General features: G+C 34.0%; 1 protein-coding gene, 1 long non-coding RNA gene and 1 pseudogene across 2 annotated transcripts; all 3 read left to right on the top strand.

Moving 5' to 3' along the window:
- Window positions 1-1,442: 1,442 nt before the first annotated feature.
- LOC132315402 (small nucleolar RNA R71) lies at window positions 1,443-1,541 on the top strand (annotated as a pseudogene).
- Window positions 1,542-47,650: 46,109 nt separating this feature from the next.
- LOC132311659 (uncharacterized) lies at window positions 47,651-55,345 on the top strand. Its single transcript, XR_009483076.1, has 3 exons — window positions 47,651-47,844; window positions 52,783-52,903; window positions 55,114-55,345. It is a non-coding gene; the product is annotated as an uncharacterized LOC132311659 (long non-coding RNA).
- Window positions 55,346-66,673: 11,328 nt separating this feature from the next.
- LOC132311658 (probably inactive leucine-rich repeat receptor-like protein kinase At5g48380) lies at window positions 66,674-69,572 on the top strand. Its single transcript, XM_059809681.1, has 2 exons — window positions 66,674-68,234; window positions 68,350-69,572. Exons 1-2 carry the CDS (start codon window positions 67,350-67,352, stop codon window positions 69,397-69,399), a joined length of 1,935 nt encoding a protein of 644 aa, XP_059665664.1. The 5' UTR covers window positions 66,674-67,349; the 3' UTR covers window positions 69,400-69,572.
- Window positions 69,573-72,089: the final 2,517 nt, after the last annotated feature.

The following is a 72,089-nucleotide window of genomic DNA, read 5'->3' as shown; positions in this document are numbered from 1 at the left end:
TGTTGCAAAATTGAGCTTACTTGCTCGGTCAAAACCACTTTTCTTGGTACTTGGCTCTTTTTTTTCCGCTTTTGGGTTCACAAGTCTTTCAAGAATTTGGCATAAGCCAGAATTTGCTTGATTGCATCCAATAGTGGAAGATTAACTTTCACGTGCCTAAACATTTCCATGATTTCATTGGTTTTTGCCTTTTGCTTGTCTTTTGAAATGGATCATTTTAAGGTATCCGGAAATGGAACCTTTGGTTCAAATACTTTTTCAAAATTTTCTTTTGAACTCTCTTCAACATAAGAAGTTTTCAAATCATTTTTCAACAAAACATTTTCAACATCATTTTTCAAAACTTCTTTTTCAAACACATCTTTCAAGACTTTCTCATTTACAAAGTCATGTATATGCAATGAAGGAGGAATGGGATGTAAAACGGGACGGGTGACAACTTGAGGTTGCACCGGTTCACTCTCTTTATTGGACATTCCAACTTGATTATCCACAATCCTACCACTCTGTAAGGTAGTCACTGCATTAACATGTTCGATGGTGTGGCCTTCCGATAAGGAATGGGTTTCCACAACACATTGTTGCTTAGGTGGGGTAGTTATAGGCATCTTTCCCTTCTCTCTTGCATTGAGAGTGCTTGCTATTTGCCCTACTTGGGTTTCTAGCTTCGCAATAGATTGAGAATGAGAATGAAGCAATTGAGTGTTAGCCTCTAAAGTACCCAAAGCATTCAAAACTTTCTCTTCAAAGGCGGGACTTCTAGTATTACCTTGGGAATAAGATTGGTTGGGAAAATGAGAATTAGCAAATTGATTCCCTTGTGATTGATAGGGTCTATAACCTTAGGATCCTTGGTTTTGAAGTGGAGGTGGAATGTACTTCCCTTAAAAACCACCTTGGGAAGGGTTTGAGCCCTCTTCTTGGTTTTTCCAAGAAAATTCGGATGATTCCTCCAACTTGGATTATAATGAGTACCATAAAGATTGTTCCCTTGGTTCACAAAAGTTACATTGACTTGTTCATTAGGTTCACTTTGCACTTGTCCGTGAGGACAATGAGAAGTAGAATGAAGAACACTAGAACAAGTCATACACGTTTCATTTGATGCACGATGAGAATGGTTAGGGAAAGAAGATACTTGGTTCGCCAAGTTTTGATTAATCAAAAATTGATCAAACCTTTGAGATAAAGACTTTATTTCGGCGTCTATTTCATTTGAATGGTCAACTTGATGTAAGCCAACACTCTTCCTACCTTGTGAGTTTCTACCATTCTTAGATGATAGTGTTCTATGCAAAGAATTTTCACTCATTCTCTCATAGAGACGCCACACGTCATCCTCATGCCTATTAATGTATGAGCCACCCATGGAAGCATCAACTATACCCTTATAGTTATCCGATAAGCTCTTAAAGAAATATTGAACTAATTGCCATTTGGGCATGTCATGATGTGGACACTTCCTAAGCAATTCATTGAAGCGTTCACATGTCTCATGAAACGTTTCTCCATCCCCATGTGAAAATTCTTAAATTGAGGTTCTCATGGCATTGGTCTTAGAAACCGGATAGTACTTCTTCAAGAACTCTTATTGCATTTCTGCCCAAGAAGTGATTGAAAAAGGCCTAAGATTGTTAAACCAATACTTTGCCTTATCTTTTAAGGTGAATGGAAAAAGTTTGAGTCTTAAAACCTCTTCTGGCATGTCTGTATATTTTACAGTGGAATATACTTCAAGAAACTCATCCAAATGCTTGTAAGGTTCTTCACTTGGAAGTCCATGATAGTTAGGAAGCATTTGAATGGTTTGTTGCTTAATTTCATAATGATGTGCTCTAAATGGAGGCAATTGAATGTAGGTGCATTATACTCATTAGGCACATAATAGTCTCTTAAAGCAAGAGGTGGATTAGCTACTTGAGGTGCAACATGAATACCTTGGTTTTGAATTCCTTGATTGTTGATGGGAGGTTGTGGAGCATACATTGGCCTTGGCATTCCATATGAAACTTGGCCTTGTTGTTGTGGTGGTTGGTGAATGAATGGCTTAGGCATGCCTAATGGTACTTGTATGTAATCATTGTGCACATTGGGATAAAAGATTCCTTGTTGGTCTATGTGACTAGGGTCCTCAACATGATTATCATTATGGTCATCCATTGAAAGATTGGCTCTATTTAAACTTCTTCTTCCCCTAGGATTTCTAACGATAGATTCAAGACGTAAATCAAGAGGGACAAGAGTTGGTCTTAATGAACGACGTCCATGCATGCACAATGCAAAACACAAAGAAACACAAAGAATGACAAACACTATGCCTTCACAACAATACAATTAGACTTTTTCCACAAACACTTAATTCATACTCATATGCTTTAACAACAATGATGCAAGACAATTAAAAATAAGCCTCCACACGGGCCGACGATTTAACTAAGGGATTGAGTAAAGAAAGTCTCACAAAGGTCCTTTAGCACTTCAACTCCAAATTTAAAGCTTAGCTTAGCAAATTTTTAGAATTTTTTTTAGCTTTTTGCTTTCTTTGCTTGCTTGAATTGAATGCTCGATGGCTCATTCGCTTGCTTCCTCTACAACAATGCACCTAGTTAAGTAATCAACACAATAAGTAACCAACAATAAAAAAAATAAATAAATAAATAAAGTAAAGACACGATCAAAAGAGTACTAATCCTAATCAATTCCACAAATCCGACGTTACCAAATCTAATCAATCAATCCCTGGCAACGGCGCCAAAAACTTAGTGGTGGTGGTGGTCGGTCGTCTCTACACCACAAGCTTAAAGAGTGTGTGCATTATAAGGCGAGGGTCAAGAGTTTTACATTTATAGAAGCCATTACTACCTTTCACTAAAAATATAGCTAGGGCGAGTAGGGATCGTCCCAAGGGATTATAAGGATCTAGCAATGTCGTGGAATTGTTATTAGGGCTAGTAGGTCGAGTGATCAAATAATTGGTTGGTTGGTTGATTAAAAAGCAACTAAATTAAACTAAGTGATAGCAAAAAATGCAATTAAGAGTAAGTAAGAGAGAGAGATCTTGGGGTTTAGAGATCACCACCAAACAATGCATTTCTATATCATTGACAAGTGATTAATGAGGGCAAATGGTGTGTTGCAATATTGGTGTGTGTGTGTTTGGTTGATTCAACAAGCAAGAATGACTAGTTAAACATATATTGTCTAAACATCATGTGAAAGGCACAATATATCTAAACAATGAAGCATATATTGTCTAACCAACATGTGAAAGGCACAATAGATCAAAACAAGTCATTAATCCTTTCATTAAGCTCACAATCTAAATACAACACAAGGATAGAGACATATGCTACTTGCATTCAAAAGCTTGGATCATCAAACAACAAGCATAGATTGTCCTCCCATTTAACACTACACTACAACTACACTACATCTACACTACTAAGATGAAAATAAACTAGGGGAAAGGCACAATCCATCAAGAGATAAGTATGAACCATCAAGAAAATCACAAAAGCATTCCTTTAAGCACTATGTTTTGACAATCTCCAAATCTATAGCATCAATACACATAGACATGCATTAATAACACAAAATCTAGAGACAAGCACATGAACAACTATTCTAGCATACATAGACATATGGATAGAATGAAATGATCAATTGGAAGCATTAAATCACATAAATCATTGAATAAACAAGATCTATATATATCAAAGTGTCAAAACATCAATAACAACACTAATCCCTCAGTGATACACAAGATTAAAATATAGAAAGCATGCTTGGGGCTAACTCTAGCCCCAAGAGGATGTTTAGCCACTCATGGTGATGTTGCTCCAACCCTCAAGGGCTAATTCCATGGTTGAAATCTGCTTCTTATTGATGAAGAACTCCAATGGTGTCTCTAGCCTCCTCCTCCTCTAAGCTTGCTCTCCAAGAGATGATATGAAAATAATGTTGGCTCCCTCTCTAAAAAGCAATCCTTATCCTTATATAGGTAGGTCAAAATGACACCCAAAATGAGCTGGGGTCGTGCACACAATATTCCCTAATGATTGGATAAAGGACAACTTTCAATGAGATGGAATTTTAACTTTTTCGCACTGGAGGAAGTTCGATCGATCGAACCTTAGACTTGGATCGATCGAACTGGCTGAGATCTATCGAACTTAGGCTGGATCGATCCAACTGGTTGAGCTTTTTGGGAAAAGACAAATTTGAGATATTTTGGAGAGATATTTATAGGAAAAGGACAAAAGTGGTTAGTGGGTGGTATAGCTGTGGATAGGATCAATCATTTGAATAAGGACAAAAGTGTTCGATCGATCGAATGATGGTGTTGGATCGATTGAACTTTTGGGACTTTATGCTTTTGGGCCAAGGCTTGGATCTATCTTGAAGTGCTAAGATCGATCATTGTTCGATCGATCGAACCTTGAACCTTTGGCTTCATTTGCTTCCTTCTTTTTCCACTTTGCTCCTTTCTTTGTTTAATCCCAGAATTGCTTCAATTAAGCTCTTATTTGGCTGAGTTAGCTTATTTTCGGGATAAGTGCCTGAAAATGGAAATAATACGAAATCAATCTAAAACGATAAAGTAAGATAAATAAATGTACTAGAATGCCTAAGCTTAAGGGGTTTAAATACGCACTTTTCAGCGCTCATCACAGGTAAAAGTTAATATTCCTCTCCTAGATGCTATCAATAAAATCCCTGCCTATGCTAAATTTTTGAAAGACTTGTGCACTCAAAAGAGAAAATCAAAAAGCCAAGTCTCTAAGAAAATCTATCTCACTGAGCAAGTCAGTGCAATCATTTAGCATAACACTCTTCGTAAGTTCAAAGATCCTGGTGCTCCTACCGTATCTTGCATCATTGAAATTAATGTGATAGATAGAGCACTTTTTGATCTTAGAGCGAATGTTAATCTTCTTCCTTACTCGATGTATGAGCAATTAGGATTGGGAGAGCTTAAACCGATGTTAATGGTGTTGTAACTTGTTGATCGATCTTTGAAGCAACCACGTTGGTTAATTGAAGATGTTCTCATTAAAGTGGACAAGTTTTATTTCCCACTTGACTTTCTTGTCCTGGATACAGAACCTATTCACGATCCCAATAGATATATTCCTGTAATCCTTAGTCGTCCATTCTTAGCTACAGCAAATGCCAACATTAACTGTAAGACTAGGGCTATGGATATTTCTTTTGGGAACATAAAGGTCAAATTAAATATCTTCAATGCCACTCTATATTCTTCAGAGAAAAATAAGTGCTTCTTTCTTGATGTCATTAATGAGGATTCAGTCACCATCTTTCCAACAAAAGATCATCCTCCTTTGATTTCAAATATTTCTTTTCATTCTTATGAGTCTTCTCACAAACTTGAGCCTAAGCCACCATCGTATAAGCTTGAGTATTCTTTCTTGGGTCTTGATGGAACTACACTGGTTCCTCCTGTTTTGAATTTCATAATCACTCATAGGACTAGTTTTGGGATGAGGGAGGTAGTTGAATTGTTGGATACAGGCTAATGAATGGTGTACAATTGAGCTAGCGACATTAAACTTACTATGTTGTCAAGCTATCAACGCTAAACTTAGCATTTGTATGTTTGTACAATAGTTTATCTTTATTCTTTTTAGCTTTTCTAGGTTTTTAGTTTATTTTTGTATTTTTCTTTTCGGTTCGTTTAGGTTTGTTTTTATGAAAAAAAAAAAAAAAATGATTGACTTGTGCATAATGATATATATATGTTTTACTCCATATACTTGATACTCTGATGTGTGCTGTGGAGTGTGATTATTTTGTCGGGTGCAAAGGACTAAGTTTGGGGGTGAGGTGACGATTTCATTCTTCTGATCTATTAATTTTTTATCATTGCTGATTCTGCATATTTGGTAATATCTTTCTAACTCTATATCTGTTTTCACACATTGAGGACAATGTGCATCTTAAGTTTAGGGGTAAGGTAGTGCCTTTAAAAAAAATTTGTTGATAGAATATGCACAAAGGTATGCATTTCAATTGTTTTAAGCATGATTTTTAGTATGTTGATTGCTGTGATGTCCATATATAGTCTGATATTGGTTGAAGATGGCTTGTATGCCGAATTCATGCTAAATAGGGATTTTTGAAAAAAAATTATATCAGTTGGTGGCCTGTGGTCCACTTTGTCAGGATAGTTATAATTTGATGATTTTGATTACTAGAATACTTCACTTTGCACATGTTCACACTTACATGCATTCTGTGGGGTATAAACTTGAAATCTTTTCCTGATTTATGTTAAACTGAAATGAGCAGGTGAATTTGATGATTTTGAGAACCAAGGTATAAAAAAAAAAAAATGAAAGAAACAAAATGGTATGTAAACAATTAAAAAAAAAAAAATGATTGACTTGTGCATAATGATATATATCTATTTTACTCCATATACTTGATACTCTGATGTGTGCTGTGGAATGTGATTATTTTATCGGGTACAAAGGACTAAATTTGGGGGTGAGGTGACGATTTCATTCCTCTGATCTATCAATTTTTGATCCTTGCTGGTTCTGCATATTTGGTAATATCTTTCTAACTCTACATCTGTTTTCACACATTGAGGACAATGTGCATCTTAAGTTTAGGGGTAAGGCAGTGCCTTTAAAAAAAATTTATTGATAGAATATGCACAAGGGTATGCATTTCAATTGTTTTAAGCATGATTTTAAGTCTGTTGATTGTTGTGATGTCCATATATAGTCTGATATTGGTTGAAGATGGCTTGTATGCCGAATTCATGCTAAATAGGGATTTTTGAAAAAAAAGTTATATCAGTTGGTGGCCTATGGTCCACTTTGTCAGGATAGTTATAATTTGATGATTTTGATTCCTAGAATACTTCACTTTGCACATTTTCACACTTACATGCATTATGTGGGGTATAAACTTGAAATCTTTTCCTGATTTGTGTTAAACTGAAATGAGTAGGTGAATTTGATGATTTTGAGAACCAATGTATAAAAAAAAATGAAAGAGACAAAATGGTATGTATACAAAAAAAAATAATAATAATAAATAAATAAATAAATAAAAATGATTGACTTGTGCATAATGATATATATATGTTTTACTCCATATACTTGATACTCTGATGTGTGTTGTGGAGTGTGATTATTTTGTCGGGTACAAAGGACTAAGTTTGGGGGTGAGGTGACGATTTCATTCCTCTGATCTATCAATTTTTTATCCTTACTGGTTCTGCATATTTGCTAATATCTTTATAACTCTACATCTGTTTTCACATATTGAGGACAATGTGCATCTTAAGTTTGGTGGTAAGGCAGTGCCTTTAAAAAAATTTTGTTGATAGAATATGCACAAGGGTATACATTTCAATTGTTTTAAGCATGATTTTAAGTCTGTTGATTGTTGTGATGTCCATATATAGTCTGATATTGGTTGAAGATGGCTTGTATGCCGAATTTATGCTAAATAGGGATTTTTGAAAAAAAAATTATGTCAATCGGTGGCCTGTGGTCCACTTTATCAGGATAGTTATAATTTGATGATTTTGATTCCTAGAATACTTCACTTTGCACATGTTCACACTTACATGGATTTTGTGGGGTATAAACTTGAAATCTTTTCCTGATTTGTGTTAAACTGAAATGAGCAGGTGAATTTGATGATTTTCCAAGGTATAAAAAAAAAATGAAAGAAACAAAATGGTATGTATACAATTAAAAAAAAAATGATTGACTTGTACATAATGATATATATCTGTTTTACTCCATATACATGATACTCTGATGTGTGCTGTGGAGTATGATTATTTTGTCGGGTACAAAGGACTAAGTTTGGGGGTGAGGTGACGAATTCATTCTTCTGATCTATCAATTTTTTATTCTTGTTGGTTCTACATATTTGGTAATATCTTTCTAACTCTACATTTGTTTTCACACATTGAGGACAATGTGCATATTAAGTTTGGGGGTAAAGCAGTGCCTTTAAAAAAAATTTGTTGATAGAATATGCATTAGGGTATGCAGTTTAATTGTTTTAAGCATGATTTTAAGTCTGTTGATTGTTGTGATATCCATATATAGTCTCATATTGGTTGAAGATGGCTTGTATGCCGAATTCATGCTCAATAGAGATTTTTGAAAAAAATTTATATCAGTTGGTGGCCTGTGGTCCACTTTGTCAGGAAAGTTATAATTTGATGATTTTGATTCCTAGAATACTTCACTTTGCACATGTTCACACTTACATGCATTCTATGCGGTATAAACTTGAAATCCTTTCCTGATTTGTGTTAAACTAAAATGAGCAGGTGAATTTGAGGATTTTAAGAACTAAGGTATAAAAAAAAAAAAAAAAAAAAAATGAAAGAAACAAAATGGTATGTATACAATGAAAAAAAAAAAAAAAAAAAAAGTTTTTCACCAATGTCAAAGAAACAAATGAAAAGAGAGAAAAATGGTCAAGTGTGGGTCTGTACCTAGATTGCTTGAACAATTAAGTCATCAGGGGTGTTTCAACACCTAATGCCCTAAGACCATCTAGTTTGGGAGTCATTGACTAAAAGTTCGTTACATAAGAAGTTTAGGTTGTCTAGATTACTTGAGCAATTAGGTCCGTAGGGGTGTTTTAACATCTAATACCCTAAAGCCATTTGGTTTGGGAGTCATTGGCTGAAAACTCGTTACAAGAGTAATTTAGAAAGCTTAATAGACTTGAGCATTGTACAGTACCCTTTTGAAAAGAAAAAAAAAAAAAAAAAAGTTGGAAAACAAAATTGAGTGATGAATGAAACAAATGCATACCTGTAGAAAATTAGGAAAAATACCTTGGGGATCAGAATTTGAAAGGTTTACTTGTGAATTGAGGGATAACATGAGTTAGATATAAGTATGGATAGTAAGTCACATGTTTAAAATTGTAAGTTCACTATTAAAAATGATTTTGGGGATTAAGATTGTTAAACATGTGATAAGCGCCGAATACTGTATATTCAAGCGCCCTAAATTACATTAACAAAGTCCATTAATTGATTATTTTATGTAAATTATCTCCATTTGAATGTTTTTGTACATTTTCAGGTTAAATTGCAAAAAGGAAACAAAAATGATGCCTTGTGGAATTTTGAACAAAAAGGGTGCCAATTCTGAAATTCTGGCAGCAGTAGAACCTGACTTTTGTCGCCATTTTCAACCTAGCAAACTCAATAACTGGACTTCCATCATAACATGAAAGATTTAGATCTCTGAATCAGCTTTCCAAATATTCAAGCGGTTCATCATTCGGAGTTCGGAGCAGAGAGTTATGATCTTCTTACCAGAGGTGCGCAGAACTGCCTGGCAGCACTGAAGTGCTGCCTTTCTCCCCATTTTTGACCAACCAGACTTGAGAATTGGGTCTTCATCAAAACATGAAGTTTTTAAAGCTCTGAATCAGCTCTCTAAATCTTCAAACAGATCATCATTCGGACTTCGGAGCACAAAGTTATGGTCATTCTTCCACAGTGGGTCAGAGATGGGCAAGAGTTACATGTTGCTCATTACACTAATTTCGAGTGCTTGAGACCATCCTTCGAGTGCTCGAAATTCTGGCAGATTGCACTCGGAAATGGCTCAATTTCAGCCACTTGCACATTGGTTTCCTCAATGCCATCTTCCTTCTTTATGAAGTGGTTGGAGGTGTTCCTTGGAGGAGAGAGAGCCTTGACTTGAGCTTGAAAAGAGAGAGGGAGGACCACATAGATGTGATCCTTCATTTTCTTACAAGATTAGAGGAGAGAGAAGAGAGCAAGGAAGAGAGTGTTCTTGAGTGCTACAGTAGAGCTCGAAAATGAAGTTGTATTCTTCTTCTTCTTCTTCTTCCATTTTTGTATCAATGGAGAGCTAAACCTCCATCTAGGGAGGTGATGAAGCCTCCTCTTTTGATCATGTTCTAGATTAGGCTATACTTTTGGGGACTATAATGTATAATGTATGGTAGTTTCATAGTCTAAGAGCATATTCCTTCTTGTAATGAATTTTAATGTGTAAATGGTTGATGTAAGTTCATTGTTACATCTTTGATGATTCTTGGATCAATCTTATTGCTTTTATTTTCATAGTGACAATGAAAATATAGACTATGAATGTTTTTCAAGGCATGTTGATTTTGAAACTTGATATTCTATTGCTTAGGTACCTCCTTTGATGGTTTATACTTAATTCCTACCTTCATGTGCTTCACCATTTGATTGAAAGCTTGATGGTCTTTTGCTTGAGATAGTGTATTTGATTCTACACCTTAGTTTAAGTAGTTCAACTATGGTAGCTTTTGATGGATCATTTTTATTTTGATTAAGTGAACTTCTTGATGATTATTAAGCAACGGAGTTGCTTCATATTTCTTGACCATTGCATATATGCTATTTATCCCCAAATTTAGACCTAATCTAGCATGTACTTAGGGTGTAGTATGGATTCATCTCCCTAGTCTTTTCTACTTGTATCTCACTTCTTCAATTTCATTGCAATCTATTGTTTTATGCATTTTAATTTCTTAGTTTAGTGACAAACACACAAACCCTTTATAAACCCCTCATCACTCTAAAATGACTTTAGATACTTAGGTTGCCTTAAGACTAGCGCAGTCCCAGTGGTTCGACTTACCCGTCCAATAGCCCTATTTTACAATGATTCGTGCTATTGCGAAGAGGGTTGATTTATAATTGATTTCGACCGTCGATCAATATGTGATTAAACTGACATATGGGGACCATGGCTACTGATATGATATTGAGAGTTAGAGATTTTTCCTATTTAATATAGTTCCTTATACTTGTTGTAGGTGATTGATTGATGCATTACTGTTACATTATCATATGAAAATAGGTTCGAATGAGCTTACTGTGCAATTAAGGCACTGATTTAAGAAGTTTGTGGGTATCTTCACTGGAAACCCTCACGAGACTACAACTCGTCTACTAGGGGTAACCTAGGGATTTAAAGGCTTGTTGCATAAGCTAAATGTAACCGTGATTCCCATGAAAGCAGTTTTTTAGTTCTGTATTGCTAAGGGACTAGCAATATGTAAGTTTGTGGGTGTAATGAGCGCCAAATATTACATATTCGAGCCCTTAAATATACGTATGTTAAGACCTAAAGTGATACATTTATCCTGTTTTATACTGATTTCTGTGTATTTCATATTTTTAGGTACTTTCCCAAAGAAACGGTTAAAACCGAGTTTTTATGATGAAAAGATTGATAATGAAGTTTACTGCGTCGTTACCGGTCATCTGAAGCAAGCTGAGAATCAAAATAGTGAATTTTGGAAGAGTTTAAGTTCAGAAGCTCGAGCCTCAGTTCTATGGCTCGAGCACAAAACAAGAAATTCCTCAAAGGTAAGAAAACTCGACCTTTGAACTAAGAGCTCAAGCCTAACTTAAGGGTGCTCAGGCCTTTACCTAAAAGCTCAAGCATATGATACGTCGGAATGTGAAAAGTTGATCCAAGCTCCCAGGACCTCGTTCCAAGTCTCAAGGATCGACCACTAATACCTAGAGCTCGAGCTCACAGCCCTAGAGCTCGAGCCCAACACCTTAGGATCGAGCACCATGAAAAGAGGATCAAGCACCATCAATAAAAAGACGTTTCGGAACAATTTTGCTCCTTGAACTTGAGCCCGAGCTTCAAAGCTCGAGCCCAAATCAGAAAGCTCGATCATAACCATTCCAGGCTCGAGCATTGCTGAAAACTTTGAACCTAACTTTTGACTCAGAACTCCAACTTAAGTAAACGTAGTGGCTCTGGAAAGAAGACTCGAAGTTCGATATTTTTGTCTTTAATAGCTATCTCGAGATTCGCACTCTAAATGGGTCAAAATTGCATTACAAAGTCAGAACAAGTTGCTGGCAGGTGAAGCTCAAGCCTGGGACTCTAGAGCTCGAGCCTTAACATCCTGGAACTTAAAAATACAAGCGGAAATTATATATTTTGACCTTTCTTTATTTCCTTATGGGCCCAATTGTTACCAAAAGATATAAAACCAATTCAAAGGGGATTGGGACTTATTCTCCACTATAAAAAAAGAGGAGAAGGCCACAAAAATCATCTCTTTTCTAGTTATTAATATCTCTCTCATGACAGCTTTTAGGGTTTTGAAGAAGAAGATCCAAAAGGAATTTTGGCGGTCCATGGCGATAAAGACCACAACAACACAAATGATATATTGCATCATCATGAGTAGCTAATTCCTCTCTTAGGGCATTGATGTAGCCCGAATCTGAATATTATGGTTTGATTGTTCTATACTTTGGGAATTTAATATATTATGTATTTTGATTACATGATTTTGGGCAATTGCTTAATTCAATTGGTTTTTAATGATTACATAGTTTTTGAATGATTAATTCCTTGTCTTAGATTTAATTATTCTTAAATTATATTTAACCCATTCTTATGGACGGTATTTGGTGGAGGCCTATCGGACATAAGAATGGAGATCATGCAATGGTGCTCAAACATTTTTCATGAATGAATGTTTTTATAGTCTATGCCTAGTGAAGACGAGTTGATGAGCGCTGAAAAGTGCGCATTTAAACCCCTTAAGCTTGAGTGTTCTAGGACATTTATCTATCTTATTTTTTCGTTTTAGTACTTAATTGTGTTTTTGTCTATTTCAGGTCAATAATGTTAAAATGGGCTAAAAATGGTTTCTTAAGGCCTTTTTGGAGTCAAACTAAGTCTTAGTGATGATCCAGAGCAAAAGGAGGTTGATTTGGAGCAAAAGGAGGCTGATTTGGAGCAAAAAGAGGCTGACGCTGAAAATCTGCCAAGTTGGATCGATCCAACTTTCTGAGATCGATCGCAGAAAAAGTGAGATCGATCGAACTTTTCTGAGATCGATCTCTATCGAACTTTTGTTGGCAGCGAGCTGTCTTATTCCCGTGCGAGCCCAAAACTCCTACCTTCCATATAGTACGGGATTAGATATTTTTGGAGCTATATTCCTGACTTAGTGACTAAGAAAATGACCTTCTATATAAAGGGAAGTGACCCATTTTGTAAAGGAGCTTTTATCATTTTATTTTTTACATTATAATTTATATTTCTCTCTCTAGTAAAGTTAGAGATTATGGTTAAAAGAAAAAGGGGAAGTGGAGGCTCATCTCAAGAACCCATCTCTAGATCCACTCTCTCTCTCTCTAGAGCTTCAAAGAAGAAGAAGAAGAAGAGGAAGAAAAAGATGGAGACATGTTTGGAGCTTACCCTTAAGGGTTTCATGACCACATCTACCTCCTCCATGATTGGCTAGATCTACACTTAGGGCTTGAATGAGCCCTAAGTCTTGTGTAATCTAAACCCTTGTATTTCTATTTTTGAGGATTTATATATATTGTTGTGATTAGTGTTCTAGCCTTGTGAATTTAATGAATCTTGGTATATTTCTATGATTTCTATGGTTTAATTCTTCCTATTAATTCTCTAATTTATTTACATGTCTATGTGTGATTAAATTAGGAATTATTTCTTACATGATTCGTATGGATTAATTCTTTCTATTAATTCTCTATTTTAATTACATGTTGTCTTATGTGTGATTATTTGGGGAATTAATCTCTACGCTAGATTCTCTATGTTGGTTGCATGTCTATGTGTGATTAATTAAGGATTTAGTGATGGCTAAGCATGGGTTTTTATTAGATGGGTTTGTCAATTAATTTAATGGATTATTCTTATGCTTAATGGGTTGTTCTACAATTTAATTCGTACTTGTAGGTAGGTAGACAATCTTTGCTTGCTTTGATATTCTATGGCTTATTATTGCAAATTTCATGATTCTCTAGATTGATGTGTGCTATAATTGTGACTAGTTTGATGGGTCATGCTTAAAATTGATAGGTTGTGCTACACTTAGTTTAAGTAGACAATTCATTCTTTAATTTGATGGTCCATGCTTAATATTGCAATTGGTGGTCGCATTTTGTTCACAACAATGTATTCCCCATTAATGAAAAACAAGTGGTTAATTACATGAGTTTAGTGGTGATTTCAACACCCTAAGTCCTCTCTTCATAGCTCTTAAATCCCTATCTTTCACTAGTTTACTTTAATTGCATTTTAATTTCCTTGCATCTTAGTTTAATCAACCAATCTCTATATTTTGCAATCAATTGATACATTAGAGTTGAAGTTAAATTCCAACACGTATAATCCCATGGGACGATCCCTACTCACTCTTGCTACGTTAGTAGTAGTGGTGGTAGTGGTTTTTATAAATTTAAATTTGACATAAAAGGTTTTTCTTGAGCCACATATTCACTATATTATTTTGGCGTATAGGAACGGCCATCGTCAAATTTTGGAGCCGTTGCCGAGGATTAACTGTTTTGTTGGAATTAAACTAGACAATAGTGTTCATTTAATTGCTTCTATTTTTATTTTATTTTTTGTTGTATATTCTTTTCTCTTGTTCTCATTATTATTTGTTCAATTAGGTACTTGACTACAAAGAAGGCAAACTTTGGAACTTTAAGCAATCATTAGAGGTTAAAGCTAATATTAAAATTTGAAGTTACTTAAGGACCGTTGTGAGCAATTCTTGGAACTCTTGTATTTTTATTGTTTCACTTCTTTGAATGCTTGTGAAAGCCCTTGTTGAGACTCATTTTATTGCTTAATTTTTTGTCCAAGCATAGGCCCTTGTTGAGGCCATTATTTGTTGCATTTGGATTTTAATTGTGAATGGAGGAATTGTTTGATCCAAGTTTAGGGGAAAATTACTTCCCCTTACCTTAGGCCCCCCATCATATTTTAATCCTTATGAGATTGAGTCCAATGTTCAACATGCATCATCTTATTATGGACTTGATCATTCATTTAATCCTTCTTATGACTATTACCCTCCCCCACAATTTTATGAAGAACTAAATCCACCACCTTCTAGACACTCACCCGAATTTGAAGAAAAAGTGTTAGCTTTACTTGATGTGCATATTTTACACACTTTACTTATTAATTCTCATTCTCAAATGTTAGCCAAGCTTGAAGCTCAAGTTGAGCAAATTGCAATTACTCTTTCTCGTCAAGAGGAAGAGGAAGAGGCAAATGAAAAAATGGCACGAACTTCAATATATATAGATGAGGATGATAACAGTGAAGAGGATGAAACAAGTGAGTTAATGCCTAGCACCCTATCTTGTATAGAGGAGGAAGCGGCAAGTGAGTTAGTGGCTAATCCAATAGAGCATAACATGATTAATGAGGACTTTCCTTATTTTGATTATGATTTTATCTCGGATATTGCTACTTTAGAGAGTGAAGAGATGTTGACCACTCTTGAGGTAGGAGAGAAGGAGGAGGAACTCGCAGAAGAGGGCCTTCTTTCTATTATCTCCAATGACCCTTTTGAGGAATGCCTTTTTAAATGTATAAAAATTGTGGTTTTGACCTTGAAAGCTCCAAAAATGAAATAAACTCTTTAATGAACTCCTTAGCTAACATAGAAGGTAAGGAGATTGTTATTTTTGAGGAAGAGGAAAATGATGAAGAGAATATGTTTCTTGATATTCCAAATGAGTCTTTGAAAGACATTGACTTGCCAATTCACAAAGGGAATGATTCTTGAATACACTTCAATAGCACAAAAATGAGGCAAGGCCAACCATGATTGATTTTGTTTTCAAGACCGTGAATGAAAGGAACAATATCATCTCTTTCATTTCTTTTCTAATCATTCTTTCGGAGGATGATTTCATTTTTATAAGTGAGGCATTAAATGAGAAAATGGAAAAGATGGTCAATAAGGATGTTTCATATCCGGTTTTTGATTCTTCTGATTAGTGAGTTGACCCAACGTCTTGCTAGAGACGTTAAACACTAGTATTCATAGAGTTTCCCAACTCTATTCCTCCCCCATTTCTTTTTATTTTTCGTTTCTTGCGAAGTCTAGATACTTGTTTTTGGTTCATATGCATTGCTAGGAACTGTGATAAGGATTGCATGAGCTTTCATTTTGAAATTGATCATTTTGCATAAGTTCGATCGATCTCAAATGAGAATTCGATTGATTGAACTTCATTCCTGCAGCAAACCTGCATCCAAATCACTCTCTGTCTCATCGATCCAAGAAAATCTTCAGATCTCAATTCTCAGTTAGATCGATCAGAAGACCTTCGATCGATCCAAACATAAAGTTCGATCGATCCGTATTTTCAACACTTAGAAAATTTTGAGCCTCGATTGAAAACATTCCTAAATCGATCTAAAGTTCTTCGATCGATCCAACTTCATTATTGGATCGATCTTGAGTTCCAACACTTAGAAAAAATTTTGAACCCAAAAACCTACATATTTTTAGCTCTCTGTCAGATCGATTGAACATTTTTTCAGATCGATCTCACTTCTGGAATTCATTACTTTGACTTTGTTTTGACTTTTTAATTTTAAATTCCAAAAAGATTTTATTTTCTGTTATTTTCTTTTCAAAATCCAAAAGAAAATATTTTCTTTTATTTTATTTAATTTTTCAAAAAAAAAAAAAAAGTTTTAAAATTTGTTCAAAATACAAAAATATTTTTGTTTATTTTATTTTATTTTCGAAAACTCCAAAAAGTTTTTTATTTTATTTTATTTTCATTTTTACTTTCAAGATTTATTTTTATTTCAAACTTTTTTAAAAAAAATCCCAAAAATATTTTTTTTTCTTTTATTTTATTTTATTTCCTTTTCTTTTATTTTATTTAATTTTTCAAAAAAAAAAAAAAGTTTTAAAATTTGTTCAAAATACAAAAATATTTTTGTTTATTTTATTTTATTTTCGAAAACTCCAAAAAGTTTTTTATTTTATTTTATTTTCATTTTTACTTTCAAGATTTATTTTTATTTCAAACTTTTTTAAAAAAAATCCCAAAAATATTTTTTTTTCTTTTATTTTATTTTATTTCCTTTTATCTTATTTCAAAAAAAAATCCAAAAATATTTTGTTTAACTTTAATTTTTAATTTTTAATTTTTAATTTTGAAAAAAAAAATTTAAAAAAAAAAATTATTGTTCTTTGCATTCTTTATTTCCTTACATTTTTTTTCTTCTTGCATTGTTATTTACCTGCCTTTTTATTTTTGTTTGTGTACATATTTGTTTTGTCTTAAAAAAAAAAAAAAAAAAAAAAAAAACGGTTTTTCAAAGTAACATTCCGTCTTGTTACAGACGTTAAACTTAGCACCCACATCTTATTTATCTCTTGTTTCATACATGTTCATTTTCATTTTTATTTCTTTATTTTTTTTGCATTTTGTTTCATTGTACATACTTTTCAAAAAAAATAATAAGTAAATAAAAAATAAATTTTTGCATCCCTTATTTCCTTGCATTTTCATTTCTTGCATGTTTATTTGTTTTGTTTTTGTGTGTATGTACATACTTGTTATGTCATAAAAAAAAATAAAAAATAAAAATAAAAAAATGAAAAAAAAAAGTAAGAAAATTTTGAATATACTTACATTGTACATATTATTTTTCATTTATTGCATTGTACAAATTCTTCCATTGCATTTTACCTACTTTATTTTTCTTTTTATATTTTGTTTATGCATTTGATTCCTTCATTTTCTTGCATTTTGAATATACTTGCTTTCATAAAATGAAAAATATAAAAATTTGTTTCACCATTGTGCTCTTATGTATAGTCATGCATACTTTCATACTTTAACCAGAGCTTGATCTCATATCTCTCTTTCATATTCTACTATATTGTCTTAGAATTCACGATTTGATTATTCTTATCACATTTGATATTTGATATGAGTTTGCTAGTGTGGTTATTTAAGTAGGTTGTTGATTCCAAGTTTGGGAAAGACCCTTTTCATGTTGGATCATTGTCGGGCTTCAAATTTTCGCCACCACGGTATACTCTTTCCATTTTTTCCATTGTTCTCATTGCACATTGAGGACAATGTGCGGTTTAAGTTTGGGGGTAAGGTGTCTTGTTGCATTATACTTAAAGTTGAACTTTAAATGCATGATTGAGATTTAAGATCCATGTTAGCGATGATTTTGATCTTTTGAGGACTATATTGCTTAGAATTTAAAAATTGCATGACTTGATAGTCCAATACTCCTTGTATGCCTTGTGGAAGCCATTTAGGAGTAAATTTTTTGAAAGATTGATATCTTGCTTGCACTTGTGGTCCACATCGTCTTGATTTTGTGATTGTTTTGAGATTCACTTTGAGATTCTACACTAGCACAGGCCCACACTAGCATTCATTTATGAGATACATGCTTTGTTGATTATTGAATTGGTTATATCCCAATTGGGCTAGTAGTGCATTGAAAGTTTTCATTCTTGATAAAGGTGGATAATAACCCCTTTTCACTAAATAGCTGGGATTCTAGTCTCATCAAGCACTGAACTTCTCGCGCAGAAAGGTGGAGGGCCCAAACTCTAGGTTAATAATTGAAAAAAAAAAAAAAAAAAAAAAAGTTGCAAAAGCAATAAAAAATGAGGACTTCTCCCAAAAGATGAGAGTGGGAAATGATTAAATGGAGGTTGTCTTGATTTGTAACCCAGTTGATTTGAGCTTGTAAGTCCATAGGGGTGTTTGAACGCCTAATGTCCTAAAGCCATCTGGTTTGGGAATCATTGACCTAACGCTCGACCTCATGAATCGCTAGAAAGCTTAATAAATCAATACATTGCACCATGCTTCCATCTTTGATCCTAACCAAAAAAAAAAAAAAAAAAAAAAAAAAAAAAAAAAAAAAAAAAAAAATCGAGTGAAAAGAATAAGCGCACCTAGATGAATGAAGTTTTAATAAAAGGTCCACTTTTTGTCTTGATTATCAGTACTAGATTTATGTACTAATTTGAAGGTAATGATGTGATTAATTTTTTAGTTGGCTTAGATAGCAACATATTTGATGCCGGACCACTCAAAAGGATTCTAGAGTTGTTTTGATTTGCATGATCATTTTCTTGATGTATGAAGGATCATACTTGCTTGCTTGATGTTGAGATTTTGGAAGATTGCTTAGAAATATTTAAAAAATTGCATACTTGAGATAGTTTTCTCCCAATACTTGTTTACAATATTGGTGTCTCTTTTGTGAGAATGAGCTTAATGTTTGTGGATATCATTTCTAGAAACCCTCACGAGACTTCACTCGTCCACTAAGGATAACCTAGGGGTTTAAAAGGCTTGTTGCATATGCTAAATGCAATCGTGTTCCCTACGAAAGTGGCGTTATCCATTTATTGCTTTCTAGTTTATAGTTAGTTAGTTGTTCATTTCATTTCTTTACTTCGTAGTTCATTGCAAGGGACTAGCAATATTTAAGTTTGGGGATGTGATAAGCGCTGAAAAGTGCGCATTTAAACCCCTTAAGTTTGAGTGTTCTAGGACCTTTATCTATCTTATTTTTCCGTTTTAGTACTTATTTGTGTTTTTGTCTATTTCATGTCAATAATATTAAAATGGGCTAAAAATGGTTTCTTAAGGCCTTTTTGGAGTCAAACTAAGTCTTAGTGATGATCCGGAGCAAAAGGAGGCTGATTTGGAGCAACAAGAGGCTGATGCTGAAAATCTGCCAAGTTGGATCCATCCAACTCTCAAGTTGGATCGATCCAACTTTTTGAGATCGATCGCAGAAAAAGTGAGATCGATCGAACTTTTCTGAAATCGATCAAAGTTTGATCGATTGAAAATCAAAGTTGGATCTATCGAACTTTTGCTGGCAGCGAGCTGTCTTATTCCCGTGCGCGTCCAAAACTCCCACCTACCACATAGTATGGGATTAGATATTTTTGGAGCTATAGTCTTGACTTAGTGACTAAGAAAAGGACATTCTATATAAAGGGAAGTGACCTATTTTGTAAAGGAGCTTTTATCATTTTATTTTTTATATTGTAATTTATATTTCTCTCTCTATTAAAGTTAGAGATTAGGGTTAGAAGAAAAGGGGAAAGTGGAGGCTCATCTCAAAAACCCATCTCTAGATCCTCTCTCTCTCTCTCTAGAGCTTCAAAGAAGAAGAAGAAGAAGTGGAAGAAGAAGATGGAGCCATGTTTGGAGCTTACGCTTGAGGGTTTCATGACCACATCTACCTCCTCCATGATTGGCTAGATCTACACTTATGGCTTGGATGAGCCCTAGGTCTTGTGTAATCTAAACCCTTATATTTTTATTTTTGGGGATTTATATATATCGTTGTGATTAGTGTTCTGGCCTTGTGAATTTAATGAATCTTGATATATTTCTATAATTTCTATGGTTTAATTCTTCCTATTAATTTTCTAATTTATTTACATGTCTATGCGTGATTAAATTGGGAATTATTTCTTACATGATTCATATGGATTAATTCTTTCTATTGATTCTCTATTTTAATTACATATTGTCTTATGTGTGATTATTTGGGGAATTGATCTCTACACTAGATTCTCTATGTTGGTTGCATGTCTATGTGTTATTAATTAAGGATTTAGTGATGGCTAAGCATGGGTTTTTATTAGATAGGTTTGTCAATTAATTTGATGGATTATTTTTATGCTTGATGGGTTGTTCTACAATTTTATTTATGCTTGTAGGTAGGTAGACAATCTTTGATTGCTTTAATATTCCATGGCTTATTATTGCAAATTTCATGATTCTCTAGATTGATGTGTGCTACAATTGTGACTAGTTTGATGGGTCATGCTTAGAATTGATAGGTTGTGCTACACTTAGTTTAAGTAGACAATTCATTCTTTAATTTGATGGTCCATGCTTAATATTACAATTGGTAGTCGCATTTTGTTCATAACAATGTATTCCCCATTAATGGAAAACAAGTGGTTAATTACATGAGCTTGGTAGTGATTCCAACACCCTAAGTTCTCTCTTCATATCTCTTAAATCCCTATCTCTCACTAGTTTACTTTAATTGTATTTTAATTTCCTTATAGCTTAGTTTAATCAACCAATCTCTATCTTTTGCAATCAATTGCTACATTAGAGTTGAAGTTAAATTCCAACACGTATAATCCATTGGGACGATCCCTACTCACTCTTACTCCGTTAGTAGTAGTGGTGGTAGTGGTTTTTATAAATTAAATTTGACATAAAAGGCTTTTCTTGAACCACACATTCACTACATTATTTTGGCGTATAGGAACGGCCATCGTCACGAGTTATACTGTAAAATTAGTTAGAAGTAAGTAGGTAGATAATTCGTACTAACCGTAGATAGGTTATATTTAATTGAAATTCATGGAACATTTTTGTTTAAAAACGAATTCAATGAATGTTATTGAGTTTAATTCCATATGATACATAATTATTGAAATCTCAAGGTTGAATAGTTGACCATAGTATGAGGTTCGTGGTGAAGTCAATCCCTAAGTATTTTTTCTCTTGATCTCAATCCTTTTATTCTGTTTATTCTCTTTTATGTTATTAAATTGCAACACAACACACAAAATCAAATCCTCTTTCTAAATTAAAATAGTATTAATTGAAAACTCGATAAACCACCACAGTCCTTAAGGTTCGACGCCCTTAACATAGCCCTATCTTACAAGGATTCGTTCTATTGCGAGTGGTAATTTATTATTGACACATCAGCCCTTACACAAAAGGATAACTGCGCAATTGACCCAAATAAGAATATCTTCCAAAAGATATTTTCTTAAAAACCCCCAAAACTAAATATCTTGAAATATGAAAAACTACTCAAGAAATGAAAATGTTTCTGAAAAATCTTTTCATCCACGCCCCTGCAGGAAAAAGAAACAACCGGTGAGCTTTTCTCCAAAAGTAAAGCTACGCCTTTCAAGAAAACCAATAAAAATGAAAGTACGTGAGGTCAAAAATCAACTCCACTCACGAAAAGTGAGGTTACGCAAAAGGAAATTTTAACGAAAAAAAATTAATCCGTAAAAATGGAGAAAAAGGAAAGGAAAGAAAATGACCGGGTCATTACAAGTGGGCTTAACAATCGAACTAAAAGTTTCATGGTAAACCACACCTAGTCGTTGATGAAAACCTTTGGCCACAAGACAAGCTTTAAACCTGTCAATAGAGCCATCAGAATGTCTTTTAATACGATAAATCCATTTGCAACAAACTAAATTAGTAATACCATCGAGGGAAACTAGCTCCCATATTCTATTATGGATAAGAGCATCCTACTCTTTAGACATGGCTTGATGCCATTTATGATCTTTGAGGGCTTGAGATATGGATATAGGTTTAGGATTGTGTGAAGAGTTAATATAGGTATGAAGGTTGAGTTTTTGAATTGGTTTGCTAATATTATTTTTGGCTATGGTAGTCATATGATGTTGGGTAGGATGTTGGGTGGTGGATTGATAAGTGGGATGTTGGGTGTTGGTGTGTGTTTTGGTGGAGTGATGGGTAGGATTAGGTGATGGTTCATTCAATGGTGGTTAGTGCTCAGTTGCTGATTGTTGTGATAATGGCTCGGGGAATTCTGAAGCTTCATCAGATGAAGGCTTTTCTTGAGTGCTTATGGCAGGTGGAGTGTTAGAAGTGTTGGAATATGTGAATGGAACTTACCGTATTGTTAAGGGATGCATTGCACTTAAAAGGTGCGATAAAGGATTGTGAGAGGAAGGGGTGCAACCCAAACTTATGTCTGTTCAATGTCAACACACCCAAAGTGAATAGGTGTGTGAAGGGTAGTTTGAACCAGATTTTATAGAAGGGATGCGAGTGAAGGGACACGTCCAATAACCAAGGGGCACCAGTTTGTCTATAAATACCCACCATTGGTTGCCATTTAAGGAGGGGTAATTCATTATTCTATTCCTCTCTCAAGATGAACCTAACCCAAATGGGTGGTGGTTCAAGCCATGATCAAATGGTCTGAGCCACTTAGGCCCAAAACCAATTTTATTGAGCTATATTAAATTTGGTCCGAGCCATTTGGTTCAGATTGCACCCAATTCATTATTTATATAGTATAGATGCATTTTTGAGTCAGAGAGAGTATTACACGGAGGAGGTTCGCCGTATCCACTAGTTTATATGTTGCTACTAGTGGATGTAGACCGTTGTATCCTGGGAGATAGACGTCACTGAGTCCGTTAGCACTATAGCAGGGCAAAATCTGTCTTAAGGACATAATATACAATACTAGCCTCCATCCAGGTTCTTTATTTATTATTATTATTTTATTGCTTTAATTTGCATGTTTAATTAAATATCTAGTTGAATATTTAATTAATTATTTTAGCATATTATAAATATCTTATGACATATTAGTATAGGATTAGTTATATCTTAAATATCATTTGAAGCATATATTTTTCTAACAAGAAGACGGTTGGGATGGAGTAGGAATTGAAACAATAAGGACAGGGGGAATCCAAGTTTCAATGGTATTGGAAGTGACATGGTAGATGATTATGAAGTGAGTTGTAAGGCAAGATTGACTCTACAAATTGAACATGACGAGAGACAAAAAAATTTGAGGTAGATGGTTTAAAACATATGTAAGCACTTTGAGATAAAGAATACCCAAGAAACACACATGGTTTAGACCTTTGATCAAGCTTGTGAGATGTATATGGATGAAGCCAAGGATAGCACAAACACCCGAAAATCTTTAGTTTAGAATAATTAGGTGCTTTGTGGAAAATTAATACACAGGGAGACGAAAAATTGAGCATGGTGGTTGGCATCCTGTTAATTAAATATAGAGCAGTGGCAAAGGCATGGGACTAGAAGGTAATTAGAAGAGAGGCATGAGAAAGTAATATGAGGCCAGTTTCAACAATGTGACCGTGTCGTCTTTCAGAGTACCGAATTGTGTCCAGGTGTATGAGGTTGAGTGGTTAAATGAGAGATGCCCATTTAGAAAAAGGTAATCTTTGAGATCTATATATTCTCCCCCTTTATCGGAATAGAGAGTGAGAATCTTGTGTTTAAAATAATTTTCCACGATGGCTTTGTAACATTTAAAAATTTTTTGAACTTCATATTTTCTTTTTAGAGGTAAAACCATATGTATTTTGTAAAATGATCAACAAAAATGACATAGTATTTGAACCCATCTTTTGACATAATAGGAGAAGTCTATACATCAGAAAATATTATTTTAAGAGGTCGCGTAAAGATAAGAGATGAAGTGGAAAAAAACAACTTAAGAATTTTATTGCTAAGACATGCATTACACGAAAATTCTTTTGTCAGAGGAGAAAAAAAATCCAAATGATAACTAGAAATAATGTGTTTTAAAATAGGAAAAGCTGGATGACCTAAATGATGATGCCAATTTGAAGATGTAGTTTTGACATGGGAGAAGGATGATGCCAATTTGAAGATGTAGTTTTGACATGGGAGAAGGCAAGAATTGGAGAAGACAGATTTTCCAGCCGGCTATTCATACACTTCATCTTTAGTGCTGCCCTTCAAAAGAATTGCCCCCGTGCGAAGATCTTTCACATGAAAAGAATAGGGTAAAAATTTAACGGATGCATTATTAGTAGACAAAACTGATAAATAGAAATTAAATTATTTTTCATGTTTGGTACACAAAGAACATCATTCAAAGTAAAGGTACTGGTAGGTGTTAGAAGAGAGGTAGAACTGGTATGAGAGATGGAGAGACCTGTGCCATCGCCAATCATAACATCATCAGAGCCAGTGTAAGGTGCATGAAAAGATAGGTTGCTCAAGTCCGTAGTGACATGGTGAGAAGCTCCACTGTCCGGTAGCCAGGTTGGATTGTTAGAGGCGATGTTCGTAGTGCAGTGAGCCCGTGGCTGCCCAGGTGTTGCCGAAGTATTGGGTGGTGGAATGGATTGGTATAATCTGATATGATGGGCAACGCTTGGCTGTGTGTCCTTGAATCCCACAAATTTAACAAAACCCCTGATATAGACGTGATGGAGGGCGGTTGTTGCAAGGTGGAGCACCTGAGTTGGTGGCCATGGGTGGTCGGCCAATGTTGTTTGGTGACGGGTGCCAACCTGTGTTACCCGTAGGAGATGAGTAGGTTGGACGCCAGTTGTTGTTGGTTTTTTGTAGGCGCCAATTGGTGTTTATCCTGTTAGTAGGATTAACAGTGATTGGGAGATGTACCTCAGATTTTGTGTTGGCTTGAAGAGATGCTTCAAAAGATAGAAGTTTCTCATAAAGCTCATCAAAGGTGATGGAGGTATCCAAAAAGAGGTCAGGGGTTCAAGTCTCAAAAAGACATGTGTATGTGAGTATCAATTTGAAAAAAAAAGAAAGGTGACGGAGGTGTCATGAGCTTGAACAACACGTATAAGCTCTTTGTAGTCATCTCCTAGTCCATCCAAGATCTTCTCTGTAAGATCTTCCTCATCTATTGGTGCTCCTAGTATGGCAAGTTCGTCTGCACGGGCTTTGATAGATTGAAGAAAATCAGTGATATTCACAGTACCTTTGGTGGGATTTTTTAGAAGATTCTTGGCTTATTTGATGCGACCACGAGATGGTTTGGCGTATGTATTGGCAAGAGCAATCCATGCTTCTCGAGAAGTGTTGGCTCGAGCAACAAATGAAATGGTTGTAGGAGAGAAAGAACCGATGAGAGCATTGAGGATCAGTTGATCTTGTCAAACCCAAATATTGTAGGAAGGATTCGGTGTTGTAATGTTGTTTGTAGTTAGAGTCTTCGGTGAACATGGTTTAGAGCCATCAATGTACCTAAGGAGATCACAACCGATGAAGAGAGTTTCAAAGTGAAGCTTCCATAAGAGATAGTTGGTGGAGGTAAGTTTGAGAGGAACTTGAGCAGCTGTAATCGAGAGAAGATGGAATTCATTGGTATTGATGATGGTTGGTGAGCTATTTGGGATAGACATCGTGTAGGTTGAAGGAAGGAAAAAAAAATTAATGAGGGAGAGAGAGAGAAGCTGCTTTGATACCATAAAGTGGTTAATATTTTGGAACTGAATCATATCTTTCATTAGATTTCAACCATATATGTAATACAAATATGCAACAAGTATAATAAATAACACCTCAATAGCAGGATGACTCAAAGAGTCCTATTCTTAAGGAAAACTCAATAGACTCATTTAAATTGAGATACAAAATTCAAACTAAACTATAATGTTTACAATATACATGTTTACAACATAAAGTAGTTGGATCTTTTATACAACCACATTCCTCTCATTTCTCTTTGGATTCATTTGGTTAGGTAGAAAGGAAAAGAAACGGAAATGAAAATTAATTTTTGGGAGTTTGGTTACCTGGAAAGGGAAAATTTTTGGGAAAGTGGGATTCCCGCATCGATAAATTTTCCTAAAATATTTCCCCGCATAAAATATAAGAAAGTTTACTTTCTCGCACCAAACTATCATTTTATTTCCAAAATTCCTATTATGCCCAATTGTTTCTCCATTTTTTTTTTCATTAGTTATTAAATTCAGACTTAGAAAATATTCCAACCACTATTATATCTCGGGACACATAATTTGATTATATCCAATACGTCGTTACCTAAAATTTTTGGAAATAAATTAAGAGTGAAATGGTAGAATATTAAATAATATAACTTTTAATTTTTATCAATATCTCAATAGAAATATGGGAAGAGATTAATTTGAGTAATCATACTATTTATATGACATAACAATTTCACATGGATGGAAATCCATATAATATTTATTTTTTACTATCAATACAGCTTTGAACTGAATTGAGTTTTATACTGTGTGATTTTTGCAAAGAAAAATTTGCATAGAAGTGGTTCATATTCATAAAAAAATATGAAAAGGGACTGATAAATTATGCATAAACCATAAAATTATTATGCGTGAATTATAAAATATGTTACTTTTGCATAACAATTTTTATCCTGGAGTTGCATTTAATGTTTCTTCGAGGGGGCTTAAAAAAAGATATATTTAATAATTCAATAAAATATGAGTATGTGTTATCATAAATGAACCATATTCTACATATAAATATAAATAATTATTATTGAAAACACAAAATAAAAAAATCTGTTAACTAAAATGCAGTCCTCCTAGTTTTTCTAATTTAAATATGAATAATAATAATTATTATTATTATTATTATTAATCCACTATTTTATGATAAAACATGAGTATGTTATAATAAATGAACTATATTCTACTTATAAATGTAAATAATTATTATTGAAAACAGAAAATAAAAAGAATTTGACAACTAAAATGTAGTCCTCCTTAGTTTGTCTAATTTAAATATGAATATAAATAATAATTATTATTATTATTAATCCATTATTTTGCTATTTAATTGTTAAAAATTAATATAAATAATTGGGTATAAAGATGATTCATCCAACACAAAATTAATTTATTTTTCAATATTTAAAATCATGAGGGTAGTTTTGGTAAGTAAATCATTTTCTTTTCCCTTTCATGCTATCCAAACTAATAAAATAATATTTTTCCACAACTTTCTTGAAAAAATTTCTTGCTAACCAAATGCATGTAGAAAACTTGATTTTCCTTTCTTTCACTTCACTTTCTTTCACTTTGACTTTCCATCATAAATTTTCGTCTAACCAAACGACCCTTTAAGGTTTCCAGCCTCTGTAAAAGATAAAATCAATTACGTAGGAATGTATATCTCATTAGCATTCAAACTCATTTATTGTCGGAGGCTTATCTTTGATTATCCAGAGATTGTATCTTATCATACTTGCATATAAAGATGAGAAATACTAAAATAAAAGATATGCAGAAATTCTCCCACATCTGGTCTCTGGTCTTTTTGAACTCCTTAATTTCTTGTCCTAAAATAATTTTCTTCATGGTATCAGAGCCTACGATCAAGGCCTATTAATATTTGTTTTCTTCTTTATACTTTGTTCCGTCTCTCACAACATTCCAATCAGCTTTCAAATTGCAATGGCAGTTGCAACTTCAAAATACCCATATCATGCATCTCTTAATGTTGCAAATTTTGTGTCCATCAAACTAACACAGTCAAATTTTCTGGCGTGGAAGACCCAAATAATGGGACTTATTGAATCACAAGATATGTTTGGATCATATAAGGGAGTTTTTTCGTGCCAACTACTCATGTGTCCGATGAGATAAATCCAGAATATCTAGCATGAAAAAAATATGATCCTTTGTTTCATGGATGGATCACTGGCACACTGTCAGAAGAAGTGCTTATGGCGGTAGTTGGACTTAACACCACCAGAGAGGTAAGGAATACCCTTCTTGATTGTTTTGTTTAAAATTTTTTTTTTTTTTTCTAGTTGGTACTCACACACACATGCCTCCACTGAGATTTGAATCATTGACCTCCCTTTAGGAAGTAAGGACTTGGTACCTTAACTCACGGGCCTGTTGGTATATTTACAGCAGTAAATATACATGCTCCATGAAGGAACTTCTTCTATTGCCAATTATATTCGCATTTTCAAAGATCTATGTGATTGAAAATCCCGACTGACAAAAATAAAACTTTCGCCTTGCTCACTGGATATGAACCAGGTTACGAATTGTTTGTGACAACGATGTTAAAGCCTATCCCTTCGTTCACATAAATCATGCATCTTCTTCAAAGTCGTGAAACTATAAAGAATCTACACACAGTTGAAGGGTAAGATTCTACAAATCAAAATGTTGCCTATATTGGGCAATGACAAGAAAGCAACAACCGTTTCCAACACCAGAACAAACAACATGGATCCTTCAGGTCCAGGGGTCGTGGTTTTGCTCAAAGAAATCATAATTTGGGTTTTCAAAAGACAAATGTAATGAGAAAGCAGAGCAACCAACACGACAACATCCAACACGTTTCGAGAAAGAAAGAAGTGATATTTGTCATATTTGTGGTAAGCCAAACCACACCACTCTTCGATGTTGGCACAGATTTAAACAAACCTATCGGTCTGAAGAAATTCCACAAGTGTTAGCCGCAATGTCAATGTCTAACAATCATGACAATATGTGGTTTCCTGATATTAGAGCAATTTCGCATACGACATATGATCTTAGTAAGCTTCATCATCTTTCTAAATATCATTTCAGTGACAAAATTATGGTTAGAAATTGTGGGATACTGGACATTACACACACAGGCTCCACTTGTCTTGATCTTGAAAGTAGCAAGTTAAAATTGGATAATATTTTAGTAGTCCCCAAAATCAAAAAGAATTTGGTATTTGTTAGTCAATTGACATCTGATAGACCTTATAACTTTGAATTCTCATCGAATAGATTTGTGATAAAGGACAGGGAGATGAAGCGGGTAATCGCAATAGGAAAACAGAAGGGTGATATGTATGCCTTGCAACCAAATAAAGAGGTGGCATTGTTTTCAAACTGATTCAAGGTTGTAAGCAACGACATCTGGCACCAAAGATTGTGTCATCCTCAAAGTTTGGTTGTTAATTATTTACGGCAAAATAAATTGATAGTCAGTCAACTTTATACTAATATTATGTGTTTGAGTTATCCTTTAGTTAAGGCTTATCGTCTACCCTTTTTATCTTCCGGTGAATATTCTAATGAACATCTAAGGGTGTTTGGCTCTTGTTGTTTTCCCTATCTCAGATACTACACAAAAAATAAATTTGATCCGTGATCACTACCTTGTGTCTTTGTAGGATATAGTGATCAATATAAGGTATACCATTGTCTCCACCCACCTATTATCCAAGTTTATCTTTCCAAGCTAACTTTTTCTTTTTCAGACTCCAGGTAATTTGTTTTCTCCAATTACTAGTCATACTGATCTCTCAGTTTTCAACAATTGGTGTCCAGGCTATACCGTCCAGGCTGCCAACACTTCCAATTCTCGTTCTCCAACCTTTGGCGGACCTAGGTTCACAGCAAGTGATAGTCTTGAAAAAAAAAAATGTGACTGATATAGTTACCTCTCCATTACCAATTTCTAGTTAATCTTCTGTTGAAACCTTGACTCATGAAAATCCATTGTCTCTTCGTGATTTATCCCTTTTCAACTTGGCCCAGGGCTGCAAATAAATCGAGCTAGCTTCACCTTACTTGGGCTCGACTTGCCAAATTCAAAGGGCTACTCGGGCTCGGGCGAGCCCCGCTAAAGCTCGGCTCGCCAGATTTTCAATTAGCTCAGGCTCGGCTTGAGCTCGCCTCCCAATTTTTTTTCCTGACTGGGATATTACATATACAGAAGATGGAAGAGCCCGCCTACATATCCAACATTAAAAAAAAAAAAAAAATGGAAGAGTTTTAGATATAGAGACAGAAGAACATCATTGCTCTCTTTTTCACCCATTTTCGATCATCTTCCTTAAGAATTCAACGGCAATAATGATTCCATCAACACTAAAAGGGGATTAAAGGGGATTAAGAGACATGAGAGGGATCTCTGTTGGAGACTGGTAGTAAGAGAAAAGAGGGATCTCTGTTGGAGAACTGTCGCTAGAGAGAGAAAGAGAAAGAGAAAAAGATCCGTTAGAGAAGGCGATACAATGTTAAAATGGGTAGGGGTATGTTGCGGCCTCATGTAGTGTTCTATCACACACACACACACACACACACACACACACACACAACACTGATAACAGATTTAAGAGATCTATAATGCTGATAATGGAGTTGGGCTTAAGAGTAAAAAAATGGAGTTGGGCTTAATTGAATATGTTAAAGTTTGGGCTTACAATGAGTAAAATAGTTGGGCTTATGAAATATGTATAAGTTTGGGCTGAATTTATATGGAATGGGCTAAATAATTGAATACAAGTTTTTCAAAAAATTGGGCCTGTACTATACAAGCTTGTTCATATGTCGAGCCCACCATTGTTCAAACTCGGCTCGTTTACTAAATGAGCCTAAAAAATGTGTTCAAGCTCGGCTTGTTTACTTAATGAACAAGCCTGAGCAGAGCTTTTAACAAGCCGAGGTTCATTCATTTACAACCCTACCCATGAACATCCATCCCCACCTTGTTCTACTCCTCATCAGAGGAAAGTCACTCGATCTCAACATCGGATTGTTAAACCTAATCCCAAATATATTTTGGTAGCCATCAGTATACCAGCTAAACCCAAATCTGTTAAGTCAGTCATGAAGCATCTTGGATGGCATTATGGTATAAAAGATGAACTACAAGCTTTACTTCAGAATCAAACATGGGATCTCGTTCCTCAGACTTCTGTCATGAATGTCATTGACTACAAATGGGTGTTTAAAACAAAGCTCAAGTGAGATGGCTCACTTGAAAGGCTAAAAGCGTGACTTATTACTAAGGGTTTCACACAAATTCCTAGTTTGGACTTTATTGAAACATTTTCCCCTATTATTAAACCAATATTCGAGTAGTGTTGACAATAGCTTTAACTCACAATTAGTACATTTGGCAATTAAATGTAAAAAAAATGCTTTCTTGCATGGATATATAATTGAGCTCGTCTTTATGGAACAACCACCAGGTTTCAAAGACTTCAATAGACCAGATCATGTTTGTCGCCTTAAGAGAGCCTTGTATAGCCTTTGTCAAGCTCCAAGGGCTTGCTTTGATCTTTTCAACACATTTCTTCTTAGTATTGTAGACTATTCCTTATTTATTTGTCACCATCCCAAAGGTAGAATTCTGTTACTACTATACATTGATGACATTATTTTAACAAGAAACAGTCCCGTTTTTCTTCAATGGTTTATCAGTTGTTTGCATCAAGAGTTTGCAATTAGGATATTGGCTACTTACATTATTTTCTTAGAGTTGAAGTTCAAAATTTTAATGGTGAATTATTTTTTAATCAAGCTAAGTATGCTTATGATTTGTTAGAGCGGGCACAAAGTAAAGATTGCAAAAGCATTTATACTCCTATGGCAATGAAGTTTCCCACATCCTCAAATGATACTGTTACACCCTGAATCCCCGTGAGTAGGTGCATGAGCAAAATAAAGAAACCTGACTTGAAATCCAAACCTAAATGCGGAAGCAAAAAGTAAAATAGTCATTGAACATGAGTAAATTATCATGTATCATTTCAACTAGGTCTGAATCATCAATGGTATCCAAATGGATAATATACAAGACTTGGAATAGCTTAAAACTTGGTTAGAGGAAGTCCTAGAGACAAATAACCAAGAACTGCGCAGTGGTATTTAGGGGGCAGGCTCATTTCTGAGGGAGCAAGCTCCCTTCGCTGAGGGAGACAACTCCGAGCCGGCTCCTTTCTGAGAAATTTGCGTAAAAGCCTACCGTGTTACAGTAAAAAACAAAAAAAGGACACCTGCAGTCGACTCCGCACCTGGTAACCCGAAAAATGGCCAATGTGAATAATCTTCAATGCTAAAAATTCAATCCCCTTCAACTCCAACTTGTCCAATTGGTCAAAAAATGAAAAGTCTAGCTAACCCGTGGAATCTAAAACGTGTCATGGACATTGTGAACCAAATGTGTTTGCAATATACACCAATGTGTCTATTAAGAATGAATTCCACACAATGAGAATAAGCATGACCTCAAATACATCATTTATATAGGTCATCATCATTGTTTTACATCATTATATGGCTTTAGAAGCTCAGGAAGGAGTAGAAATCATCTTGAGACTACAAAAGATGAATTAGAAGTCTCAAGATCATTTATATCCACAATACATACGAATGGACAACAAAAGTACATAGATTATTAGTTACATTGCTAATCTAGTTTGCTTATACATGTGATTTTCCCCGAAGATAATCAACTTAACAAATTACATCCGCGTAGTCTACATTAACCATATATGATCCCAAAATCATAAAATACATAGGTGTCAAAATTTACATCAGCAAGATAAATCCAAATCTTACATGCATTTCAAGATTTAGCTTGAGGATCTCCTCCATTACCTGTCCCTTTCTTAAAAAATGTTAAGTAGAGGAACGAGCACAATGGCTCAATAGAGATTGCCTAAGTGACATTTCCTCAAGTAAAGTAACCAATGGCGGAAACACACAAAGAATAGAGATATGATATAGGGATCATGTTAAGGTTTCACTTACACCGTTTTCAACATCAAATAACCATCATCATCAACCACATGCAATGCAATGCATGAAATGCATTATGTAACCGCATACCAGACACACACCCTCGCATATCTATACACACACCCCGAAAACATACTAACTAGCCGGACCTTGGGTACCTCCCGCCGTCCTTTGGGAGAATTTGTTAATCGTCCATGGCAAAGGGTTTGGGGCCCAAGTTGCTAAATTACTCACGGCTACCTCGCGTGTCCCTATTAACTAGCTAGTTGTGAAACCCCCCGGATTTCCGAATGCAGGTTGGCCACGCCCACGCCCGAATACCCGAGGATATCAAAAATAAAATCGGCAATAAACGAACACAGAGTACAAAAGAATAAAGAAGAATAAATAAAATGCTGAAAAGAAACTAAAATGATAATCTAATAATAAACCTCAGAATATATTTCCATTAGTTAATAAACTCTTCTGATACAACTGATCCTCCAAAATACAACTCGGGATTCCATACTGTGTGGACCCCTAGAAAATCCAAACTAAAAATGACAGCAATAATTGTCTAAATCAGGAAACTGAATCACAAAGGAACTCCTATGTAGCATCGGAAGAATGAAGTAGACTGATCCCCGCTCAGCATGAACAACCTCTACTCCTGACGAACACCTGAAAAATAATGGTGGGTCAGGCCCACAAACAAGTTCTACTCTACTATAGTCCAAGCAGAGATCCGATACACATATACATCCTAGTCAATCCAACAGTAAATAGTAGTCCGTATATATATATATACACACTAAAGGAACCTCACTAGACTATAGGGTTGTCTCAACCTGAATAGTAGGCAACATGCAAAACGCACATATAGTGGGCATGGGTACCTAGACCTACCAGGGTACATAAATACACTATATCTAGTACACATCCCTAGCGATATACGCGCCCTAACCACTGATCCTGAGACTCGAGCTCATATCATGGCACCATACTTATATATATATAATCTAGTAACCATCCTATCCAGTATAAATTAATCCTCCATAAGTCATTCAACTTGTTCAACTGATCTGACTTGAATATAAGTAGGACTTAACATTTCAGTTAATCCATTCCCTTATATAATAAATTAATCCTTCATAAGTTATTCAACTTGTTCAGCTGACCTGACTTGAATATAAGCATGACTTAACATTTTAGTTAATCCATTCCCTTATATAAAATAGGTAGGACTTAACTGATAAGTTAATCCGTCCCTAGAATGCCACCGTCCCATACCGGTACATTAAACCACACAATCCAACAATTGATGTAATGATTAAGGAAATACATCAAACAATTCAGAAATAACTATGATAATATGATATCAAGTTATCACAAAATATGAATGACTTATTATTTATTTAAGCTTCCTATATCATATGTCTACACAAACTGAATCTTATACATGATGATATTTTATTATACCGTCAAATAAGCATTCTCCATATCCAATTCATCCTACACATTTAATCTTAATTGCTAAAACATTTTAAAAGATTAAATCCATTCGTATGTTTAAAACATTCAAATAGCAAGAATCATTATGATTGAGTTTATTTAAATTTATTTAAATCCAAACCTAGTTCCTATTTAATGTTCAGGAATCCTAGGCATGTTTCTACGTTCCATCATTCCACATATATGAAAATATATAATGTAAACATATAAAAATTCACACCGGAAATCAAATCAAAATCATGCATTTATTAATTTATAACACAAGAACAGATATAAACCAATTTCATAAAACCTATATTCTAATCCAATTAAACATGCATAATTATTTAATTTTATGTGTTTAATAAATCATGAAATTTCCTAGGCATGCATAGAAACACGAATTAAAGGGAAAGAGATAGAAGAAGAACTTACCTTAAACTTTCGGATCGAAAGTTAAATTTCTTCTTCCTTAATCTTCTCTCTACAGGATTTTTTTCCTCCTTCCTTCATTTTCCTTCTTTCCTCTCTAACTCTCTTTCTCTAGAATATATCCGTGAATATTTCTAACCCCCTTTTACAACCTATAGCTATATATTTATAGGCTAAATAAAATAACCCTAACCCTTTTCACAATCTAAGTCAACTTAAATATATATATATATATATATTAAAATATTAAAAAGGTAAGTAAAATATGTTACGTATATAATTTATATATATCTTTATTAAATAAATAAATTATTCACATCCCATTATTTATTAATGGATTATCCAATAATACTTAAGTTACCATAATATTATAAGGTAACTTAAAACATAAAACATATCAAATATATGTATATTTTTATTATTTAAATATAAAACATATTCATCAGATTAAATATTATTACCCAAGTTACCATAAAAGTAATTAATAAATTATTTTCCCTTTTATATATATTAAAAAGGTAAGTAAAATATGTTACGTGTATAATTTATGTATATGTTTATTAAATAAATAAATTATACGCATTCCATTATTTATTAATCGATTATCCAATAATACTTAAGTTACCATAATATTATAAGGTAACTTAAAACATAACACGTATCAAATTTATGTATATTTTTATTATTTAAATATAAAACATATACATCAGATTAAATATTACTACCCAAGTTACCATAAAAGTAATTAATAAATTGCTTTCCTTTTTTATATATGTATATAATATATATATATATATATATATATATATATATATATACATACACAACTATCCATGGGTAGTAATCCATACACATCCAACCTCCTATCCAAATAGTCCATGGGACCCAATTGGTTGGCTCATTACTACTAACCATAATAATAAAAGAAAAATAAAATAAAATAATAAAAGAAAAGGAAACATTTAATTTACAATTAATCAAAACACCATTTAAGCACATAATCTAATTAAACAATTAACACATATACAAATACAAATAATACACAGACACATAATCAAATAATCAAGTAATACCTAATTCAACTAAACACATAAGCAATTAGTCAAATAATCAATTAAATAATTAACAATACAATTAAAACAAATAAATAAATACCGAGACTATCCTTTTAAAATTAGGGGTATTACATTATTGTGATGACCTTGTGGGCGGGTGTGCCATGGGCAGGTGCGAGAGACACGGTCAGGCTACCACACTGGCGAGGTACGGGTGCACAGTCTCACATCGCCTGGGTAGAAGAAAGGTGAAGTGCTTATATGTAAGTGTGTCACCTCCAATTGGTATGAGGTCTTCTGGGGTGAAACCTAAGAGCAAAACTGTGCGGGCTCAGGCCCAAAGCGGACAATATCATACCATGTGGTGGAGTGGGTCTTTACAAATGGTATCAGAACTTAACCCAGCCGAAAGTGTGCCGACGGGGACGTCGGGCCTCCAAGGGGGGTGGATTGTGATGACCTTGTGGGCGGGTGTGCCGTGGGCGGGTGTGAGAGACACTGTCAGGCTACCACACTGGCGAGCTACAGGTGCACAGTCCCACATCGCCTGGGTAGGGGAAATGTGAAGTGCTTATATGTAAGTGTGTCACCTTCAATTGGTATGAGGCCTTTTGAGGTGAAGCCCAAGAGCAAAACCGTGCGGACTCAGGCCCAAAGCGGATAATATCATACCATATGATGGAGTGGGTCGTTACACTAGTACTATCGGCACAGGGGTACCTCTCCAACTACCGGGTTTGAGAAAACCTTTTCTCCAAAAATTATCAAATTCACATAACATCCCTTCCATATTCCACACATATGCCTCTACACACATGCTTATAAAAATGCCATCAATGTCATGTGTATGAAATGTGCCATATGTAAAACCATTTAACTTTTAACAAAAATTTCTCGATGTTATAGACAATTCATGTTTGCTATAATCTTCAATTGATAAGCATGCATCAATTGATGATTATTTAAACAGGTAGCATGTTATCATCACATCTTCACATCATTCTAGTATACATTAGTCCTAAGGTTCATCAAATAACACATTAAATAGCATTTTGTTCACAATTTTACACACAATATAAGCATATAAACACACATATGTCATCAATTTATCAACTTTTTCTACATACATGGAACCCTAGAATCCAACAATGTAATTATCATTAAATTTGCATGCAAAAAGAGGGGAAAAACATGGAATTATTTACAATACTAAAGGAACTTGACAATTAGACAACTCTACCTCCTTGGAGACCAAAAGCCCTAAATTTCAAAACTTCCAATGCCCACCAAATGAAACTTTGCTCCAATCAAATTGAATCCCTTATGGAGCTCTCCAGCTTTGCATTCTTTGGCAAAGATCAATTCCAATTGGAACTAGGTGAAATCAAAGGTTTTGTGTGCTAAAATGGTGACTTTTAGAGAGAGGGAGAATATATAAAGAGAGAAGGCTAGTCACGGCTCGAGAAAGAAAGAAAGAAAGTGCAGAAAAAAATGACTTATCTTGCCTCTTTTCACATGCTTTAGTCAAAGTGGGATCTACTTGACCCATAAAATGGTAAAATTGCCCATTACATGAAATATTTACCACATACATGTCACAATTGTACATTCAAACCCATACACACATAAATATGCACCATATAATAATTATGAAAAGCATATGGACTTAAAAAAGATTACCCGAGCATGAAAAATTCGAACTTGGGGGCCCACACTGGACTCGAACAAAATATTCAAAAAATGAAAAAATGATCTGATATGCATTTCTAAGAATTCTAAACTTGAATAAATGCCCTAAGTAAGCTTCGAGACCCACACGACACTCAAAACGATGCCCGACATGCAAAATGAGGCATCAAAACAAATAAATACGAAAAATAAAAAAAAATACTAAAAAATACGGAACGTCACAAAGACACTATTCTAAAACCCTCACATATATCGTAGCATTATTGGTGGACTACAATACTTAACTTTCACTCAGCCTGACATTTGTTATAGTGTCAATTTTGTTTGTCAGTGCATGCAACAACCAACCAATTTCCATTTTCAACTTGTCAAAAGAATCTTGAACTATATTCATGGAACTATCAACTATGGTATTCGTATTCTTTCAAAGAACTCCCTCAATTTAAATATTTTTTTGATGCATTCTCGGCCGGATGTTTGCTTAGTCGGTGATCTACTACTGGGTATTGCACTTGTCTTGGTAACAATTGTATCTCATGGATTGCCAAAAAGCAACTTACCGTATCCCGATCATGTGCTGAAGCAGAATATCAATCCCTTGCATCAACACCAGCTAAACTTACTTGGATTTCTTTTATCCTTTGTGATATTGGATTGCATCTTTCTTAATCACCTGCATTTTTTTGTGACAACATGCTTACATTGTATATGACTATCAATCTTGTTTTTCATACTCGCACAAAGCATGTGGAAATTAACTATCATTTTGTTCGTGAAAAGGTAGCGTTCAAACAACTATTCACATGTTTTGTCTCTTTTGATGGCCAAGTTGCAGATATATTTACTAAGCCTTTGTCTTGACGTCCTTTTTGTGAATTACGAAACAAACTCGACCTTTGGCAATCACCTCGACCAAGTTTGAGGGGGAATATAAGAGATAATATCTCTAATGGATGAGGTTTCCCTTTTGAATTTTAGAATTTGAATGATTCTGGTATCAGAGAAAATCTGATACGTGAATTAAATTTGAATATTTGAATAGTTGTTGTAAAATCAATTACCCGAGGATGTGTATCTCATTAGAATTTGTGATACCCCCAATTTTCGAGCGTGGGTTAATTTAGTCCTCACCCAAAGATCGGGGGATATCAAACAATTAATATTTAAAACAAGCACGAAATATAAATAGATAATAAGAATAAATAAATATTCGCTGAAAGGAAAAACTAAATAATAATAATAATCATAATCCTCTTATACCAAAATCAACATCCAAAGTACAATTCGGGAATCTGTATATCAAGGACCCCTAATAAAAATCCCAGAACTAAAATAACGTCTACTGAAATAATAAATAATTACTAAGTCTGAAAATAACAGAAAGCTGGGATAATGTCCCAGCTTTCTGTACGAATAACTCTAAGACTGGTATTGATGTGGACCTGAAAAATAAATAATGGATCAGACCCACAAACAAGCTTTTTTCACTATAACCCAATCAGATAACCGATAAACGATACATCCCTAACCAACCCATACAATATCTACATAGTCGATACATATATATATACACACTAAGACACTCATTGGACTATAGGGCGGTCTTAGTTGGATAATGGGTATCCCAAGAAAAATTACACACAAGGTGGTTAAGAGTCTCCCTCTACTAAGGCCCACACATCTCTTATATCCAACTACTCATCTCTGTCGGCAATATACGCCTCAATCCTAACCACTGATCCCGAGACCTCAAACTTATATCAGAGCGCACGCGCACACACACACACACACACATATATATATATCATAGTCATATCCCAACAATGATACACACACCTGTAAAATATCGTAGCCATATCTCGATAATGGCACAACATAGAATGAGTTTAAACTTATTAGCCAACTCATCCACATTACACGCATCACATAGCCATATCCTGACAATGACATAAAATAGAATGGATTTAACTTATTACCAGTCCACCTATACTCATCAATTCATCAGACCATAACTAACAATGACGCAAAATATCAAAGAGCTTAACTTAATGGCTATCCCAATGATCCCGTCACAAATATATGTTAAACACATCAAACTACATCTAACAATGGTAAACCGTAAAGTACAGTCATGGATCATGCTTATAGATCATAATTACAACAACTAATATGATTAAAATCATAAATCATGCTAATACATTTAATTACAAAATTTAAATGTCTCAAAGGTTCAATTTATAACTTAATAATTAATCAAATCTTGAATAATAAAAGCATAAATAAGGTTTATGCAATTAAAATCGTATAACACTGTCTCCAAGTCGTAAGAACATGTTCGGGACCTTTATATATCAATTCAGGGCCATTCAGAAAACTTTTGGGGCAAATCAGGTGTACAATGCTCAAGCATTGGTTCTTAGAACCAGCTTGGCAGGTCCGTTTTAAGTCTGAAAATTCATCATTATGGTCCTAAAACATGCTTCTATGTCTTACTTGACTCCCAATATTAATATGAAGCAATTATACATGATTAGAGCAATTCAAATCCAAGTTTCCATGCATCAATTTACAAGACCCAGTTTTCTATAAACACACATATATAAGTAAATTTTAACCTAATTAAAACATAAAAATAGATTTAATTCATCCGTTTAAATCCACTAAAGTCGACTTAAAGATGCAGAAAGTAAAGGATCAAAGGGAAAAAGTAGAACATAAAACTTGGCTCTTGATTTTCGGATCAAAAACAATCTATTACTTCTTCGATTGTCTTCTCCAATTTTGGCGACCTTCAAGCTATCTCTGGCCAACCTCTCGTGCTCTGGTCACTTTCTTCCTCTTCTCTTTATCTGGTTGTCCCTCCTTTCTCTCTTTCTCTGTGCCTTTTTTCTTCTTTTCTTAATCTCACGTATTAACAAAAAGCCTCTACTACAACTAATACATACATATTTATAGTACAGCCATAATTATAACCCTAACCCTTGCTACGTTAGGAAAACTAATTGTGCATTAAAATAATAATAATAATACACAATATATATATATATATATATATATATATATATACATACATACACACACACGTAAACATAACCATCGTTCTATGATCTAAACCCATCTAGGCTTCTTCCAAGTAGTCCAAGACTAACTCAATTGCCCAGCCATTACAATCCCAATCCATACTTACAAAAAAATAAATAAGGCAACTTAAGTAAATAAATAAACATTAAAATTAAATAATTAAACTAACTACACAACCAACAACTAATAATCACATCATACCACATAATCAATTAAATAATACAGAACAATTAAATAATTAACTAATCTACACAAACAAATAGCCAAATAATTAAATTAAATGCAATTAAAATAAATAAATAAATGCTCTAAAAATCAGGGGTATTACAAAATTTAAACTCCTTTAGTGTAGGAGGATTACGCTGAAATTCTCCAGCGTTTGGTTTCTTGTATTTTTACACTTCTAAATTTCTGGTCCTAAAATAGTTTTCTTCAACCTCTTCCTTCCTTCCTTCCCTTCCCCTCCCCTCCCCTCCCCTCCCCAACCCTACCCTTAGCTGCCAGCAGCTATCGTTCCCACATTTCCACTCTCCCACTATCCAACATGACCGACAAGCCACCAGCTGCCCTTACTCCCAAATTCCCGTTTTCCCACGCTACTGCGAGCAAGTCTATCTCTTTATATATATGTGTGCGTGTGTGTGTGTGTGTGTGTATGTGTGTGTGTGTGTGTGATACCATACCTGTAAAGGACTTTGCAATCAAATTGTCATCTTTTCGATCTTAATAGAACATTCTTATCACAATTCTCTCTATGTCTATGCACATCCAACTAGTTCGACTCTTCTTGAATAGGTTCTATTCTTCTCACAATACACGGGAATTACACATACTCTATATTATCCTCACAATACTCACCCTTAAACTCCTTACATCTTTTCTCTCTTCTTACTCTCTAAACCTTTTACATCTATCTCTATTTATAGAGTCTTCAAACCCAATTCCTTATTGGACAAGTATTCCCCAACTTGCCTACAAAGAGTTACTATATCATTTTTTTAACTACAAAATAACAGTCTTTTGGCTTGCACCTCCAACTGGTTCAACTTTTCTTGAACGGGTTCAATTGGACTTGCATGTCCAACTGGTTCAAGAAAAAGTTAAACTAGTTCCATTATAACCACTTCTACCAAAACATTACTCGCATACCGAATTTGAGCCACACAACCCAACAATCTCTACCTTGGCTTAAATTCGGTCTTTCCGTGCCCCTCTATAGCTCCTCCTTGAATAAAGGTCTCCTCGTAGATTTACTTCAAATGAAGATCTCTCTACCTTGAACCAAACACTATAATGAAATTAAGAAACACTCTACCAATCTCCATTTTTTCTCAAATTCCATCATGCTTATTTTTCTTCCATCTTCTTTCCTTCAACTTTTTTGTTACCCATTTCTTTTGTTCTTCCCATTGGTGCTTAATTGCTTATGCATGAAAACCCACCAATCTTTAAACCTATTTTCTTCAATTACTTTTTTGGCTCAAAGTAACAAATAATTTTTCTTCACTCTTAATTGTTCTTTATTGGGCTTAGAGCAAACCCCTTCATTCCTTACACCATACTCACCATATCTTGAGAATTAGCACCCACTCTCTGACTTGTCCCCAAAACTTGTTCCTCATGTGCTTGTGTCTTCACACTTATTTTTATACTTTTGTGTCATTATCAACTCTAATTAAATCTTCATAGTACATTAGGATCATCCTCTTCTCTGACAATCTTTGTACCAATCTTCTACTTTGATCTTTAGGACTAACCACGGGCTCTGACCCACCATCGCCTCAGTTGTTGGGAATATATTAACACCCTCTAATCCACTCAACATTCGTCTATTGTTGAGAGCTAAATCCCTCCTTCATTACACACATCGGAAGCATCATCACATTATATTAACATAAGCATATATGAAGATAACAATCATACCCATCCGTACATAACATGATATATTTATATGTTCACCCAACTCTAGGGATATGTCCATGGAGAGAAAGATTTTCACTATTATGAATCAAGAAAGAGAATATACAACCAGATGTCAAAACCCCACACACTCACTCGTTATCTTTTTCGAGGTTAATCTATACACTCAGGCATATACTCTCCCTTCTCCTCATAACACTCACCCTTAAACGCCTTACATCTTTTCTCTTATCTCTCTCTAAACCTCTCACACTTATCTCTATTTATAGAGTCTTCAAACCCAATTTTTTGTTGGACAAGTATTCCTTAAGTTGCCTATAAAGAATTACCATATCAGTTTTCAACTCTTAAATAGCAATCTTCTAGCTTGCACATCCAATTAGTTCAATTTTCTTGAACTGGTTCAATTAGGGTTGCATGTCCAACCGGTTCAAGAAAAAGTTGAACTAATTCAATCATAACCACTTATACTAGAACATTACTCGCACACCGAATTCGAGCCACAAAACCTGACAAATTTATTCCAATCCGATAGGTTTTCACATTATCATACCCTTAACGAGACTGATAAGCGCTGAAAAGTGCGCAATTAAACCCCTCAAGCTTAGGTATTCTAGGACCTTTATCTATCTTGATTTCCCGTCTTAGACTAATTTCGTGTTATTGCCCTTTTTAGGTACTTATCCCAAAAATAAGTTAATTTAGCCAAATAAGAGCTTAAAAGAAGCAATCCCAAGCTGAATGGAAGAAATGAGCAAAGTGGAAGGAAAATGAAGCAAAGTATGGAAATCAGCAAGTTCGATCGATCTCAATATTCCTTCGATCGATCAGAGTAACATCGATCTGGACACTTCAAGATGGATACAAGCAATTGGCCTTATCCAAAAGATCTCAGCATGTTCGATCGATCAAAAATATTCGATCTTATCCACACCTACCACCCCACCTACCACTCTCGTCTCTTTCCCAAAATATCCCAAAATATCTCAAAGATTTGTCTTTATTCAAAAAGGCTCCACCAAGGATAGATCGATCTCTGCAGTATTCGATGGATCTCACCTCAGTTCGATCGATCTTAACATAGTTCGATCGATCGAACTCTCTCAAGTGCGAATTAAATCAAATTCCAGCTTATCAAAAGTTGTCTTATGGTGCAATCATTGCAAAGACCCTAGTGCACAAATCCAGACCATTGGGTGTGACACTTGAGCCTTCTATATAAGGATTTTGAGCCATTTTTACACAGAGATTGGAAGATCTTCAATACACACATACTTAGAAACATTCTCAAAGAGAAAGAAAGGAAAGGATGAGAGGCTAGAGACACATTCTTGGGAGTTCTTCCATTCTTCTAGGGTTTCCATTAAGAAGGAGGTCATTCCTACCATAGAGATAGCTCTTGAGGGTTGGATGACTACTTCAATGAGTGGCTAAACATCTTCTTGGGGCTAGAGTTAGCCCTAAGCATGCCTTCTGGACTCTAATGCTTTGTATTTTGAGAAGATTTGTGTTGTAATCTTGTCTTGACATTTATTTTATATATGAATCTTGTTTATTCAATGATTTGTGTGGTTTAATACTTCTAATTGATCATTTCATTCTATCCATATGTCTATGTATGCTAGAATAGATGTTCATGTGTTTATCTCTAGTTTTTGTGTTATTGATGCATGTCTATGTGTGTTAATGCTATGAATCTAGAGATTGTCAAAGCATAGTGCTTAACAGAATACTATTGTGGTTTATTTGATGGTTCATACTCATGTCTTAATGAATTGTGCCTCTCCCTTAGTCTATTTAGTTAATTTTTATGCCCTTAGCTTAGTTGTAGTGTAATTGCCTTAGTTGTTAGATGAGAAGACAATCCATGCTTGTTGTTTAATGTTCCATGCTTATGAATGCAAGTAGTATTATTCTCTAACCATGTGATGTGTTTGGATTGTGAGCTTAAAGGAAGGATTAATGGCTTAGTTTGATATATTGTGCTATTCACTAGGTTGCTTAGATAATATATGCTTAATTAGTCATCCATGCTTGTTGAAACAATCAATCACCCACTCTCAGATTGCAACACATGTTTCCCTTCATTAATTATACATTGAATGTCTAGAATGGTGATGTTTAGTGGTGACCTCTAGACACCAAGGCCTCACTCTCTTGTTTTCTCTAAATTTCATTCAAATTTCTTATTTTACATTGAACTTGTTTAGTTTAGCTTGTAGTTTAATCAACCAAACACACCACATTTTGATCACTCAACCTACTAACTATATACATTGTTTCCATTGCAAGCATGCCTATAATCCCTTGGGACGATCCCTACTCACCCTAACTATATTTTTAGTTAGAGGTAGTAGTGGCTTTTATAAATTTAAAACTTGGCCACATTACACACTCATACTCTTATTGCACATTTTAAGGGTGCTCGAGCCTAACCAAGGGTGCTCGAGCCTTGATAAAGCTCGAGCACAAGGCGTCAAAATTTGAAGAGTTAATTTAATGAAAAATTAAGCTCCGAGGGCCTCGTGCTTAACCTCAAGGATCGAGCACTATTACCCAAAGCTCGAGCCTTGAGTACCTAAAGCTCGAGCCTGGTACCTAGTGCTCAAGCCCATGAAGCTTGGATCGAGTAATGTTAAAAGAGATGAAGCCCGAGAATGTTCTAAGTGTTGAAAAAAAAGACACTTCAAAAAATAGTTGAAGAAATTTGGCTAAGTGTCAAAGTGAAGATCGAGCACCAATCCTTGAAGCTCGAGCACCAATCCAAAGAAGCTCGAACTTTGTTCCCAAAGCTCGAGCCTTCCATGACATGTCAGATTTAAGTTACGGGATTGCTCTCTTTACAAGTCGTATCTCATCCTAGATGGGCCAGAAGACCTAAAAGCCCACTAAGCCTTTATTTTCTTCTATAAAAGAAGGCACAGCCTTGATAGAAGAGGTCCCTTTTTTCTCGTATTATTTTAGAAGGCTAATACTGTGGTGGTGGCTTTTAGGGTTTCCACAACCTTAAAAGGTGAAAATCCTGAGAAGAGAAATGTCGTCCATGACGATGGAGATGACTCCAACACAGATGATATCCAGCATCATCATGAGTAGCTAATTCCTCTCTTAGGGTACTGATGTAACCCAATCTAGTATTATGGTTTGATTGCTCTTAACTCTAAAATTATTTAATGTATATTATGTTTTTGATTATATGACTATGAGTAATTGAGACAACTCAATTGGATTTAATGCTTTAAATAGATTACAAATTGTTATTACCTTGTCTTAGATATAACTGTTTGTTCTCTATTCTCAACCAATTCTTATTGGACGGTATCTGGCGGAGCCCTACCGGACATGATAAAAGAGGTCAAATAATGGTGTTCCAATATTTTTATAAAAGAATGTTTTCATAGTCTATGCTTAGGAAAAATGGATTATTTGCAAAGTAGTTAGAGTAGGTAGGTGGATAGTCCATATTAACCGCAGATAAGTTATTTAACTGAATTTTATAAAATATTTTTCTTTAAAACCCGAATTGAATGAATGTTATTGAGTTCAATTCATTTAAAATATAATTTGTTAAATCCCCAGAGTTGAAACAATTAACTATAATATAATGATTGTGGTGAAGTCAAAGCCCTAAGATTTCTTTCTGATCACTTAGTTTAATTTAGATTAATTTTAGTTTAATTTCTGTTTTTAATCGTGACAACCAAACAAACAATTCAACCAGTTACCTGTGAACCAATAGGAATTAATTAAAGGCTGAACATAAATCCTCATCTCCTTGTGGTTCGACACCCTCTCTCTATAGTGATATCCTATAAGGATTCGTTCTATTGCGAGTGGTTATTTATTATTGACACAACACCCATCTCGATTATAAATAATATTATGAATATATCCCTATTCATATTCTAAACTACACAAATTACCTTTCTATATATATATCACAGGGGTTCATTGTCTCAAAATATTTTAGCTTCACCTATCTCACCAACCCTTGCCTTTGAATCTCTTCAAAGGCCTACTTAAATTATATAAGAACTTGTTTACCGAATAAAATAGGATTAGAATTACAAGCACGATATACTAATATTTGAAAATCTAATTGGTTAACAATAAAAAAAATTCGAACTAAACGATGAAAAATTTAAATCCTTAACTATGTATAAGGCTTCAAGGCAAGCTCATATACTCGATGACTAATGATAAAAGATTAAAATTATAAATATATATCTTCTTTATTCAAAATTTATAAAATAATACAAACATGGATAACAAATATTCAAATTTCATAACCAATTACAAAAGGTTCCGTTAACAAATCAATTAACCGAAACTAATATATATATCTTTATTGGTGGGGACACTATGGCCTGTTTGATGAAAAATGAGAACCACTCTTGTTAGGACCCGCCCGATGCAATGTAGATATTGTGTGGCAGTGCGCCATTTTGGCACTCACGAATTTTAAAATGCGTTTACACAGTTAACTAGAAAGCATCTCTTCTTATGAGTGTTAGCAACTTCTCCTCCCTAAGAAAATGTCAAGGGTCACAACTCCCACAATAATTGCACTATCAAATTAAGCCAAGCTTACTGTAGAGTAAAAATGTCTTTGAATGGGGTTAATGTTGTTTCAAAATGATGCGAAGGTTTTAATCTAATGGATGATACTAGATTTAAGGTGTTGATTACTCAATTCAACGCTTCATTTTGAATGGATTAAGCGTTTATCCAATTAAATGCGTTTAATAACTGAAAATGGTAAGTGCCACTTTGAATATTACTTAAAATGATAAGTATCACTTAAAATGGGATAAAATTTTAAGTGACAGAGACATCACTTAGGGCCTGTTTGGTTGGTTGGTGTTCTGTTCTGTGTTGTAGTGTTCTAGGCCCGCTACAGTAGCACTATTGAGGCCCAAAACATGCTTGGCACAGGCCTGTGTTGGTTCAATAGTGCTAGAACAAATTCATTTTTTGGGCCAAAACATGAAACAACAAAATGGTATTCGAGCATGTTTCAAGTACTGTTTAGGCCATTACAATACTGTAGCGGAGGCTACAAAAATCCACTTATTCCAACTTCTGACTTCACGTATAAAAGGAAAGTTGGAACATTTTAGGGTTTAAGGCAGCAGTGAGCGTCTGGCAATTCCAAGGCGATTCGGTTTCAAAGGGTAAATCAGTGCGATACAATCATTCTGCGACCATAAACGACATCGATCAGTCCCTGATTTCGTATTCTCTTAAAAGAACAACCGAGGTTTGTGCAACCTTCCATTTCTTCAAAAAAAAATTTACTTCTTATCTCTGTTTTTGACTGATTATTGTTCGATTTGAGCTTTTATGTTGAAAGTAAACGACTTTGAAAAAGAAGCCCTAATTTATTTAATTTTTTCCTTAAATAACGACCTAAAAACTGTTCTGATGTGTTCGATTTAAGAAAAACCGTAATTTTTGTACTACTCGTCTTCTAATAAACCCTATTTGATATATTTTTTAATTTTTATCAGACAATTAAGTTCCATGTATTCCATTCCTTAATTATCTGCCTCTATCTCCTAACTTTTGTACTTAATTATGTCATAAATTAATTAGAGGATGTTATAATCGTGTGAGTCAATTTTAATTGCTTTCCTTTGATCAACAATGTATTTCTTTATTATGGAATCGTATGTCTCTAAATTACTTTTTCAAGTTTCTGCATTAATTTTTTATTCTATGAAAATTTATCTGAAGCGTGTCTTATGCATTGAGATCATACTCATAGGAAGGAATGTCATATGTGTTTGAGAATACTGTTTTTGGTTGGTGGGATGCTATATCCATTTAAGTAGTGTAGATTAATGTTGTGGAGAAGAAACTCAAGCTCTTTCTTATAAGTGTTATATATATATATATATATATATATATATATATATATATATGAGAAAAGAGAAGAAAGAAAATAGTATTCAATTTGGTTTGAGTTTATAAACAAACAGACATGTTCAATCTAATGCATATACATCCTCTAATTAATTTATGGATTATTGATTACTTATGGATAGTAATCAATTTGGTTTTGATTAAAAAATGTTCGATTAATGTAGATGGTTTAGTGAGAAGATTCATGGTATATTATGATGCAGTTGAACATAATGGTAACAATTTGAATATTATTGTGTGGCAAATTTTGTTATGGTTTAATACATATAAGTCGTAAGATGGAAAGATATTACAATATATATATCTACATATATATACATATATATATATACAGTAGCTAAAACAAGTAAAAATTACTTTTGTTGCACAAACTTCTTCTTTATTATTATTATTATTCAGTTCCGGTTAGTATTTTATTACAATTCCATAATGAAATTATGTCATTAAGCAATCTAATTAATAATTCTACAATCATTAATCTCTTCTTTAAACAAACAATTTTACTTAAATCTATTAGCAGAACTAGTCATGTATGTAACTTCTCTCTACATATATATGTATGTGAATTAATATATCATTTTACTTTATTCATTAACTGCCCTCTTTTTTAAGTGAGAGCAGTTATTTTTTTTACTTTTTTTTTTCATATTAGTTGTAATATAGAAGCATTTCAACCACATTTTAATGAGATTTGCAACATGTTCCTTCATGGCCTGTGTAGTGTTCATCCCTGTGTGTGTGTGTGTGGGTTATAGTGGTTTTGTTATGAATTGAAATTATAGTCCTTGATAAAATCTGAATGTAGTGATGGGAGTTAGATGGGTTGATATAGATGACATGTGTGTATTTTATTTATATATATAGTGCATATACTTGTGTGTATATATGTATATGTAAATTGTGAGGGTCTAGATTTTGTAGCCACCAGGACTTAGAAAGATGTGTTTGACAGAGCTTGTATATGCACTAGATTGAACCTGAAGTAGATCAAGCTGTGGTTTTAACCATTGCAGGCTAAATTCTAAGCTTTTATAGAAGTTTAAAATAAAATAAAACAATGTACCAGAAAAATAGTAAATCCCTTTACAGGCAACACTAACCTGCACTGAGTTGAACTATCATGCAGAGATGGTTGTCTGTTCTACTTGAAAACTTAGGTTATTGGGTAGATCAATCTAATCTAATTTCAGTTTTATAACCCATGTATTTAGTTATAAGTCTAATTAGATGGAAATGAATTGTGAGAATGGTGGAATTCCTTTATGGATTTTAAAATGTTGCTTAGACATATTTGTTATCTTGTTGCTGCTGAGACTAGCATATATGATCCACCCATTGTGACTTCTTGACTTGTGTACTGCTAGAATGATGAAACATGAGTTTATGAATTTGATTAATCACCCTTTTAACCCATTCATATTAAAACTATGTAATTAGATGGATATTAATGGTGACAATGTGGTGGGAGAAGAAATAGAGAACCTTACAGATAATACCGATGATGCAAAACTAGTATGGGATGATTCTCAGCTCAAAGCTTTCATCATTTGTATGGAGGAAGAAGTGAGCACTAGTAATCAGACTACAGAAACTTTTAGCACAATTGGTTGAAAGAATATAGTAGAATGCATGAGGATCCGTACAGGGAAAAAGTATGCACCGAAACAACTTAGGAGCAAATTCAACCATGTGAGGGTAGAGTACAAAACCTTTGTGAGTTTGTTAGCAGAAACAAGCATAGGATACAATGCTAAGACGGGCATGGTTATTGTTGAAAATGAAAGATGGCATAGGTTAATGAAGGTTAGTTATTCAAATAAATGTATGTTGATTTTACAAACGTAGACTAAACTTAATATTAATAGTACTTTAATAATTTGTAAGTGAATAACCAATTTGGTAAGTTTCGAAAGAAGGGATGCAAGCATTTTGACAAGCTTACCACTATATTTGGAGGCATACACACTATAGGTGCACATGTCCATACTTCGACTAATCCACCCATTATCAACCAAGCCCCCTCACACCATGCAGCCATACATAGCTTATTTGAAATTGATGATTTAGTTGAGTTAGACGGTCATGAGATCAGCCCTTCTCCTGAACCTCGTGGTAAGAAATCAAAGAAAGAGAGTTTTTCCTCCACAATGAACGATGTCATGGTGCAAATGAAAGACAATGCTAACATGAAATGTGGTCGAATTGAAAAGGTAATAAAAGAAGCTTCATCAGCTAATATAAAAACAGTTGTAGAGGAATATCAGGTTGAAGTAAATTCTCCGGATAAGACAAAAGGTGATTTTAAGTTATGTTGTATTATTTTGAATCGGTTGGAGGGCGTTGATATGAAACAATATGCTAAGGTCACCCAGATGTTACGTAATGATGAAGTTTGGAGGGATTTCTTTCTGAATGACCTTCCTGATGATAAGAGGGTTGGTTGGATCATGAATCTTTGATTTAGTGTGTTGCTTTTATTATAACTTTGGATGACTGTACTATTAAGTATACTTTATTTGGTGTGTTACTTTTATTTCTTATTTGGTTTTGTTATGACTTTGAATGATTGTAATATTAAGTGCACTAGTATTTGGTTTGGTATGATTGTAATGACAATATCAGTATTTCGCTTGAGATGATTTTATTTGTTGTCTTACTTTAATTTCTTATTTAGTATTTGGCTTGGGATGATTATAATTTATGTCATTTCTTACATTTTGTATTATACAGATGGATTAGGACAATCATTGAGTTGTATGATGATGATGATGAGAATGAATGTGTCATCATAATGGCATGTATGTTGGATTACTATATAAAACATTACCATAAACAACCTTGTAGGGATTCAATTTTAAGAGGGGAAACATATATATTAGAGATCTTGAACGGGCATGGAAGTAGATGTTTTAAAAACTTTAAGATGTCCACCCCTGTTTTTTTGAAGTTATATGGGGAGCTTAGGTCATTAGGGTTAAAAGACTCTAAAGGTGTAAGTGTTTATGAACAAGTTGGCATATTCTTGCTTATTTTAGCTCACAATGAAAAGAATCGTGTGGTAGCAGAAAGATTTCAACACTCTACCTATACAATTTCAAAACACTTCCATTTGATTTTATAAAAAGTGTGTGATTTAGGGAAAAAGATTATTGTCTCCCTAGATTTAATCCAAGTTCCTAACCATATAAGGAAGTAAAAAAAATACTACCCTTTTTTTAGGAATTGCGTAGGCGCAATTGATGGAACTCATATCCATGCGAACGTGCCTGTGAACCAGCAAATACCATTTCGTGGTAGGAAGGGGAATACCACACAAAATGTAATAGTTGTTTGTGATTTTGATATGATGTTCATGTACATTGTAGCAGAATGGGAGGGGTCTGCTAATGATTCTAAGATATTGAACGAGACCATTAATAATGAGGATACGCATTTCCCACAGTCTCCAGGCGGTAAATGTCATACTTCCTACAATTTTGTAATAGTTATTTTAAATATAATGGTACAATTGTTTATAGTTTGTAAAATGACAGGAAAATATTATTTGGTAGACTCTGGATAAGCCAATCAACCGGATTTCTTGGCTCCCTACAGGGGTAAACGGTACCACTTCCAAGGGTACCGTAAAGCTTCTAAGCAACCCTGAGGTAGAGAGGAAACATATAATCATAGGCACTTGTCTTGTGAAATATCATTGAGCGTTGTTTTAGGATGCTTAAGATGAGATTCCCCATCTTGAAGCAAATGCCCCCATATAAGTTTAAAGCTTAGGTTGTTATTGTTTTAGCCTACTGCATACTTCACAACTTTATAAGAAAGAAGGCGCAAGTAGATACAATATTTGATGATGCAACTATGGAGGCGCTGATAGATGAAATATTTGAAGATGAGAATGATGATGTTCAGGTTAATGTGTCGTAGTCTCGGTCACGACTAATGAATATTTTACGTGATCATATTGCTAATACTATATGGAATACAATTCAGCACCCTTGAAATTGTATTTAGATGTTTATCATGTTTGGATAACTGTAACAACTACTTTATTTTAACTATTTGTTAGGATTTTGATAACTGTAATAACTACTTTATTTTAACTTTTTTTTACCCTTTTGATAAATGTAATAATTTGTACCAAGTATATTTTAACTTTTTTTTTTAAGATTTGGATAACTGTAATAACTACTTTATTTTAACTCTTTTGTTACGATTTGGATAAATGTAATTACTTGTACGAAGTATACATTACACATTTTACCACTTATATATGCAGTCATGTATAAGATACAGGGTGACGGGCCACCTTGTGCATGTGGAAGGGGTCGAATGAATCTTTATACGGCTGGAATTTCAAAGAATTATGGACGTCCATCTATAGATGTCCAGCTTAGGAGGTATATGTAATACCCCGTATTTTATTAAAGAGTTTAGTTTATTTAAATTAATTAATATGTAGATTTCTTTACCATTATTATATTGAGTTCATTTAATTGTGCATGTATTATTATTAATAATTTTATTTATTGATTATGTTTATATTAAGCAATATTAGTTAATTAAAGTACTATATTTGTGATATAAAGTATTATTATGATATAATGTATTCTTATGTAATAATAATAATAATAATAATAATATAATAATTATAAGGATAATAATAGAAATAATATTAATGATCTTATTAAAACAAAGTCATGATGTATGTTTGAATAGGATGATTTCATTTATGGTTAATTGGGGACTTAGGGCCATTGGCTTAATGTGATATAGGTAGGGAGATGGGAAGGTGGAAAGTTAATGGAAAATTGACATTTTAATATTTATATTATATAAGTTAGTTATATATATATATGTTGCTACCATGGATTAGTTCACATACGTAGAAGTAAGAAATAATATTGTGGGCTATTCTGCAAGTGTGGAAAAGAATAGAAAGAGAGAGAGCAAGAAGCTGGTACCGGTGTAAGCAATTTTATCCGATTTCGCGCCACCGACGGATTTATTTAAATCCTAAAAGGCAAGTTATTATCTACTATTCCCCTTTGAATTCATAAATTAATTGTTTAGATTATTTAAATAATTATAGAGCTTAGAGATCATGCTAGGAAATTTATTAAATTAATTTTTTATTTATTAAAGAAAGGAAATTTTAATTATTAAAGGTGGTAGATAATTATTTTATGGCCTATGTAATCAAAATATAGCTAAAAATAATTATTATGGCCTTTGGGATTTTTTTTAGAATTTTCTAGAATTTTCCGGTAAGTTTCTGCAATTTCCGGCGACCTTTCGGCGAGTTTTTCGGTCGCCGGCAATGGGGGAGATGACCGGAGGGATCCGATGTGATGCGGCGTACTGCAGGTTGGTGTGCGCGCACATCCTGGCCATTGGGAGTGTTAGATTGATCCGGTGCATCGCGGTCCATGTTAGCGCGATACACCCGGATCAATAACCGTTGGATTAGGTGTAAGATGATAGATGGATCCGGTGTAGCGCGCCTGCAGCAAAGCACATGCAACCAACGAATTAGGATCCGCCACGTCTGCAGGAGCCTTCAACGCGCGCGTGGACGATGCCACACGCGCGTGGCGGCGCTTATGGGCGCGTGAACGGGTGGGAAACCTAGGGCTACGCGTGGGGAACCTCTGGGAGGCGCGTGGGGGTGCGTGTGGGACCCCTGCAGCTACTGGAAATGACCAGAATACCCCTAGGGCCTGTTTTGTAAATTCCAGAACCTTAAACTATGTTTTTAGGGCCGGTGTCGGTATTTACAGGTTTAACGGGTTACGAAATTATTATTTTATTACCCGTTAACTATTATTATGGCCGATTAATATTTCCAAACATTAATTGCCCCGTTTACAGTACGGATCGCTATTAAATGAATGTGATTAATTTAATAACACCGTCATATACTAATTGTGTTATTAAATGGTATTTAATCATTAATGTTACGATTCCATGGTTAGTCATGTAAATTATCCATTATATATTATGGGATGTTTATACTGTTAATCATATATAAACCATGATTATTATGCTGTGTGCATTTCAGAGAATAAATGGACTGTTTAAATTATGTCGCATTTATATTATATGGATGTATTGCCATATAGAACCATGTGAGCTGGTTAATAAGTTTAGACTCATTTATACCTTATGCATTCGTTGCGATAGACAGATGTGTGGCTGTTGGGGTATGTGGTTTAATATTATTGGCATGTGTTGCCTAATTGACATACTCGGTATATTTATTAATATTGTTGGCATGTGTTGCCTAATTGATATGCTCAGTATATTCATTTATACATGGAGATGCGTTACTACTGTGTAGTCTTTACAGTCTGTGTTGTCAGTACCGTGTACCATATATAATAGCTGATTTTCCGGGTAGGGAAAGGAGACACTTAACCACCTAGTGTGAGTCTAAGTGATCACCGTCTATTCTGGTTGAGGTCATATTATACATTGGGTAGTTCCCTTAGGATGTATACAGATATAGTACTCATCCAATTCATAATGATTAATTTATTTGATTATCTGATTTGGGTCACAGTAGAGAGGACTTGCTCGTGGGGATGACCCACCATTGTTGTTATTTCAGGATACGGTCAGTACCCGTTCCAAGGTTGAGGTTAGCAGTGTGGGACCACCATCCGAACTCATCTACTCTTACGATCTAGTTCAAGGTAGAAGTTTTATGTATTACTTCAGTTTCAGTTTTTATTTACTTTTGACGTTGAACTCTCAGATTTATATTTAGGGATCCTTGACATAGGATTTCCAAGTTGTAATGGAGTATTGTATTAAATAAAGGATGGATGGATGTTGTATTATTTAGTGTTCCTTTCCTGTCTAAATTCTTTTATTATTATCATTTTGTATTCCATGCTTGTATGTTGCCAATTGTTTTTGATATCCCTCGTTTTTTGTGTATAAGCCTGATCAACTTATGCGTGGAAAATGTGGGGGTGTTACAGTATACAATCCTTTGCATTAATAATTTTTTACATTACACATGTTATTATCACATGGGCATTATAATAATATACAAGTCTTTGATATTTTAGTCACATGCTCGTTCATTTATATGGTTGGATGACATGCACCAACATCTTCAAGTGGGTAGTCATGTGGAGCAAGAGTTGGAGGGTGTAGTCGTTGTTATGCAAGCTCAACAAAATAGGCAAAACTACATTATCTATGGTGGCTGTTGTTGTCTTACAATAAATATATTATTTATGTTATTGCTCATGTTATTGTTGGTTATTGTGGTTATTGATAAATGATGTAATATATTAGTTCAATTTTACTTCATGAACTTTTATTGTGACTACTGACAAGTGTTAACAATGGATTTAATATTTATGAAACTCATGTCTGTAATATCTTCAAACTCATGTAATGTGTAATATGTTGAAAGTTTATTTCAGTTCGATATTGAAACAATGTATTCTACAATTGTCAAAACAATATGCAACATTCATAAATTTTACAATTTATAATAAATTTTATTAGTTTTTATAGATTAGATATAAAATATTGTAAACTAAAACTTAAAAAACTAACATAAAAAAAAATTATTAAAAGTTATATCAATTTTATAGTAAAATTATACAATAATTAAATTTTAGTTTATATTTAATAAAATTATAAATAATGTATTGATGCAAACACTCTTTACCAAACATATTTCATGTTTTTATTTCAGTGATTTTAGCTACACTTTTACTCAGCTAAACATATTTTGTTCTCATATTTCTTGAAACGAAATATCTTGCCAAACATGTTTTACCATGTTTCTGTTCCAAAATTTTCACTACAAATTTTCGTCGCCAAACATATTTTGTTCTCATCTCAAAACACTCTATTACAACACACTTGTTCTGTTCTAAGCTAAAACAAAATGTCTGAGAACACAACGCATACCAAATGGACCCCTTATACTATTTGATAACTCAATTTAACGCTTAATACAGAATGGATTAAGTGCTTATTCAATTAAGTGCATTTGATAATGTAATTTAAGTATTACTGAAAATGGTAAGTACATGGAATAACTTTTTTGTGACAGAGATATCACTTGTTATCACTTGTTACTTAATGCTAAACATTAAGAATTAAAAAATATTTATATTTTAATTCTTATTTAAAAACTTCAGTTCTAAAAATTTCATTACTTAATTAACTATTTTTGTTTTAAACAACTTTAATTTTTTGTTTTTCTTAGAGAAACTAAGAAAAACAAAGTAGCTGCAATATCAAGGACAGGTTTCATTCTTTTTCGTATCACTAAAAACATAAAATAGTTCAAAATTTACATTTCTAAAACATTACTCAATTTCACAAAATAGTTTTTCATTAGATCTCTAAAAATATTCACAAAAGTCTTTCTAAAATATTTTTGAACTAAAATGCCTAAATTGCCCTCTATATTTTTTTTTTACTAAAGGTCTATGTGGACTTGCCTTATCCCCAAGACAGGCTAGATAGCCAATACGTGTGTGTAATAGAGAGAGGAATGCCAAGACAAGTGTGAAACTGAAAGGGCATTGGTACATTACTGTTGGAGAGTATAGAAAAAGGCGATGTAAAAGCTAGTAATATTTTTCATGACGTGTTTGACCCGCCCATGTGGTATCAACCAGTAATTCTGTCAGTCAAAACTTGGTCAATTCACACACAAAAAAGATAGATCCCTTTCCTCTTCTTTCCGGCATATTTCTCCTTTCTAAATTCCTTAATATATATTTTCACTACTAATTTATGAGTTTAATGATCACTTTCTATCTTGAGTACACACACTATATAAAATAGTGAATAATTTTTTTTTTATGAAACACAATACGAGAAATAAAAATTGTGTTCCACAAATGTCGTGGGATCGTATAACACAATTCAACTACAATATTTTATTAGTGTCATAAGTCTCTCTTTTGAGCATGTTTAAAAGAATCACTAGCAAATATAAATTGTATTTTGAAAATGCATTAAACATAAACTATATTTTAAAATTTTACTAAATCGGTAAAATTTCTTATTTTGAATTCATGACTTTCAAATTAAAATATTTTTTTAAAAATATTTTTTATTATATACTAAGTGTATTAAATAATGATTATACTAATAATTTTGTTTGATTTGGTCGAAATCAAACTATTGATAAATTATTCTATATTTTTAAAATATAAATTGAATAAAATCGTAAAAAAATAAAACCAAATTTACCATTTAACAATTCAAATGATTTTTTATACACGGAGCAATCTTATGCTAGTCTTGAACATTAAAATTAAAAATATATATATATAAGAAATTTTTATTTTTTTTCAAAACACAAAAAGTGGGACTAAGATTGTAAGTTATGGTGCGAGTAAGTAAACTGTTAGCAAAGGACCAAACAGTGTGTGTATGGGGAAAGTTAATGGCTTTGAATACTAAAAAGGTGGAGAAGAAATCGGTCGCTTTCAATATTATCCATAAGACTCCTACCACCCACAGAAGCACTTTGAGTGTCAGTTACGATACTGTGCATAACTAGGAGCCAATTCAGTGCTTCCCTGAAATTTTGTGATTTTTAAAATTATCTTTTTATATTTTTTTTTACTCTTTAAATTTTTTAAATTTTCTCAAAAGAAAAAATTAAAATTTTCTTTCTTAACCGAAACTTTTAATTTTTTCCTTTTCAAGTCCTCACATTTTTCTTTCCTTTTTCAATTTTTACTTTTTAAAATTCATCTTTTTAATGTGCATGTTTGAATAAATTTTTTTTTCTTCTTCTTTTGTATTTTATATTTGTAATGTTTATATATATATATTTTGCATGGTGCCCAATCCTGACTTTGTCACTGTGCACAACTCAATGATCTCATAACATACATTGCACAAAGAAATAGGACTACAATGAACAACTGATGTAGGGGAATCATTTTTGGGAAGTAAAGCAAGATTGGTACGATTCATAATTCAAGGTATCCAGGATGTATAAAACTAGTCACAGCTGAAATAACATTTTACTTTACAATAAGTTAAAAATTTTGATAGAAAAGAACGGGTTGAATATGGGTGACATCTTATATTTGTTGATTTAATTTCGCCGATATTTAATATTGTCCAATCCGATTTAACCCACCCGTTTTACTGAACCCTCGTTTCCTCCTCCTGCCAGCAACCATTACTATCCGCTATGCCAGAAATAAAAATGTCTGCCCTTGCTTACCAATGGTTGTTACATTGAAGAAGAGCCACTGAATTCGAAATTTTTTGAAACCAATACAGCTCCTCTTGATTCTAGTAAATATATATATATATATTTCTCTACCTGTTTAATTAGTTCATGATTGTAGTCACGAACCTGCTCCCTGAGAAGCTTGAGCCATCTTCCTTCCACATTAAAGCTATGCCACCTGCACTGTCGTTTGGGTCAATCAACAGCCCATTTACACATGCCCAATTTCCAATGGATTTGTTTGAAGTTTCATCGAATTGTTCTTAGTTTCCAAAAGTGCAACCACATGTGGAGAATGTTGAAGCACCAATTTCTCTAATTGACGAATGGGGGTTTCTCACTCCCCGGCAATTCCAACATAGAAGCTTCATAGTGTAGGTTAGGGTTTGAGATTCCTTGGTGTAGGGGTTCTTTTATTTTTTCTCTAAATTCCTTCTCTCTATCTATCTTCCACTTCTGTTAAAATGATAGGTTCCTTAATGATATACTCTGTAATTCTTTGAATCAACTTTTATTCTCTACATATTTCTTTTGCTTTTTCCCCCAGAAACTTTTTTTCCCTAAATTCATGGGATTAGGTTTACATACACAGAAATTATTAGATGGTCCTAGTCTATTTGACACTTGGTGGACTACTTCAATGAAAATCATCCGATCATAAAACTTTGTAATTTATTAATACACTCTTATGGAACTATTTTTTCAATCCGAGAGTCTGTATTTAACTGGTCTATCAAGTATTAATGGTTCAGGACCATCTAATAATTTCTGATAGATAATTAAGAACATTTTAATTGAATTCATTTTACAATTTAAAATTATTAATAAAATTAAATTTTTTTTTTTTTTTTTATACAAAGAGGAAAAGTTAGAATAATAATCAATAATGTTGGTTATATACCATTGTCGTTTATTTTGCTCACCATGTATTCACAATTCTATTTATACAAAGGCTTCAACCAAGTTGATCATTAACACATCCTAACACTTCACCCAAGTAGATCATTCATACATGTTGCACTTCACCCAAGTAGATCATTCATACATGTTGCTTAGAAGTTACAAATGATGCCGACACTTATTTATAGACTTCTTGTGAATAGGATGCATCATGCATTGCAATGAAAATTTAAGAAACTCTTCACTAAAATATCTACGAATTTACAAAACTCTTTGCACTTCCAAAACATTTTACACTATAAACATCTACTAGCTTTTTAATATTTTAAAATATTCCATTTAGGGGTGAGGCATAAATACTCGATGGGGCCAAAGTACTATATATAAAAAATTATATAAAAAAATTATATTATGTTTTATAAATACAAATATATATTATTGCCAACATGTCTATAAACTGTTAAATTGAGAGGATAATCTTCGTAACATTGCAACTCAATAGTCAAAGAGGGCAAGTTCAGTGAGTGCACCTTCATATCACAGATTTTTTACTATTTTTAATATAATTGAAATAATGAGAAACTTATAGCCTATAAAATTTAGAATAAACGTCTTAAATAAATAACATGAAGAAACTAATATGAAAAGGCCAAAAAAAAAAATTATTTTTTACTCTCTCAAATTCATATAGATAATAGGTATTTTATATATATATATATATATATATATATATATATATATTTGAATGTAGAATTAATTTTTGGGAAAATTACATATAAATGGAGTCAAAGTTCCATATTTACTTAGAGACTGAGTCAAAGTTCCATATTTCTCTAAAATGGATTGCTGAGGTGGCAGATGGTTTTTTACTGTTTAGAAAATTGTGGTACCTAAAATGCCCTTCCCTAACAAAAAAGTAGTACCTTCAGGGCAAAAAAGTAGTACCTTCAGTTCAAAAAAGTAGTACCTTTGGAGAAAAAGTAGTACCTTCGCGGGTGTTTAAAAAACATGGTACCTGGACGCCAAAAAGTAGTACCTTTAATTCAAAAAAGTAGTACCTTCGAAGAAAAAGTAGTACCTTCGCGGAAGGGTATTTTAGGCACCACAATTTCTAAACAGTAAAAAACCATGTGGCACCTCAGCAATCCATTTTAGAGAAATATAGAACTTTGACTCAGCCTCTAAATAAATATGGAACTTTGACTCCATTTATATGTAATTTTTCCTTAATTTTTCTTTTACTAAATAGAACTTTCTAAAGTAACAATAAAAAGGTGGTAGTGAATTTATGAGGGATTATATTTTTAAACTCAACATTAATAATTATTGAGAGGTATATAAACTAAAAATTTTCAAAAGAATTTGGGAGGGGGGAATTTAGTTTTCTTTCAAACCAACCAGTAATAACGATTAACTATATAAAAAAGGGAGGTATAAATGAAATTTATGACCCCCACCCCTTGGCTCTCTGATTCCAAGTCTATATACAATAATTTACAAATATCTATCTGTTTTTTAGTATTTTATAATTTCGCAATATTCTACAATTATTATTTTTTGTAAATGTTCAAATGTTGAAGACTTATAACTCAACCCTACCCATGCCATGGAGATTTCAGCCCTCGCGCTGTCATGAAAATGAGTGTGATGTTCAGAACAGTTTTTTTGAATAATTCGGTTCCGAACCTCTGAAACTTGCTTTCACCTGAAAGTAATTTTACTAAGCCACAATGTACTTCTGCACGTTACTATTGTTTTAATAAGAGGAACAATGTAGAATTAATAAGTCACTAGACTCACTACTTGTGTTAAATGGTCTTAGAATTTTTTTTAAATATTTTAAAATTTTATTTTTGTTAAATTGTGTTCGTCATATGTTATGCTTCTTCAATTCTTTATTTTTTTATTTTTTTATTTTTACAATTCACTAGATAAAACAAATTACAAGATTAAATTATGATAACAATTTACAAAAATTTTAAATATATACGTGTGTGTGTTTTTTTTTTTTTTTCTCTACTCACATGAATGTTGCATTTATTCAATGATTAAATTTATTATTTTTCATTAATTTACTAAAAATATAATTAGGATTGTAACTTAAAAATTATAAATAAATTATTACTTGTGTTAAATGGTCTTTAAAAATTGAGTAAAAATTTATCTTTATCATATTATAAAACGATGTATTTCGGTTCATTTTGGACCCTATGTGTGAGATAAAAAATATTAAAAAAATGACTAGATAACGGATTCAACTATGCAACGTCGATATACGTTCGGATTTTGTTATATCGCGACTGCTGTAATACCCCTAATTTTAAAAGGATAGTCCTGTCATTTATTTAATTGTTTAATCCTTTATTTAATTGTTTAATTGCGTATTATTTTATTTAATTGATTATTTTAATTGTGTGTTTCTTCCATGATTATATAAATTTGACTTTGTTTTAATTAATTGATTAAAGTGTTTTATTTTCTTTTGTTAAATTGTTTTAAATTAAATATGTTTATGATGTTTTATTTGACTTAATTGATAATTGGTTTTATTTAATTAAATTGGTTTAAATTAGGATTGTGTTTTCTGTGTATTCACGTATTAGCGACATAGGTCATAACTTAGGTTATTTTTGGGCCGACTAAGTGTTGCATTAGGGCTCAACTTATACAAGGATTAAGGTTGGATTACTACACCTATAAATATGACCTTATGTGGGTTTAGAGTTAGAGAAAAAAATACATAAAATTCTATTCCCGTATACAGTGATACAAAGAGTTGTGAGAGCAGAGAAACAGAGAGGGATTAAGGAGGGAAGCTAGGGTTGTGGGCTTCAACTAAGACTAAACCAAGAGTGACGGAGGTGGAACAACAGTCGGAAACTTTGTCAGAAAATTCAGGAGACGACAGTTTAGAGTTTCAAATCTGAAACTTAAGGCAAGTCTTGTTCTTCTCTATCTCTTTAATCTGTGTTCTGTGCATGATTAGCTAGACTCCAGGGATTAAATAAAGGATAAAACAAAATTGTAATGCATGCGTAATTGGACTAAAACAGAGAGTTTCATGATTATATATGTTTATTCGTGTTTTCTTTATTTCTTTGATCTTTATGCATGAACTGTTGTTTAAATTGAATTTTTGCCTACTAAAACATCTAAAATAATTTAGTATGGACGTATGGGACATAGGTGGAAGCTTAGAGGCTTTAACAATGAAGTTTTAGGGTTTACAGAGGCTAAACAGACGAAGAAGACGGCTTCAGCACCAACTTAGCCGACTCAATTAGAAACTGAGCCGACTCAGTTGGCAACTGAGCCGACTCAGTTGGGAACTGAGCCGACTAAGTTAGCAACTTAGCCTACTAAGTTAGCAACTTAGCCTGCTCAGTTGTAACTTAGCTTGCTCAGTTGGGATTTTTGGTTTTAAACGCCCAGTTTGGGTTTTTTGTGCACTGTTTGGACTATACAGAGTGTTAGCACTTCGTTTAAATTGTTTCAAATGATGTATATTATTGTTTTAGACCTTTAAGAATATAGGTAAATAATGATTCATAAATGGATTAAGGTATGGACAGTGTATAGTTAGGGGAAGATCCTACATGTTGAGCTTTGAATGTTAATCAGCTTATACTTTGGAACTTGGAGGATTGTTTATATATGATTTAAATTTTAATTAATCATATTTAGATAGGATTATAAGTAACATGGATTACTTTAATTTAACCATGCTTGTGTTGGATCAAATTAATTTTCACTTTGCTATACATCTGCATCAGTTTATGGATAATTTGGAGGATGTGAACGCTTATACTTGTTTTAGCTATTTACATTATTGGAATTGGATTTTTAGGCTCTATAACGACTGCCTAATATTGATATATATGTGTTAATTTATATTGATACATGTTTTGAATGATGGTTGTTGGATATATATAGTGTCGTTTTATTAACTATGCTATATGGAGGATTGTATGCACCGGTATGGGACGGTGACATACTGGGTATGGACTAGTTCAAACACTGTGTTTTACCTAACTTGGATTGAGTTATGGATTAATCACAAAGATTAAGTCCATCACCTATATGTGTCATATCAATTGTGAATTGAATGATCCATTATGGTTTCAGGATGGATTTGTTATACATATATCAAACCACTACACAGATGGATGGTATTTTGTATTAGGAAGAGTACGGACTTTATATATATATTATATGGTACCGTGGTATGAGTTTGAGTCTCATGACCATGGTTAGGGTGCGTATATCGCCTAGGATGGATAACTGGATATAGATGTTGTTTCTTGGTAGGTCTAGGTACTCATGCCCACCTTAGGGTGTGTATTCACATGTTGCCTTCTATTCAAGCTGAGACAAACCTACTGGACTAGCGAGCGTCTTATAGTGTGTACTATATACTTATATGGACTACTCTAGATATTGTTGAGTCTTCCTAGGATGTATCTGCGTATCGGATTACTGTTTAGATTGTAGTAGATCAGAACTTGCATGTGGGTCTGACCCACTTCTTTATTTTTTCAGATGTTCGTCAATTCTAGAGTTAGAGCTTGGACGTGCAGAGCAGATACAGATATTTATTCCTCCGACTATGTAGGAATCTTCTTTATGTTAGCTTTAGACTTTATTTCTATTATTTCAGTTTCGGTTTGAGAATCTTTAATAAGGGGTCCAATGGATGGATTCCCAAGTTGTAAACCTATGGAGTTTGGATTTAACAGATTTCTATAATTATATTATTTTAAGGATTTTCAATTAGCATTCTTTCAGCTTATTATTTCTATTTCTTATTTTATCTTGTATTCTGTGTTCGGTTACATATTAATTGTTTGAAATCCCTCGGGTTTGGGCCTGAGCCTGATCAACCCGTGTCTCGGATCTGAGGGGTATCACAACTGCGTTCATGATTACAACTGATATCGCGATTACAAATCTTGATAATAATCATAACTATATAAGTGATTTAACAACATTAATAATAGAAAATACCATAGAGTAGAAGCTCCACCGTTCTTGATTCTAATTACAATTCACAACGTTAATGATAAAGAATAAGAATTTCACACCAATTTCTTACAAATATCATAGAGTATCTTGCTAAAAAATGCACTACTGAATGAGACAACGGTCATCAATTTATAATTCACGCCGATTTCTTACAAATATCATAGAGTAGCACATGTCCTGCTAAAAAATGCACTACTGAATGAGACAACGGTCATCAATTTATAATTCTAAGAGTTCACGATTTTATGAAATAGAGTGACCAGTAAGATGACTTCTAAAAAGCTTCGCAATAGTGTGGGCTACCTCATTGCCATTCCTATGGACATGGCTAAGACAGGATGAGGAGAAGCTCCGAAGCTCCACTTTAATATCATAGGATATTGCTCTTGTCTATATTCCTATTGATATTCTTGTTCTGACAGCTAAGGATTTTTCTTTGTTTTTGCAAGGATACAAAAATAATAATAAAAAAAAATAAAATTGGCCCTTTAAAAACCTTGATTCTTTGTTTTTCCTAGAGAAACCAAGAAAAACAAAGTAGCTGCAATATTAAGGACAGGATTCATTCTTTTTTCTATCTGTAATTTTTTTTTTTTTACCAAAATTTTCTTCCCTCCGATCACTAAAAATATAAAATAGTTCAAAATTTCTTTTGGTTTACATTTCTAAAAAATTACTGAATTTCACAAAAATATATATATATATTTTTAGTAGATCTCTAAAAATATTCACAAAAATTTTAAAAAATATATATTTGAACTAAAATGCCTAAATTGCCCTCTATTTTTTTTTTTTTTTTTTTTTTTTATTTTTTTTACTAGAGGCCTGTGTGGACTTGGTCTCATCCCAAGACACCCACTGGACAGCCAATACGTGTGCTAGGGAGAGAGCACTGAGCAATGCCAAGCCAAGTGTGAAACCTGAAAAGGGCATTGGTACGTTACTGTTGAAGAGTACAGAAAAAGGCAATGTAAAAGCTAGTAATATTTTTCATGACGTGTGTGACCCGACTATGTGGTATCAACCAGTAATTCTGTCAGTCAAAACTTGGTCAATTGAAACACAGAAAAAAATAGATAGATCTCCTTCCATCATATTTCTCCTTTCTAAATTCCTTAATATATATTTTTACTACTAATTTATGACACTTTCTATCTTGAGTGTGTGCACAATATAAAACGGTGAAGAATTTTTTTTATGAAACACAATGCGAGAAATAAAAATCGTGTTCCATCGATGTCGTGGGAGTATATAACACAATTCATCTGTAATATTTTACTAGTGTCATGATTCTCCCTCTTTCGATATGTTGAAATGAATAACTAACAAATATAACTTGTACTTTGAAAGTGCATTAAACATAAATTATATTTTAAAACTTTACCAAATTGGTAATATTTCTTATTTTGAACTCATGACTTTTGAATTATAATTATTTTTTAAAAAAATAAATTTTTTATTTCTATATATTATATAATGATTATATTAATGATTTTGTTAGATTTGGTCCAAATCAAACTATTAATAAATGATTTCATACTTTTAAAATATAAATTGAATAAATTCGTAGAAAAATCAAACCAAATTTACCATTTAACAATTCAAATGATTTTTTATACACCCTTGGATGGAGCAATCTTATGCTAGTCTTGAACATTAAAATTAAAAAATATATTTTTTTCAAAACACAAAAAGTGGGACTAAGATTGAAATTTATGGTGCTAGTAAATAAACAGTTAGCAAAGGACCAAACAGTGTGTGAATGTGGAGAGCTAATGGCTTTGAATATTCAAAAGGTGGAGAAGAAAACGGTCGCTTTCATTGGGTTTTCTTTGCTTTGCTGATCGAGGACAGTGCTTTGCTTTCTTTCTTTCGTTCTTTCATTTTTTATTTTTTATTTTTTTTATTTTTTTTATTTTTGTGTGTGTGAGAAAGTCGTAAAGAAAGTCAGTCCACACGGAATACAAGTCTTTGAGATGACTGTCACTCTCATCAATATATATACACACGTATATATATATGCATACATATATTTAGAGGCTAATTGAATTGATGCTTCGTGGTAGATCACTGAAGACTTCATTCAGACTTTCGACCCTTTTAATCTCTCTCAAGATTGAAGCAGAGAGCAAATTGAAGAAGCTAGGCTGTGTGTGTGTGTCTCTCTCTCTCTCTCGAGGGTATTGTTGATTCTGCCTCTGTTCTATATTATTAATTCATATCTATCTGATTCAAGCTAGCTCTGAGAATTTTGCATCGAACCCAGTTGTTTAATTTCTATCATCTGATCTGGGTATAGTCTCTTTTTATTTTTTGATGATGATTTTGAGTGATTGTTAGATTTTCTTGGGATTTCTCTGAAGAATAATTTTAGGTATTGCTTCTAATTTTATTTTTGTTAGTTTCTTATTTTAGCTTTATATCTCTCTTCTTTTGGGGTTAAATTTCTCTTTCAGTTTTTGACTCTGAAGTTGTCTTCTATTCATAGTTCTTTTTTCTTTCTGATAGATTAGTGGTCTCTATACTCCCATTTTGATCTTGTGGATTGTATTCTTAACAGTAGGCTAATTACTTGGTTGGCTGAATTAAATTTTAAGCTAGCAAACCCTAAATTGCTAGCAAAGCAATTTTTTCTTCTTTTTGTATTCTGGGGTTTGGAGAGAACTAAAAATTGGGGAAACTTCTTGTTGATGGGAATTCTCATGAAGATGAGCCCAAATGGCAGAGATTTTGGTGTCCTTGTGTTCCATAGTTTGTTGTGGGTAATGTTGCTTGGTAGTGGTGGTAGTAGTAGAAGCAACATTGGTGTGGCCTATGCTACTGTAACTGATATATATTGCTTGAGAACCATAAAGGAGTCTCTTAAGGACCCTCTTAACTACTTGACTTCCTGGAATTTCAACAACAATACTGAAGGTTTCATCTGCAAATTCATCGGTGTTGAGTGCTGGCACCCGGATGAGAATAGGGTCATAAACATCCGCCTTTCGAACATGGGTCTCAAGGGTCAATTCCCTCGTGGTGTCGAGAATTGCTCGAGCATGACCGGCTTAGATCTTTCGAGCAATGAGTTATCCGGGCTCATCCCTTCAGATATATCCAAGAGGCTCCCATATGTGACAAACCTTGATCTCTCTTCCAACAGTTTTTCTGGTGAAATTCCGTTGAGTCTAGCGAATTGTACTTACTTGAATGTCCTTAAGCTTGATCACAACCAGCTAACCGGTAGCATCCCCTTGGAACTTGGCCAGCTTGGCCGGATTAAGACGTTTACCGTTGCCAACAATTTCTTGACGGGTCAGGTCCCCAAGTTTGCTAGTTCAAGCATAACGGTGGATAGCTATGCAAATAATCCAGGACTCTGTGGGAGCCCTCTGGGTCTTTGCCAGGGTCCTCCAAATAAGTCTCGTGGCGGAGTCATTGCAGGGGCGGCTGCTGGTGCGGTGGCTGTTACCGCGCTTCTTGTGGGTATAGTTCTTTACTACTACTCGCGAGGGATGGCTACAAAGAAGAAGGAAGATGACCTTGAAGGCAATAGATGGGCAAAGAATATCAAAGGAGCTAAAGGCATCAAGGCAAGTTTCTTTAGTTCTTATAGTCTCTTACAATAAAGAATCTGCTATTATATGTTTGTTACTAGCCCAAGTCCTTTCAAGTTGCTAATGTAGAAATTTGTTTTGTGATTTCCAGGTTTCAATGTTTGAGAAGACCGTTGCAAAAATGAGCTTAAGTGACCTCATGAAGGCTACTGATAGCTTCAACAAAAGCAACATCATTGGAACGGGAAGAACTGGAACAATGTACAAGGCAACACTTTCTGATGGTACTTCCCTCATGGTTAAGAGGTTGCAAGACTCTCAACACTCAGAGAAAGAATTTACAGCAGAAATGAACACTCTGGGTAGTGTGAAACATGCTAATTTGGTGCCCCTCTTGGGATTTTGCATGGCAAAGAAGGAGAGGCTTTTGGTGTACAAGTACATGCCCAATGGGACGCTCTATGACCAGCTCCATCCGGTGGAACCTGAGGCAAAGGGCTTGGAGTGGCCTGTGAGGCTCAAAATTGGGATTAGGGCAGCCAGGGGCTTGGCATGGATGCATCATAGCTGCAACCCCCGAATAATCCATAGAAACATAAGCTCCAAATGTGTGTTGTTGGATGAGGATTTTGAGCCGAAGTTATCTGATTTTGGCCTTGCAAGGCTCATGAACCCTATTGACACCCATTTAAGTACTTTCGTGAATGGGGAGTTTGGGGATTTGGGTTATGTTGCTCCCGAGTATCTACGAACATTAGTTGCCACACCAAAGGGGGATGTTTACAGCTTTGGAACTGTGCTACTCGAGTTGATAACCGGAGAGAGACCTACCCATGTAGCTAATGCCCCTGAAACCTTCAAGGGCAGTTTAGTGGAGTGGATCACAGGTCTGTCAGGCGACTCTCTTCTCCATACTGCCATTGACAAGTCTTTGCTCGGGCAAGGTTTCGATGGGGAGCTCAAGCAATTTCTCAGAGTCGCTTGTAATTGTGTGTCGCCGAATCCTAAGGAGAGACCAACCATGTTTGAAGTGTACCACCTTCTTAGAGCTGTTGGAGAGAAGTACCATTTCACAACTGATGATGAGATTTTGATGCCACTGACTGATGCTGGTGGTGCTGATTTTCAGGATGAACTTATCGTTGCTCAAGAACCAGAAGAGATCAGTTACAGAAGTAATTTTGAGATTACTATGCAGTAGTAGTAGTAGTTTGATGCCATATTAAAAAGTGTTATGATCAAATACATAATACTTGTAACAGTTATGACTTGTAGTAGTATGCAACGTGCATTATTTGATGTTTAGACCATTAACTGTAAATATGTTTGATGTTCTTGTAATGTTGAGAATTAGGATACTTGTTTCCTCCCTGACATGATTGTGGATTGTTGAGTCCTCTACACAATGCACCAAAACTTTGTTGTTCATTCAATTCATTTCTATAGGCTCCGAACACACTACTATGTATCCTCTCTAAATCCCGCAGTGATGAGTCTCTTATGCATTGGGCTAGTCAATCATATCACGTATCCTCTTCAAATCCCATAGTGATGAGTCTCGTGCATTAGATTGGTCGGCCCTGCAATGACGGAGCTGGTGTATTGGGCTATCCCTTCTCTGTAAAATTTATTCACAGAGGAAAGTTGAACGCTAAATGATTAGCTATGAATTTGAAGTTCCTAGGATTTGGCAAGTTCTCATAATCCTTAGCTTCACTATGTTTGGTTATTAGATTAGTCATTTTTTATTTATTTATCTGACAAATTTCTTTGCACGTACTTTCTTCCTTTGTCCTTGAAATTATACTTAATTCTTTTAAATTCTATTGAAACATAAAAGTAAGAGACATAATTGGACTTTGGAGTAGAATCAAGAAAATCACAAAAAATGGAGGATGGCCATTTTTATATTTAATGTAGGTGAAAGGTGGTCCAACTTTGTAGATTTTTCAACCCATCACATCACATAATTGATAGGGAGGAAGGAAAAGGAGGGATTGACTAAGTTTTCCACTGATGATGGTGGAAGGAAAAGGAGGGGGGAAAGGACGGAAAATGGATGGAATATCCAAAGACAACATAATTTTAAGTGTGTTAATTTATATGTTTGAGGGTATAATAGTAAAGTAAATATTATCCATTTTTTTCTTCCACTAGACAAGTGGAAGGAGAGGAATGGACACTGACTCTTTCAATGTAGTAACGTCTCTTCCCTGCAACCTTTTCTTTCGTTCATTTTTTCCACCCCCGTGTCACGTGAGATTAGGGTAATTTTAAGGAATAATTGTAAACACAAAGTTTGCATCTATTAAGGCAAAATTAAGGAACTGTCGATGTAATTCCCAAGAAATATTTTAATGCTCATATTTTTTATAAGATGATATTATAAACTAATTGAATGTTGATACGAAATAATAAAATTTCACTAACTAAATATAATTTTATTTATGTGACGGGATATAATTGGTTGATAATATTGACATGTTATTATCGCTGTAGGAAAGATTTTTTTGTAATTCATTCAAAAATTTACAAGATACTGTATGTTAGTTACAACTTATGAAACACGAATACGTACACGAGTACCATACGATACAGACATAATTCTTTAAAAAAAAAAAAAATTGATACTAGTACAGGGCAATTTTTAAAAATATATATAATTTTTTTTTTTACATAAAAAATACAATAATATTATAATTTAAATCCAATAATTAACATCCTTTCTTTCCACGCGGGATGCATTTCAGATATTATTGACCCCATGAATATTATTAACACTTCTGCAAGTGAAGCATAAACAAAAAATTGAAAGTTAAAAGACCATCACCTAGTATGTGATATTTGTTAATCCAAATTGTATTAAGTAAAAACCTACTCATATATATATATATATATTATTTCTAGACCAAGTGGAAGAAAAAATGAACACTCCTCTTTCCTTAAAATATTTCTTCCATCCATCTTTTTCTTTTTCTTTTTCTTTTTCTTCGGCTCACTTTTTTCATTCCCTATTCACATGTAGCATTAATTAATGCGTGACTTAAATATTATATAACCTCTATGTCACAGGCCTAGAGATTTGGCGCAGCGGCACGGCCCGTGCGGCACCAAGGCGTTGCTTCAGCTCGCGCGCAGCGGCACGGCCCGTGCGGCACCAAGGCGTTGCTTCAGCTCGCGCAAGCGTTCTGGTCAGCCACCACAACCTGTCCTCCTAATGATACATGCTGACTGATTTCGATCTGCCTTGGTCTCATCAGGGGAACGGCTCCAGCTCCCGACCAATTTATGCAGGGATAGTTCACACTGCACTCGCCCAATGATAGGCCTAGGACCAAGGGGACGTCCACTCCTCAAGGACGTGACTCTTCTCCGTCATGCCGCCTCCACAACATCCCGAGCAAGCAAGGGCCTCCTGCCGACTTGATGCTCGCCCTTCACCACTGTTTGCATCACCTAAGGAGCTCGCACGAACTTTGGCTCCAGTGAGCAACTTCAACGGACGCCTCTTCCCGTAAAGATAGAGGCTCTCCCCCCAATTGCATTGATTCCTCCTCATCGACACAGCTTCAGTGCACCGTCTTCATTCTCTGACCCCTCCCGGACCAACAAGGGGGCACCTCATCGTGCTTTACCCCCAGTCCTGCTCTGATACCATTTGTCACATGTCTAGAGATTTGGCGCAGTGGCACGGCCCGTGCAACACCAAGGCGTTACTTCAACTCGAGCAAGCTCCCTGGTCAGCCACCACGACCAGCCCTCCCAAGGATACATGCTGGCTAGTTTCGACCTGCCTTGGTCTCATCAGGGGAACGACTCCAGCTCCCGACCAGTTTGTGCAGGGATGGCCAACTCCCTTCTTTATAGTCAAGTCCACAACCAGCGACAAGC

Source organism: Cornus florida, unplaced genomic scaffold (assembly GCF_030987335.1).
Source record: "Cornus florida cultivar Cherokee Brave unplaced genomic scaffold, ASM3098733v1 CherokeeBrave_3.0.0_Hap2_Chr06, whole genome shotgun sequence".
Classification (NCBI taxonomy): Eukaryota; Viridiplantae; Streptophyta; class Magnoliopsida; order Cornales; family Cornaceae; genus Cornus; species Cornus florida.
Note: the sequence above shows the minus strand (reverse complement) of the source record. Positions and strands in the feature narration are given on the sequence as shown.

Coding starts and splice junctions, on each gene's coding strand:
- LOC132311658 (XM_059809681.1), top strand. CDS start 67,350: ATGGGAATTCTCATGAAGATGAGCCCAAATGGCAGAGATTTTGGTGTC. Junction 68,235..68,349: donor AAGGAGCTAAAGGCATCAAG/GCAAGTTTCTTT, acceptor TGTGATTTCCAG/GTTTCAATGTTTGAGAAGAC.